This window comes from Urocitellus parryii, chromosome 8 (genome assembly GCF_045843805.1).
Source record: "Urocitellus parryii isolate mUroPar1 chromosome 8, mUroPar1.hap1, whole genome shotgun sequence".
Lineage (NCBI taxonomy): Eukaryota > Metazoa > Chordata > Mammalia > Rodentia > Sciuridae > Urocitellus > Urocitellus parryii.
This window is the reverse complement of record NC_135538.1, coordinates 78,497,758-78,569,846: the sequence shown is the minus strand read 5'-3', so window position 1 is coordinate 78,569,846 and position 72,089 is coordinate 78,497,758. Positions and strand designations below refer to the sequence as shown.

General features: G+C 34.3%; 1 protein-coding gene across 1 annotated transcript; it reads right to left on the bottom strand.

Annotated features, from left to right (window-relative positions):
• Window positions 1–25,456: 25,456 nt before the first annotated feature.
• On the bottom strand, window positions 25,457–57,882 carry Lca5 (lebercilin LCA5). Its single transcript, XM_026411186.2, has 7 exons — window positions 57,540–57,882; window positions 52,410–52,939; window positions 34,045–34,182; window positions 32,920–33,016; window positions 31,781–31,923; window positions 29,723–29,855; window positions 25,457–26,305 (listed from the first exon to the last, which is right to left on the bottom strand). The coding sequence occupies exons 1-7, from the start codon at window positions 57,736–57,738 to the stop codon at window positions 25,461–25,463; spliced, it is 2,085 nt and encodes a 694-aa protein (XP_026266971.2). The 5' UTR covers window positions 57,739–57,882; the 3' UTR covers window positions 25,457–25,460.
• Window positions 57,883–72,089: the final 14,207 nt, after the last annotated feature.

Sequence of the window (72,089 nt, the reverse complement as noted above, 5' to 3'; positions counted from 1 at the left end):
AAATGTCAAGCATAGGTTAGGTCTCTTATTTGGTCTGATTTTTGGTTTGCTTGATGTTTCATGAACCTGTTCTTAAAGATGAGTCTATTTTGCTGAAAATAAAACATGAAGGTTTATTATATAGCTATTTAAAATCATTAAAACATTGGAGACAGTTTAAGAGTCCAAAATGGAGAGCTAGGGCATCTAAACAATAAAAGTTTATAAAATATTATGTAACAGCAGAAAAATATTTACTATAAGTAATTTGAAAAAAATCAGATTTATAAGTATACACAGAATACTTAAGAAAAATTGTGTAAAGTATGAATAAATAGTATATGTAAATATGCATGGAAAACACTGAAAGGCTTTTTATACCAAGTTATAATGGTTTTCTTTACCTCAATTAGATATGGTTTGTAAGAAAACAATCACTAATTATTAGAGTCAAAGAGATTTTTGAATCATTTAATTCAGTTGCTCATTAATTATCCAGATCCAACACATTCTGTTTCCATATTGATCCAAATATTTATAAGTTCTTTCTTAAATGAACCTTGTGTCTGCTTCCCTCTGATTTCCACTAGCTGGTCCTATCTCTGTCCTTGAGGAAAGCAGGTAATACATCCAGTTTTCTTATACACAATTAGCCCTTCATATCTATGGATTCCAAATCCACAGATTCTTCTTATCTCAGATCAAATCTGTCAAAAAAATCACATCTGTACTGAACACGTACGGACTTTTTTCTTGCCACTATTTCTGAAACAATACAGTGTAACAACTGTTTAATAGAATTCACACTGTATTAGGCATCGTAAGTAATCTAGAGATGATTTAAAGTATATAGGACAATGTTCATGGGTTGTATGCAAATTCTAAGTCATTTTATGTAAGGGGCTTGAGCATCCACAGATTTTGCCTAATGACAGCTTCCAGTTCCTCCTAAATCATCTTTTTCTCAATGTGACATCTCCAGTTTATTCAGTCTTTCTTCTTGATTGCCTGATTCCTCCCATAGCCCTGCTGTCCTTCCCTGGAGGTCCCGTAGTATTAGGAAACCTCATAAATGGAGTCAACTCAAGGAGACCTTATGCTATACGTGTGCTCAGCCTCCCAGAACCCCCTGGAACATATTATATGTTCTTTTGATCTCTATGCAGCTAAGTCTGCACTTGATATCAATTTTTAGTCAACTAAATCTCCTCCAGAAAGGTTTTGCACTAGCAATTATTAAAGACCATCTGCCCCAATCTGAATGTTTTGTATTCTTTGAGTCCAAAGCATGATCTATACAGCTATAACAATCTGTGATTCAGCTTCCAGCCTTTATATTCATCCCTAGTAAGCCATATCTTATTTGTTCTGCCCCATATCCAAGTCTAACACATTTTTTAATCTTGATATATTATTTCTCAGTTTTTTTCCTTCCCATACTAATCAGCAGATCTCTATTTTTACCCATCTCAGAAACTCATTTAAAGGGCAAGAAATAGAAGTTGGCCTTTAGTCTCTAATGTCCCACTTTAACACACAGCATTTTACTGGACATGCACCATTTGACATTTATGAGGTAAGCAGGACAGATGTTCCTGAGGAAAGAGAGGAGGCCCCTGCCTAGAAAGGACTCAGACCTAAATTTCCTATACTTCTAGTATTTTGCCCACTTTTAGTATTTTGCTTAGTTAAGAAGCATATTAAATCAAAAAGTAGAAGATAAAAAGAGGTTTTTCCAAAGGAAGAAAGGTGTAGTGGATGAATAAAGTCCCTGGTATCAATTAGTAATTACACACAAGTAATCTGAGAGCACATATAGAGAGCAGCAAGTTGGGTATCTGTCTAGTAACCATTGTAAATGGTGCCCATGTCTGGCCCATATCCTTGGATGTAGCTTTCAGAAAAATCTGGATAGGAGAACTCAGCCCCTGGGAGAATTGGGCAGCTTAAGAGATGCATGTCACTATTACATAGTGTCCACCCTGGAGCTCAGGTTCCACACCTACAATTGAGGGAGTTGAACCTGACTTGGCAATATTCAAGTCTTCCTCAGTTTGATATTTTTGATATGAAGATAAACTGATATATTGTCAAGGGGCAGTTTACAATTTTTTCTTATTATACTCTTCAAAATAACCCATGACATACCTATTTGCCACTTCCAGAGCCTCTCTCTTGCTCTACCATTCCGAAGTATCTCGGGTTGAATCCCTGTTTTGCCACACTCCTCAGGCACTGCTTGACCCCACTGCTCTGTGCCTCTGCTTATCCCCTACCTCCCTGGGAAAACCACTGCAGTCTAACCTAATGGCCAAGAGCCAGTCTACTACCAACTGTGAGTTCTGCTACTGACTGCCAAGGGAGCCTGCCTCTCAAGTTCTTAAAGCTGCAGTTTACTTCTAGGAAGTGGAAAACTCTTGTAAGGATTTGTGAAAGAAGGGGTGCCAAGTGTTAAACAGAATTCCTGGCACATAGAAAACACTCAAATAAAAGTAAGTAAATACGCAAACAAATCTTTCCATTTTTCTATTTCCAGTTTTAAGAGCAATCTCCATACAGTTTTTATAATATTTGTAATAATTTAATTCCCCACAAAAAATATGTAAAAGTTCTTTTTTCTCTGTAGCTGTACTAGCACGGTAGGGGGTGGAGGTGTCTTTTTAGCCATTCTAGGGCGAGCTACCTCGTTGTGGTTATTGATTTGCATTCTTCTGAAAATAAATGTAATTGAGCATGTTTATGCAATTGTTGGCCATTTTTATGTCTTTTTTGGAGAGCGTCTGTTTAGTTCTTTAGTTCTTTTAAAATTGGATCTTTACATGTGTGTTCAATATTTAAGTTCCTTATTTATTCTGTATGTCACCCCTTTTCAGATTAATAGTTCGCAAATACTTTTTCCATTCAGTAGGTTGTTTCTTAGTTTTTTTGAATATTTTCTTTGTGGAGCAGAAGCTTCTTAATTTTACAAAATTCTGCTTGTCTATTTTTACTCTTATTGTTTCTGTCTCCAGGGTCCAATCTAAAAAAAAAAAAAAATCATTGCCAACACCAATGCATTGATGTGTTTACCCTTATAGTCATTTCATAATTTCAGGTTTAACATTTAGGTATATAATCCATTTTGAGTTGTTTTTGTGTGTGGAGAGAGAGAGAAGATGGGATCTAGTTTCGTTCTTCTGCATATGGATGTCCAACATTTCCAGCACCATTTATTGAAAATACTTTTTTCTCCACTGTTTGTACTTGGCACCCTTGCCAAAAATCCGTTGGCTATATGAACGTGGATTGATTTCCAGTTCTCTGTTCTGTTCTGTTGGTCTAGGTAACAGGTTTTACACCAGCACCATGCTGTTTTAGTTACTCTAGCTTTATAGTATGTTTTGAAGTCAGATCATGTGATGCCTCCAGTATTTTTTCTCCCTCTCAGGATTGCTTCATCTATTCAGGATCTTTTGTGGTTCCATATGAATTTTAGGATTTTTTTCCTATTTATATTGAGAAAGTCATTGGAATTGTTTGGATTGCATTGAATCTATAGATTTCTTTGGGTAGTATGGTCATTTCAATAATATTGATTCTTCTGATCCATGAATACAGGATACTCATGTATTTTGTGTGTGTCCTCTGTAATTTCTTACATTATTGTTTCATAATATCATCGTAAAGGTCTTCTACTTCCTTGATTAAGTTTATTTCCTCAATATTTTTTTGATTTTTTTGGTAGCTATTATGAATGTGATAGCCTTGTGAACTTTTCAGCAAGTTCACTATTGGTGTATAAGAAGCTACTGTTTTGTATATTAATTTTATATCCTGCAACTTTATTGAATTTATTTATAAGTTCTAATGATTTTTGATGTAGTGTTTAGGTTTCCTAGGTATAAAATCATGTTGTCTGCCAATATGGATCATCAAAATTATTCCTTTCTGATTTGAATGCCCTTTATTTTTTTCTGTTGCCCAATTGCTCTTGCTAAGACTTCCAGTACTATATTAAATAAGTGTGGTGAAAGTGGACATCCTCATCTTGCTCCCTGTCTTAGAGGAAGGGCAACATCAATAGAATGAGCAAAAAATATGTGTTCATTTCAATAGATTCAGAAAAAGCATTCAATAGGATTCAACATCCTTTCATAATAAAAACTTCTCAACAAATCAGGTATAGAAGGAACACACCTCAAAATTAAAAGGCCATATATGAGAAAATTCACAGCCAATGTACATGATGGGAAAAAGCTGAAAGCAAAGGAAATTCCCATCTGGAGACTTTTCTAAAGCAAATAAACCAGTTGAAGTTTCCAAATATAGTTATATGTATTGTGTTGATGACTTGTCATAACAATGAACATTCTGGTTTAGCTTCTGAATTATTCTGTACACGAACAATCTCTTCAAAGTATAGAATTGGTAATGAATACAGTACTAACTTACTATTGAATAGTTTTGAAACCCAGTTAAGATTGCAAAATTGGGCAACTTTACCAAGGATGCATGAAGAAAGGTTTCCATGGTTTCAGAGAATCAATAGTGCCCTCTAAAGGAAATCCTTGTGAGGTACATTCAATATCTAGGTTTAATTCAGCATTTATTCTGCTAAAATGCTACTTAATTGTAATTCACAGAATGGATTCAAAATTACAAAAAGAATTCATGTTAGCACTACTCATAAGACTCACAAGGAACTATCTACACAAATTCTGGACCAAGGGGCAAAGCCATGTTAGCCCTAGTTGCTTCTGCTCACTGTAGTTGTCACCATCTTTGTGTAAAGAAAGTTCTCGGAAAGGGAAAAAGTGATGATTTCTGAGTAAAGGATTAGGCATTCTAGTTTCTGAAAGATGGGAAACCTGGAAGCAAGTCCAAGTAAGTGTCTTGGGGAAATGTACTAGATTGAAGGGCAAATGTGTAGAATTGAGGACTGAGAAACCTTGTCAGTTTTTGCCCAGGGCAAGCACTGTGTATTGGGAAGATGGCCAGATCAGCTGAATTAAAAGAGGACAGGTAGTGTGTGTGGTTAAGACATGAGAATAAAAAGAAAAAAGTGATAGGAACCATTTGTGGATTTTTTTAAAATGTTCAATCTAATTTTGAGGTTTGTTCTTATATTTTTCCCCTTTCCGTTTTGCATAATGTACAGAGAACTATCTACAGTTTGCTTGATACTATTGCAAGAAATGTTGGGTAAAATTTTATATTGTTACATTGGTAAGTCTTGGAGATTAATATCTGCCTTAGAGATGTAAAAAGCCAGTAAGGACCAATGATTGTTAATTCTAGATATAAAATGGCTGCAGTAGGGTTATTGTCATAATGAGATAGTGGGAAATGAAAAATACTTTTTTTCCTGCTACCAGATCTACATATCTGGAGCATTGAGTCTATTCATAAGACTTCCTTCAGAGTTCAAGTCTGGTTTTATCAGACAATAAAGATCACAGTTTAGGTTGGCACTTAGCACATACATCTGTAGCATACTTGACAAGTTATCCTGCACACTACAACTTATTACTACACTTGGGCCTCACAATAGCCATGTGAGGTTGGCAGAGCAAGAAAACAATTCCCATGGCACATGAGTAGGAACATGTGGGAGTATTCATTTTCCAATATCCATTTTCTAGTGATAGATTAGAATATTAAAACACTTGAAGATACATTAGGTTAAATGTTAATGGAAATAAAAATCTGTTCCCCAGCTTTGGGGGGCAATCATGTTAAAAGGCACATTTCAGCAGAAATAGCTGTGGTTAGTAGAGCAAAGTGATTGCACTGTACCTTAATTAGATGTGACACACTGGTCTGAAGAAATCCGAGAATTAAGACAGTCATTTTTATCAGCTTTCTCAAAATAAGACCAACACTACAAGGTGTGTCAGCAGAGCAGCAGGGGTGTGGGAGCTGCAGGAAGCAGTGAGCTCAGTTGTTTCACTCTCTCACTGTCACTCAAGGCCCTCTGAGGATGCATTTTGAACTTCACAGACTGGAGTTAAAAGGGGCTTTAAAGGTTCATTTAGGTTTTCTTTCCAAATGGCTTCTAGAAAGGACAGATTCCAGACAGTATACATTCCTTTAAATCTCCAGAGTAGGAGGTGACACAAAATCCCTCCTCCTATAATTTCTTGTTTCTGGGTAAGAGCCTACTTTAAAGTATGTGCTGAAGTTGTACTTCCAAAGATCTTATTGCTGCAATATCCTGGCATAGAGGCTGCTGGGAAGGAGTTGTAGAGTTCCTTAGGTCTGAGTTCCTCTGGTGAGTGGTGGGACATGGGTGGCCTTCTCTTAGCATTTTCAAAAGTCTTTCTGAAACCAAGGGTCTGCACAGAAATAGTGGTTCTTGGTGGAGTTGGTTGCTTCTGGAACTTCCAGATGAATGAACAAGCAAATTCTAGCCTGGGCAATGTAGACACAGCCTTAGTACCATTGAGTGTGAAAGAAGCTGTCTTCAGTGTCTTGGTCATTAGCCACCATGTTGTATGGGCTGTAGAGGGGACTCTCATGTTTCTGCTAATGCCCAAAGGGCATCTGAGTCTTACCATGGTCACCCTGGCTCCACTCATCCTTTTGGCCATCATTATTATTTTGCACTATATGGTCATCAGTACCTGGACACTCACATGGGGCATTGTCAGCACTTCCACAAGGTATGCAGGGCAAGTATAATCATCCCCACTTGGCTGCGCCTGAAGACACTCTGCCAGCTAACAACCCTGGCTTCCACCCTTAGCCATTCTACATATCATTTGTCAGTTCTCCTTTGAAACTTTGCCATATTAAGGAGGCAATCTAACAAAAGAGCATATACCTCAAGGAGGAGATCAGAAGTACTTCCTCCTTAGACTCTCTTCTGTAGGGTCTTTCTGGCAATAATAAAATGGTCACTGTTTTGGTAAAATTTTCAGACTGGAAAGGAGAGTTTTCCTGTGTCTTTTAAGGATGATGAAAAGCAGTAAGTAAATGTGCATCTTTTAAAGAACCTCCTATACAAAATTCAGAAACATACCCAGAGAATCTTCTGGATGTTTGAGAAAACTGGTCAAGATAATAGGATTATGCTACCTGTCAGGATAGGGGAGAGAGATTTTGGATACATCAATCAGATAAAGGAAAGGTGTGTGTGTGTGTGTGTGTGTGTGTGTGTGTGTGAGAGAGAGAGAGAGAGAGAGAGATGGGGGGAGAGAGAGAGATTGGGGGGGAGAGAGAGAAAACCTTTTGCCATATCTTCTACTTATTTAGTTAAGGGGTCATTCAAGTATTTCTTGTGAAAAATGGAGCAATTATTCTCACATTTTATTTCTACTGAATTTGGGTGGCATTTCTACTGAATTTGAGTGACCAGAACAGCAGGATTCCTGGGGCAGTTTTGAAGTATTATAAGAGAGGGTAAGGAAAGAAGAGTCAAAATGAGTCAATGAAGCTGTACCTAAATGAGCAGAATATTCATGAATAAGACTAGCTTACTGTGTCTTCTGATAAAGAGAAAGAAACTAAATCCTAAGGAATATTTCTGGAGTCTTACCCATTACATGGTCAATTGCTAGCTGGTAGAGAAACTATACCCAAAAGCAGTGAGTTCACCCTATGGTGAGTGCAAAGTCTATAAACACATCCAGAAGATAGGAATGAAGATGGGTTTATTAGTTTCAGCAAATAAGGACTGCACAGGAGATAATTCTCAAAGCAGTGCCTCCCCAAAGAAAGCAAGGGACTGTAATTGGAGAAACATATTCATGTAAGAAAGACCCATCATCACATGTCGAGGTGGGCACATTCCTAAGCAGGCTCAGTTCCAGGTCATACATTGCATGTTCAAAACATTGGCAGGTGGGAATGCCTCTGGGAAGAGAATTTAGCTCATAATGAGCAAGGTGTACTCTAGGTCATCTAAAAGGAATGAGTCAGACTGATGTGGTGATTTTAGCTTGTTCCTTCTCAGTTCCTCTGGAGGGCCTTATTTGAAACCAGCAAAACATGTTTGAAGGAGTATTAATAATCATTTAAAGGGGAAGCAGCTGCTCCGGCCCCAAGCATAGATGACTGTCCCTAAAACCATCTGCCTGGTGGCTAACAAAACTTCAGCCCTAGTTGCTTCTGCTCAGTTGTTACCATCCTTGTAGAAAAGTTCCTGGAAAAGGAAAAGGTGATATTGCTAAGTAGAGGATTGGACATCCTGAATTCTGAGAGAAGAGAAACCTTGGAACCTGGAAAGTAACATTTGGATTCCATCAGATGAGTAAATTTTTGTGGATTAAGATTCTACTGGTCAGAAAACCTTTTTTTTTTTTTTTTTTTTTTTGAGCACAAGAATCAGATCCCTCCAGTTCTAGCTTTCTTTCTCCCATTTGGGGCTTTTTCTAATGGCAAACTAGGCTATGGAAACCCCCAGATACATTTTCCAGTTGTTGTAGGGGAGGTAGGCATCAGCCTGTGGGATCTAGTGCCCTACACTTGTGATGTCAGTAGCCCTCTGATTGTGGCTTTTTATCCCCTGGGCTGTAGCTAAGGTTAAGCATTCTTGAAGCCAGGTGGCCTCCTGGTTGTGGCGGAGGAAGTGGTGTCCTCTAGTGTTGAGAGCCACAGCTGAAGGGGCCCCAGCAAACTTCCAGCTGCCAGCAAACTTCCAGTCGCCAGCTGATGATTGGCTCACAGCGGCCCCAGCAAACTTCTAGCTGCCAACTGATTGGCTCCTCTGGTGATGCTCATTGGGCTATTCCCCCCCCCTTTCAGACCACAGAGCTGCTCATTGGGGGACTTTTTTGGCTCCGCCCACCCAATCCAGCTAATCGGCCTCAAGAGCAGGAGGAGTGGGGGAGGTTGAGAGGCTTGTGGGAAGCCGGTGGTGGTAGTTGGGCTCTGAGGGAATTCCTGAAGAGCTGTGTGGTGGGGGGTATGTGTTCTAAAAATAAAGTTCAGTTTCTTTTGACAAGTGGCTCCGGAATTGTGCCCAGCCAGACTGCGGCACTCTGGCTCAGTCAGCTAATGTCCAAGGAATCATTCTGGGAAGCCCAGTCTAGACTCTGCTCCTCTAGTTCTTCTGATTTTGTAACTGCTTCCCTCCCTGTGCTAAATGCTTTCTGCTTAAAAATATCTTGAGTTGATTCTGTTTCACTAGGAAACTTTGATACCCAGAGTACCAAGAAAAATAAGAGAACTATAATAAACATACCCTGTTGACATTTTCATTTCACTAATAAAGAAATGAAACCTACGCACAGAAGGAAAGGAAGTTTGAATTCTAATAATAGTTGTCTCTATTATACTAAATAGCAAGAGAAGTGGAGTGGTATCAAATTTGGGAACTGAGGCGTGCCCCTAAGATTCATAATCTGATTATAGACTCAGAGAAGCTTGTAGTAAGAAGCATAATCAACTTTGTTTGCCCTAGTGTTTTACAAATTCATTTCAGAATGACAGTCAATACTTGGGAAATTTTAGTTTATTTTGAGGACGAATTATAGTGTCAATATAATTTACTAAGAAAATACTCAAGACATCAAAAACAAAAGAAGAAAGTTTAAAAAGCGAAGACATAGAGAAGAAAAGTTAATGAGCAGTAAAACCAACTGACACAGATGAAGCTTAAATAATTGTTATTTAGTTATTATAGTCATTAAATTTAGTATGCATTTTAAGGAAAAGTATTAAAAAGGCAGATAAAATAATAACAACAAAAAGTCTGTATTTCAACAAAAAGTCAGAAGTAGGGTAGGGGGAATGAAGAAAATATATAGGATAATTTTTGTATTTTACATTGAGGAGGTCAACAGATTTAGGTTCATCCTTACCCCCAATAGAAAAAAAATTAGGAAATAAATAAATATCTAATGCTAAGCTAATATAAAAGTATTCTAATCAGTAATTTTCAAATCAATAGAAATAAAAAGAAAACCTAGTAGCAGAGAAATCAAAAATTCCTAAGATTAGATGACCATTACTGTTAAAACCCAGTAATGACAACTAAAAATGCAAAAAGTAAAAATACTTACACTGGCTTTCAAAGAAATTTAAATATATGTTCTTTATAACAATCTATCAAAAGTATAAATATATGGAAAGCATAAGTTAAGGATGAAAAAAATGTGTAAAATATCAACCAAAGAGAAGTAGGAAATCTTTATCAATGCCAAAATATAATTGAAGGCAAAAGAAATTCTTTAGAGACAGAGGGAAATTTTATGTTGCTACAAATGATAGGGGAGAGGAGACCAAACTCTCCCACCTCTCAGCATTAAGTCCCAGTCTCCAGAAGTGCTTCGCTTTAACTCTCTTTCATTCCTTCCACAGGGATGGCTTGCTTGATCAGTGAAATCAGAAAAGCATCCTTGTGCATTCATGAACTCCTCTCAGGAACATTCTTAGAGCCACATATTAGAAACAATACAAATCCTGTATAGATACTTCCCTCTAGCACAGAATGGTCGAGTTAATGTCTGGCTGTGGAGAGTTGAGCCCCTGCCCGCTCAAGTCCCTTGGAATGAGCAAGGAAAACAATGCACTTGCCTGCCTTGCAGTCAAGGTAGCTTCAATTAGCTCCTCAGCACACTCCTCCAACCAAACTGTGGCCCCTCCCCCTGCTACTTAGAAATTCTGGGACTACTACCTTTCCCCATCTTAACTATTCCAGTTATGACTGAATAGTTAAAGTGAATACTCGAGTAGTAGAAACTCTACTTCAGTTAGAAATCCAACTAAATTTTCCAATTCAGTTTAGCTCGCAACGAAGCTCATTTCATCCCAAACTGATTTCTAAGTATCTTTCTCAATTAGTTTATAAACCAAAAAGGAGAAAGGTGTAGGTAATTAACACTCTCCAAACTCCCAAAACAGGTGCTATTAACTTTAGTGAAAATACATTAAAGCAATATATAAGAAGAAATTGATTTTTTAAAAAAGTTACATTCTTAACGGAGGACTTCACTGAGCAAAATGATAAAATGCAGCACAGGAAATAGCGTATTTGAATAAAGAGGAATTTGAATGAAAATAACATTGAAATTTGTGCTCTACAAATAGGATATTTTTGTATCCTGTTTTTTTTCATGTATTCATGGGAAAATCTACAAAACTTGATTATACACTAAGCTTTAAATAGAATCATAATAAATTCCCAAAGTGACAATTTTATCGTCCATATTCTCTTACTAAAAATAAAATTGGAAATTAACAACACAAAAACAATAGTAAAACAAAAATTTAAAATGGATCATAAATACCAAATAATCCTAACCCTTTGGTCAAAGTAAAAATTAAAATCACAGTTTGAGATAATTAAATTATATCTGATGCCTCTTGTGTATCATCTCATTTGCTCTTGAGCTGACATCTTGATTCCAGCTATCTTTCTGGCAAAACTTCCCATGTAAATTACCACTCATTTTTTTGCAGATAAAATCTCACCTAAGGGGAGTCATAATCAACACTCAGACTCTCAGCCCAGAGGTGTGGGATTAATGCATTCAGCCAATGGGGATAATAGTCAAAGGAGAAATACTTCCTTTGTCTCTTTGGGAGACAATTCTAAGGCATGTTAATACAACCCTTCCAATGTCCCTGTGAGATCAAGGACCATCATCTAACAGGTATTATCAACCCACTAGTGAATGCACATGCTGGAGTTCCTTCCTTTCCATAGTTCATTCTCTGTGGTCCCTTATTCCCACTTTGTAGAATCATTTTCCAAATCAACTAGCTACTTGGATACTTCAAGCTTTTGCCTCAGACTCACTTTTCCCTTTCCAAGGAATGCAATTTAAGTCAGATAAGAGTCCTGGAAAGCAGCCCCACTGCACATTATCCAGAGCCAATTCACTAGTCAGATGGCAACAGAAGTCCCAGTGTGGTGAGATGAACTTCAGGTGACTGAGAGATGAATAGGGCATTACTGCAAAATGATTGTCTATGAGGACTAAATATATTTAACTACAGAGTTGAGACTAAAACACATGATTGGTTTCTCAATGACTGACTGGCCTCTCAATGTTCCTGCATCCTGACGCTCACCATTTATGGTTTTTGGTGTTCATCATGGTGCTGGCTTCTGCTCTGGAGCTAAGGGATATGGGTACGTTGCTGAGACTGTGGGATGATGGTAAGTGTTGAAGGGGGCTCAAAGCCCTTGCTTTGTTTCTAGAGGAGAGTCATTCCCTAGCCATGGAACACATTGGTCAGTTTCTCTAGCATATTTCCTTGGGAAGTCTAGGTTTGCTAGTAATCTGGCTGAGAACTGAGTTCTGTGCCTTAGAGACAATTGCACTTTCCCAAATTGTGCCTGAGACAACATGATTTTTCCCACCAAACAGCTATGCAAACAGAAACCAGTTCAGAGGTGGCAGCCATGGGTTGGAGAGTGAAAGTCAAGACAGTAGAAGTGCCTTTGAATGGTTTCCTGTAGCTGATTCCCCCCTTTGTCCTGCTTTTCTTCTTTATGCGGTGCTAGGTATTGCTTTTGAGTTACAGTATAACCTGAGTTACTCCTCTGCGCTGACACTGTTGCAGAAGAACTAGCTTGTTGTTAGCCAGATGCTGGAAAAGTTGAGGGTGGAGTGGTTTGGCATTTCTGTTTTAAATAAACATTTAAACTCTCAAAAAAAAAAAAAAGACTAAAGCACATGCAGAATAGGGTATGAGGACCAAGTGCAAATGTTTTTATGTCCTGATATTATGGAAATTTTAAAACTAATAAAAGTTGGGAAGAGAAGGGAGAAAAAAATTAATTGCCTCATCTATAATAGTCAAAATCAAAAGGCATTTAAAGCTGATGAACTAAGAAGTATGTTCAATGATATAAAGATAAAGAATAAGAAAGATAATATTGTCAACTAAAATCTATTGGAAAAAAGGTCAGGAAAGAGAAACATGCTAATTTTCTAACACTGTTGGATAGGGAACTAGTAGATATCATTTAAAGTAATATAGGACAAAGTGTATTAGGCACTGGGAAAAAATGCACAGTCCTTTCTTAATATCAAAAATGTACACACACAGGCAAAGAAAAACATAGAATAAAGGACATTTTAAAAACTGTTGAAACAGTACCTAATATAATACGGAACAAATATCAAACATCTGAATATCAATAAATGTCAGATTGCTTAATTTATACATTGAAAGAAAGGTTTTCAGCCTGGATCACAAAATAAATTTCCAATCCTATACAACTCTTTATATAAGAGACATTTCTAAAACATAAAGATCCAGGAAAGTTAAAAATAATAGTAGGCAAATACCCTTAAAAATAGAAAGAGGATCAAGATTGTAATATCAAAAAACACAGAATTTAATCTCCAAAGCAGTAAATAATCCATAAAAATAAAGATTTTCTTAAGAAGCTAAGGGAACAATTCACAGTGAAGATATGACTAGAAATCTCTTATGCATCAAATAACACTCAAGTATATTGTATAAAACAAAAATGACAGAACCTACAAGAATAGAAACATTTCATTGACCTAATTCATCACATTATTAGACATAAAGAGACAAGCATATGATTCTCTGTAGCTACCAAAAAAGCATTTGAAAAACAACTGAGCAATCATCCTTGATTTTAAAATATTCAAGTAAAATGGAAAAAGATGTATACTTACTTAACTTGATAAAATCAAAAACAATGGAAACATTCCTATTAAAATTATGTGCAAGATAATTATGACCACAATTACCATTGTAATATAATGTTGGAGGAAGGAGGCAATTAGCCAAGAGAAAGCAGGAAAAGATGTCAAATGGAGATGAGGAGTTAAAACTATCATTATCAAAATGATTAATACTAAATATTAAAGAAAAAAAGTTTTAAATACATAAATAGTATTCAGATAAAAGATACAAGGAAAGAAAAGACCACATTTACAGAAGAAGCAGCAGCAGCACAACCACCACCTAGAAATGAGCTTACCAAGAAATGTGTAAATCAAAAACAGTAACTACAACAAAACTTATAAACCATCGCCAAGGCATACAGAAGAATTGAATAAAAACATATAACTATATTCTTAGGTGGAGTGAATATTATAAAAGCAACTATTTAAATTGACTTTAATAAAAATGCCAAAAATATATTGTTTTAAAAAAAGTTAAATAATCCTAAAGCTTTTTTTTTTTTTTAAAGAGAGAGTGAGAGAGGAGAGAGAGAGAGAGAGAGAGAGAGAGAGAGAGAGAGAGAGAGAGAGAATTTTTAACATTTATTTTTTAGTTCTCGGCGGACACAACATCTTTGTTGGTATGTGGTGCTGAGGATCGAACCCGGGTCGCACGCATGCCAGGCAAGCGCGCTACCGCTGAGCCACATCTCCAGCCCAATCCTAAAGCTTTTAAACAAAAAAAAAGTGTATGAAAATTTGAGATGAGAAATGAGGTGAGTGTCACTAGATATTAAAATATATTTTAGGGTTTCAAATTAAAACATGGTGACAATTGGCACATGAATAGACTGGCAATCAATGGAACAGAATGGAAAATCCAGAAATAGATCCAAATGTGTATAATTTAATATAGATAAAGGTGAAATTTCAAACTTAATTCTAAAAATGTACTTTTTAACAAGTAGCATCAGGACAATTGAATAACCATTTTGGAAAAAAAATGAAGCCATATCTCATGGTATGTATAAGTTCTATAGAAATAAATATAACTTTAAAAAGTGTTAGATAAAAATAAGAGAATTCCTTTATAATCTAAAATGATGAAAAATAAATGATACTTTACATAAAATTAAAGTATGCATGGTAAAAAAATACATAAAATCAAAAAGAGAAGGAACAAGTTGGGAGTTTCTAAAATCATATCACAGATAAAGGACAAATCTATCTAATCTGTAAGTCAAGCCTAGAAATTAAGATCAATAACCTAATAGAAAAATGGGGAGAGGATATGAACAAGTAGTTCAGAAGTGTATGGCCTTTAAATCCAATCTCATATTTAGTAAGAAAATGCAAATAGCCTTGCCAATATTGATATGAAGGGTAAAATTGCTTAAGGAATGTGTAAAATAGTTAAAATTACGGAGTATCTGTTAAAATAAAATTATGTAGTATTTGTTAAAATTAAAAAATGATATACCTATGTCCATCATTTCCACTTCTGGGAATTTATCCTACAGATATGTAAAATTGATATACAAAACCAAGCAATGAAGCATATTCTAAGATGGAAAGTAATCCAAATGTCCATCAATAGGTCTTGTATATTAACTCTGGTATATTTGTAAAAATGGAATACCATAAAGCTATTTTGTTAAAGTGAAGGACTTTCTATGTTATATGAAGAGATCATTATATTTGTTTCCTAGGGGGCTGTCTTAACAAACTATCATTAACTAAGTGGCTTTAAAAACAAGAGAAATGTTTTTGCTGCTGGTTCTAGAGATCAGAAGTTTTAAATCAAAGTGTTGGCAGGTCTTCATATCCTCTAAAGGCCCTGGGAGGGCTCTGTTCTATGTTTCCCTCTTAGCTCCTGATGGTTGCTGGCAATCCCTGGCATTCCTTGGCTTGTAGACATCACTCTAATCTTTCCCTCCATCTTCACATGGCATTCTGTTCTAAAGTAATGTTTGATTACCTGGGCACCAAAGTGAGCCAAGCTGACATACAAAACTAACCACCCCGAAGAGAGAGATTTAATGAAAAATCAAATTATATATCAATGTGTAAAATTAGCTGCGCACGGTGGCACATGCCTGCAATCCTAGCAGCTCAGGAGGCTGAGGTAGAAGGATCTCGAATTCAAAGCCAGCCTCAGCAAAAGTGAGGTGCTAAGCAACTCAGTGAGACCCTGTGGCTAAATAAAATACAAAATAGGGCTGGGAATGTGGCTTAATGGTTGAGTGCCCCAGAGTTCAATCCTCTGTCTACCCCCCCAAAAAAGTGTTAAATTAGCTACCTTTCATTTACAAAATAGGAAAATTAAAAATTCATATTGCTTGCATTTGTGAAAGTTATTGATGCATTCTCCAGAAACCAATGAAAGAAGTTTAGTTATATATATGTGCATTAGGGGAAGAAACAAGAATTTACTGTATACATTTTTATGTAGTTTTGATTTTCAAACCACAGATGTATTACCTACACAAAATATCTGTGGTATTGGCACAGGAAAAGTAGCATCATTAAAATACAATGTCCAAAAATAAAAAACCAACAGCCATACCCACCACCTGAACTATCGCTTCAAATGGGCTGGTAGAGCAAAAGTTTAATTCTATTTTACCACATTGCCTATTTCCTCAGTGAACTTGTTTCTTTAGCAATAGAAAAACAATTTAAAATGTCTTTGATCCCCTTGGAAAGTTTAGCAGAGGCAAACAATTAAGGACCAAAGCCTTCCGAGAATAAAAGAATTCCTTTCTTCCTAGTAATGTTTAAAAACTGAGAGCTGATAGCCTCTGCTACTCAGAGAGGAGGAAAAGAGAAAGAAAGCCAAAGTAAGAGAAAAAGTAAGAAGTTAAAGAGAGATTCAGCAACTCTATTAGTTGTATGAGGGAGGTATTTATGCAACTCAGAATCAAAAGTGAGAAGTGATTTTTAAGGGATTTTAATAGGGAAGCTATTTGCCATCATCATTTCTTTATGATTGTTTCCTTGTTTGTATTCATGCTTTTTTACGCACTAGCAACCTTGTGCAAACCCATGACTATGACTTCCGTATCTGCGTGACTCAGTTCCCAGTTAGTACCTCTGGCAAAGATCTTCCTCATGTCTGCTGGGCACGCTATGGGAATGTCCCATGATCCAACTCAAAACGTTTAAGGTGGATACTTACTTACTTCCTACCACCCAAGTTGGCTTATTATCTCCTTGTACTCATTTCAGTCAGTGTCACTATCTACTGGGTGCCTCTTCTCGCTCCCTCTCTCCCTGTTTCCAAATGATTACCAAGGGCTGTCAATTCTGTGTCATAAATAAATTCCACTATTCATTTACGTACTATATTCCCACAGACATTTCATTATTTCTTATCTACAATTCCTGAATGGTTCAATCCATATACCACATTAGTATGGAAGTGACTGTTGGCAAATGAAAATCTTATGTCCAATTGCCATTTAAAAAATCCTCTTATGACTTCTAGTAATTGTATTATATACAATAGGAGCTGCATAAGCCCATGTTAAGTGAATGAACAAATGAACAACTGCATCTTGGGCAATGAGTAGATTCAGACACAGCTATTTTCATACTGACTAGCCATAAAATAACTATTAGAAGAAATACTTCTCAATTTTAGCTATTTGAGTCTGTAACCTCTGAAACAATGGTCCATATGAAATCAAACTATTATACATAAAAAAGTTCCATTTTTATTTGAAAGCTTCTTGATTCTGTTAAATCAACTAGGGTAACAGTTGCAATTTATATGAAATTTTAGAGTCAAATACACCAATAAATAATATTCACAATAACCACAATTTCTACAGAGCTACAGACACAATGGAGATGCATTTCCCAGTGGTGATTTAAAATTCACAATTCTTTCAGCTTCAAATCCACATATATACCCAGCAGCCCAAAGGAATGCTTTTCCTAAAATAAAGATGACTAATTCTCATCCGCTAAATTATTATTCAAAACACATTCTTTGTAACCACCCCTAAACACATTCCTGTAATGCTAAAAGCATTCAGAGATACACAGCTCTTCTCTTGCTATAAATTTAAATGCAATCCTGACCTGTATTTCTACGAATGAATAAAAATGTTACTTGGGCAATCTGGCTTTTGCAGTTAATCAAGAGAATTGTACCTTTAAGAGTATCCTAGCAACCTCTCAGCAGCTAAGGAAAACCTGACTGACAATGGGCACCAATTGAATGATGCTGCTGGACTCCATCACACTTTGTAGTTAATAAAAAAAAAAAGAAAGAAAGAAAGAAAGAAACAGAAATTAAGCTACAGCCAAAAATGAACATTACTGGGGAAGAGGAGAAAGAGAAGAATTTCATACCTAAACAAGGATTCTTTACTCTAAAGCATGTTTATGAATAAGCAGAGTAGTGAGGAAATTAACAAAGTTATGATTTCTTTGGAGTTGTCAGAACCAATACATTAATTACTCTAAGAGATTGCTAGTCCCCAGGCCAGAATTACACTGGGGTAATCAGTTTCATGGATATATTCAAAACTGGCAACTCTGCATTTCCATTGGCCTGCAAATGCACATTTTCTAGTGGAGATGTATCTTATGAGACCTAAGTTCAGAAGAAATATGCTTCTCTTGAATACATATTTGGAAATATTGCTCTTTTCCTAATAACCACTGCCACCCCATTATTAATGTCATGATTTTACATGGCCTGATTCTGGGCACAGATTCCACAGAAACAGGTTTGTTCAAATGAGGTGTTTTTTGTTGCCTTTTGTTTGATTTTGTAATAAACACAGAAATCAAGGAAGCTAAAGACGTATGGAGACTTGGTACTGCAAACAAAATATAATCTCATGAAAACATGATGGATTTCGTAAAATGAATATTTCCTCGATGTATAAGCAAATTCTTGCTTATATACATCTGTGTTCACAGATGGTGAGGAGTAGACGTGAGAAATTTGAATATTTCACATTATTTTACATTAAAATATTCCCTGTATATTGGCTAATTTCTTTCAGGTAATTTTAGTATTTCTTAAACTTCAAGCTCAGAAACTTCTTGCTTAGACCATCTATTCTCTCTCTTTCTCTCGCTCTCATACACACACACACACACACAATGTTCTCAAGCTTTGGAAAAACAGGAATTTTAAGAAATCTGTTGCCAAAAAACCATGTTGATGCAGTGTTGAACTTAAACTTCATTGGTTAGCTTTTTGAATGTTTGCTATAAGGACATTTTTAAAGGGTCTTCTGAAAGTTTGGGGACTGTAGGCTACAATGGAGGAATGCTATATGAATTACCCAATTTTTCTGGTGTTGGTTGTTTTAATAGAATTTTCTATCCTGACTAGTTCAAATTTTCTAACATATGAATCACAGAGAACTACATACTACAGATTGTTGTGGCCATTGAGAAGACAGTGGTTCTTTCTACAGACTGTGGTCTTGAGAGCAGCAGGGAGTCCAGATGCTATACCTTCACACTGTGATCACAGCCCTACGTGCTAGATTTGAATATGCAAAATCCTATAGGAAGCTCCTTCTATATATAAAAGAATACCCCTCGCTGCACTTACCTTAGAAAGTGATTCTCAAACTTGAGCTGTATCAGGACCCCAAGGGGCTTGTTCAAATACAGACTGCAGCCTTATACCCCCAGAGTTTCTGATTTAGTTAAGTCTGGACTGGAGCTTGAGAACTGGCATTCTTATCAAGTTCCCAAGGGCGCTCTGGAGAAGAAGCTTTGAGGACTATTACCTCAAGTAGAAAGCAGTTTTCTCTATTTCAGTGATGTGAATTTGTTCATCAAGAGGAAACTGGTAGTATTACTTTTTCCTGCCAATGATGGGGAGTGTGTGATATTTATAATAAAACCAGATTTCAGAGTTGTGGACTCCACTGTTCTGTATTTGAGATTCAGGTGAAACAATACACAGATTCTCCTGGTTGGTGTTTTTTGGTTCTATTAATTCCACTTCTCTATTGAAAATTATAAAACATGCAGGTTTGTTTCATTATTTGAAGGAGCTCCTCTGTTAAGTGCTTAAGAGAGTAAATATTACAGATATTAATATCTGCACAGATATTAATATTGAATCTAAATTGGAGAGACCTTCTTCTAGAAGGAAAAAAAGAAAGACTTCAGGTACTGGAAACAAAGGTTTATTGAAATTTTAAGTATTCATCACTGCTTGCCTGCAGTAGGTAACTCTTGCATTCTTTATATCCGGGAAAAATCTGACTTATGATGATGCCTTGTTATATATTGTGTGAAAAGTCAATCTAAGCAGGATCAATATTAACCAGGACAGGAAATCTGAAATTTAATATTTAGGTCAGTTAAAGTGAGAAGAAGGATGATTGTCTTTGGCCATGGCGTTTGGAGCACCCCTCTAGCTACAGGCAAGGAGGCTTCTTCCTGAATTCTAATGCCCTGCCTTAAGACCACAATCTTGACTGATTTGTATCTCTTCCATGGAAACAGTCAGTGAAACAAAACTGTATATGTAAAACTGTGTCTCCTACAGGAAGCTTGCTTACAAAAACAGCAAAGTGCCTTCTATGGAAGACTATAAAATCTGCATGACAATCAATCAAAGATAACAAAATTATGGAGTAAGAAAATGTGTTTAGTTTTTACAATTCCATATAATATGCTTCTGTTAAAATGTTTAGTGTATTGACACAGAATATTTTTTAAAATTCTGGATAGATAATGCTTTCCCCTCTACTGACATGCTTCTGTCGAAAATATACCTTCTAGGGCTGGGGTTGTGGCTCACTGGTAGAGCGCTCACCTAGCATGTGCAAGGCACTGGGTTGAATCCTCAGTACTACATAGAAAAAAAAATGAGAAAATAAAGGTATTGTATCTGACTACAACTAAAAAAATATTTATATAAATATATACCATCTGGGCTGGGGTTGTGGCTCAGCAGTAGAGTGCTTGCCTAGCTCGTGTGCAAGGCACTGAGTTTGATCCTCAGCACCACATAAAAGTAAATAAAAAATATGAAGGTATTATGTCCAACTACAACAACAATTTTTTAAAATATATCATCTGAAGTGATTCCCACAATTTGTAAGATGTTATCAGTCCATTTTACATTTGAGGAACCTCAAGAAAATTTAAATTGACCAAAGTTGTAATTAGTAAATGGCAAAGTTCAACCCATCTCCTGATGCCCAAATCAATTTTTTTTTCTGTCCTACTTTGGCTATCTATTTCTAATCTCTATTTTATTTTAGATCAAGATTGAATATGTTCTCCTATGTAGATAAATATTTCATATATGTAGTATTTAGCATAGGAAAGTATGTAACCTGGGTCTCTTAAGTCTTTTCTCTGAACTGTATCTTGCAAATCCCTGATACACTGAGAGAGCTCGCACTTGAATAACCAGTGAACTTCACAGTACAACCTAATGGTTAGAATCCTATTACAGAAATGCCTAGTTCCTAGGAATAAGGAGTGTTGAACAAGTAATGCTTATTCTATTAAGAACCTTTTAAAGTTTTTTTTCATAAGAACTATCCATAATTTTAAAATTTTAAATTGGAAAATACTGTAAATATGATTTTTTTAAATGCCCCAAATTGCTTTATCAGCAGAACCATATTTCCCCACTCCACAAAAATCCTGTTCATTCCATGAAGAGGGGCGAAACAGGGAATCCATCCTTGCCCTGCACAAGGCCACCAGCCTTAGAGGAAGACACAGCATAAACCAATTCAACATCTGCAGCCATAGTGAAGACTTTGGGGGGTAGTACCAGCTGAAGGGATGATGTGGATTTGAGACTGCCAATTGTAACATTATTACCAAATGCAAGTTTACCTGAAAATGAGCCCCAGTCAGGCTAAGAGGTGGATTTAAGAATAAGCACTATTGGGGCTGGGGTTGTGGCTTAGTGATAGAGCATGCACCTAGCACATGCAAGGCCCTGGGTTTGATTCTCAGCACCACATAAAAATAAATAAATAAAATAAAGGAATTGTGTCCAATTACAACTAAAAAAAAATTTAAAAAAAGAATAAGCACTATTAATTCAATCTCCCAATCCAACCACTTTCCAAAGTCAAGTCAAAAAGTAATTTCCTTATTTTTCTTAAACTAATTTGAGTTTCTCCAAAGAATACTAATGTAAAACTCTTTCTAAAATGTCTTCTTTGGATTTATTATATTGAGTGTTGAGTGCAATTTACTACCCGCATAATATAATGTATAATCTGCAACTTATACATTGTCCTAAATGTAAAAATGGGAGTAAAATAAAGTAGTAGTTACTTGGCAAAGCTTTGTGAGGAATAAATGAGCTAAAACACAGAATACCAACTGCCATTTTGAGCATTTAACAAACATAAATGCCCTTCTTTGGTTTTTCCAAAACAACAACAAAATAGTTAACATTTGAGTAATTCTGGCTCTAAGTTCATCAATGTGTGTAGCTACCATGAAGTAGGTCCTCTCATTAGAGATGTCTCAGTTTTATAGTTTATCCAAGGAGACACACACCACAGGAGAACTGGGGTATGAATGATCACATTATACAATCATAGAGTCCTGTTATCTGGATTTTGTTTTCTTTGCTGTGAGGCTCTCACCTCTCCTATGTCACCAAGCTCATCTTTAGAAAATCTTTTCAAAGTTTAGTATTTCTCTTCTTCTGTGGAAGAGCTCATCAATTTCACTGCACATTTAATATTGAATAAATAATAAGTGCAGATCTGAGAGGTACAATATACGGATAATATGGAGATTTAGAAGCTGTTTATATATTGTGCAAAGCATAGTATTGATGTGTATATATTTGCTCAACTTTCAGTTATTCCCTAAAATAAATGCATAATTAGCCATGATAATACATAAGTACTCAGTAAACATTATAATGTGCCAGGCACCCAGCCAAACATTAACCTAAGTATTTCATTTACTCATAACCACCATCAGAATTATCAGCGTATGCTGTTGTGCTGGAGAATGCCTGTAATCTCAGTAGCTTGGGTGGCTGAAGCAGGAGGATCAAGAGTTCAAAGTCAGCCTCAGCAAAAGTAAGGTGCTAAGTAACTCAGTGAGACCCTGTCTCTAAATAAAATACAAAATAGTATTGGGATATGCCTCAGTGGTCAAGTGGCCCCAAGTTCAATCCCAGGTACCAAAAAAAAAAAAAAAAAAAAAAAAAAGAACTATTGTAAAAGATCAATAGAAGCTGTAGTCCCTGGATGCACAGGGAGCAGTGGGAGGACAATGTTCAGTGTATGAGGGCCACACCCATCAGGCTAATTCCCCACACTTGCCTGCCACCTAACACACTGTGGAGCACCCAGGAAGTGCCCAAATCTTCAACAACAAAAAAATTATCTCTAATAAGAGGACACTTTCAGATTATATAAAAGGGGACTATAAAATGAGAAGGGCATGTATTGTGTAGCACAGAAAATATTTTTAAAGGCATTCTTTGTTGACAATTTGTGGTACCTCCTTTAATCCTAAAATGTTTTTATGGTCACTATGAAACATATTTCCCTTCCTCTCTTTCTCAGGCAGATTTACATGATCTAGCCACCTAACAGCCAGCCAGTGATATCAGAAGCCTAGGGCTATATAGCTGAAAATAAGTGAAGAGGATGATCAGAAAAACTGAGTTGCCATGAAACAAGTTTGTGTTTATTTTATGACCAATTGAATTCTCCACACCCTCAACCCCCCTTTTTTATTATTATGAGCAATATTGCCATTATGATACATTATGATAGCTATAAGAGTGAAAAGATTAATTAAAACAGTAATTATCTGATAAGACTAGCATCCCTTCTAACCTGATTTAGGGCAAATTCATCTACTTCAACTAAAAATACTGGACAGGGAAAAGAAACATGAATAATGAAATAATAATTAACCCTGAAGTTCTTGTTTCCACTATATATTTCTAAGTAACCTAAGGTATCAAATAAAGAGTCATAGTATGTTTTTAACTTTTATTAACAAGAGTTTTGAGTACAAATAAATTAACTTGACATTTAGAAAAATGATTTACTCTAAAACTTGTCCATTTAAAAAAAACCCTATTCTGTACATTTTAATCTCCAATTTTAATATTTAACACCATAATGTTTTTAAGTCTACAACTCAATTTTAGGTTTAATTTTAATAATTGTCTTATTGCATCTGGTTAAAGATATCATGTAGAAAAAAAAGCAAGAGACTAATTAGAATAACCTGAATAAAAAAACTTTCCCAAAAGCCTTTATAAAAAGTCTTACAACATAAAAATTAGAATAGTTTTGGCAGAAAATTAGCAATTATAAAATTATTACATAATATTTTATCAAGAACTGTATTATAAATACTATTATGCTTATTACACATATTAGAATGATTTGCAATGTAGTAAATGCAGATGTAGAAAATCTAAGAAAGCTTTTTAAAACAGTTTAGCACTCTGGGGAGTTTCTGTTCCCAATAAATGACAGGAACACAATTTATAAGATGATAGGTGGTACATCTTTTAATTAGAGGCCTAACCACATAAAGCATTAGTCATAAAATGTTATTCTCTACTAAGCATTTGTAACATCTCCAGATACACTAGTAATTCTTTCCCCTTATCAGTATACATGCTTAGCATCAGAAACCATACTATGAGCAAATTATACAGATAACTCTTGAAAAAATAGCTCACTTTGGAATAACTGTCAAACTTAAGTTTTTATTCTTCTGGACACACTCTTTCCTCCAATCTTCATTTTAACAGTGTTTTCTCCTTGACTGGTGATATATTATTAAAACCCAATCATACCCAGCATATTCCTTTGCAGCTGAAATGAATTACAAATAACCAAAAGAAAACCAATGCATTTCTACAGAAAACTATCCAACCTACTCTGCAGGGCAGAAGCTCTCTACCCCCCACCAAAAAAAAAAAACCCACCTTTTATCCAAGGCTGCTTTAAAACTAGTCCTGTAAGTCCAATTAGTATTATACTATTATTGTCTCCTCAGTGTGAGGGAAGTTCAAATCTTAAAAAGTATTAAAATTTTCAAATGACACTACTCTCTGTAAACATAATTGAGTTGAAAATCTTTCAACTCAAGATTGAGTTGAAATGAAGTTTTTTTCTATTTCTTGTATTTGATATGAAATCTTACACCCAGTCACTGAGATATAAAGAATGTATGAGAACAAGTAGAATTACACTGTACCCAGGTCTCTGGGGAGAAATGCCAGAGGAGAACGGTCCACATAGAAACTGTATTCTGAAATTCACCTAAGATGCTAACAGAATTGTAGTTAAGTGATTTCAGGATATTGTAATTGAGAAATGAGTAGTGTTTAACTGTGAGTACTTTCAGAGGAATGGGAAGTCCCAATGTTGTCACAGCTACCACTCAAGAACAACTCAGCCTTGCCACTTAAGATAGGGACCTTCACCCCTATCCATAGAAGGCAGGCTTCTACATGGCATCAGATTTCTACCACCTGGACTCTACCTTTCTCACCACAGTGTCTTTCACCCTTAATTTTCATTCAGTAATCAGTGAGAAGATTATATTTATCTGTGAGAATCTAACCAAAATAAATAGGGATAAAAGTAGAAAACAATTTCCAATGAAGTAAACTTGCCATACAGCTAGTTTAAGAGGTAAAACATTTCTAAGTAAAAATGAGAGAATATTTTTGGTTTCATTCAAAAAAGCTTTCTTCATTCCTGGCAAACTACTACGTTGTGTAGATATAATGTACTTTTTAAAAAAATCCTTTTTTTTTTTAACTGTATTTAACTACTTGAAATCATTCCTTAATAAGGACCTTTTAACATTAAAAAGTCTAAATGTTTATCATAAATACTGTATTAAAATATTTTAATATTTACAATTTGAAAAAATGTATACCCTAGTCAGTCATCTCAGTGCTACTTCTTCAATTTCATCTTCTACAGAATCAACTGCTTTTACTGCTGGTTTATTGTTTGCATGTTTTAATCGGTGTCTATTTGGATTAAAACTTTTTCCTTCACCAAGGAAATAGTCTTCATCTTCATCATGTTCTCTACCCCTGTTGCTTTTATCTCCAGGGAGAAAATTTAGAGACTCAAAGTCTCCTTTGCTGGCAGCCAGAGAATTTGGGTCACTGCTTTTAGAGGAAATGGGACTGCTGCCACTAGTACCAAATAGCTGTTCCATCAGATTGGCTTTTTTTTCTTTTCTTGCAATGAAATCTGCACTGTCTTTACTAAGGTCTTCCATACTGTTTTTTTTTAAATCCAAAAGGCAACTTTTTTGGCTAAATGGATTTGACTTCCCTGGTGTTTTTGCAAATGAAGGCACATAGCTACCAAATGCAATCTCATTTGGAGAGATTGGACTTCTAATATTTCCTGAATTCCGACCCTCTCCTTTTGGAGTAAAAAAACTTACGTCTTGCAATTGATGCCCATTAAATAATCTCTCTGAGGATTCAGAGAACATGTATGTTTTGGAGATTTTCTCTGAGGAATGCAGTTTTGATCCCAAATCAGGTATTAATGGCAAAAGAGGACATTTTAGATTCTGAGAATCTTGAAGTTCTCTGTTGATTTCATTCAGTTTAGCAAGTAGCATTTCTCTCTTCAGTCTTTCTTCTTCTTCCTCTTCCAATTTATCAATACTTTGAAGTTCATACATTTCCATTTGGTAGTTTCTAGTCTCCAACTCGGGCTCCTCTTCTCCCTCTTTCTGCTTTTCATTAAGTTCTTCTCTTTCCCACTCTGTATGAAATAAAAAATTACAAACTGTATTTTATAGCAATCAGTATTTTTTTAAAAAGGGAAAAAACCTACCATATTTTATAATACGACTATTTTTATCTAATTTTAGTATTAAAATAGGGTTCAAATGGACATCATAATATTTCACTTTTATATTTGTTTTTCGGGAATAATATATTTAATGTGTACTTCATTTAAGAATCACACTTATAGAAAAACTTGTTCTTCAAAGTATGGATAGGGAAGGTTCTCATTTATTTAAATAACTAATATGATGCTATACATTTTAAGGTGGGTGACAGGATGGATGCAATTGAGCAAAGAGTTTTAAAGTTAAACCCTTGGATGTCATATCTTGAGAAGGGCACAATACCACTTACATAGTGTTCGACAGCAGATGCGTACAGGCACTAGGTATACAGTTCACTCTTAAATAGTTTTTTGGCTACTCATGCCACTTTCTGTAATTTTGAAGTTATTTCCCAAATTAAACATTAAAAATACTAAAGTATACAAGAATACCACAAATGTGATAACTTCAGTAAATGGCATACATTCTCATTAATGTCAGATCAATCCATATACACTCAAAAAAAAATAGTCAAAAGGACAAAAACAAGTGACAGTCTTCTGCTATTTTATTCCTTTTCCTGTTACCTAGATGGAACTGACCATAATACCTAATTTTCTGTTCTGTAGTTAAACATGTGAAAGCATCTTGTTCTGTCCATTAGCCAACAGTGATGTAAATATGGCTTCTATTTCAATAGTTACACAGTGTTTACAATCACTGGGTCATGATTTTATGTTCCATGAATTTCCATGAAAGAAAAAGAAAGAAAAAGGATTTCTTTATAAGCAGATACTATACAACTAATGGAAATAGAATACATTCAAAAGATTATAGAGTTGAGCTGAGGCTGGTAGCACAGTGATAGAGCACTTGCCTAGCCTGTGCAGGCAGGTCCTAGGTTCAATCCCTAATGTAACAAACAAATAAATAAAAAATCCCTCTTGCCCATACTTTTATGACATTTAATAAAGATGAAAATGAAAGTATTCTTGAACTTCATTTCAGTATCTAAACTTATAGGAGTTATTTCACTAAACTTCTACATAATGATTGAACATATTTAAGATTTACTTTGCGAATTAAAATCAAATAAAAATTGCAAGGATACATTCAGGTCCTCGTATTTCATTGATTTTTACATTTAAGCTAGTCCATGGTATAGAGTCCCAAGGCTGAACCAATAAATAAAGCTATTTTTCAGCTATTTCTTCATCAAGTTTTAATTCATACACAAAGATTTTCCCCCTTTATTTGAATTGTTTCATCTGAATTTTTTGTTTTTTTTTTTTTTTTTTTTTTGAAAAAAAATTCGACTTTTATTCTTATAAAGTTCCTCAAAATAGATGAGTCTATTTGGTGTCAATTTCACATTTTTGTGGGAAATTTACTTACATTCCTAAATATGTAAGCTTAAAACTATATAATTTTCAGAAGTCTATATCATCTCTAATCTGTACAGTTTGTCTTAGTGTTTGACAAATATGTAGCTTCTTCATTTGTCTTTTTATTTTTTTATTTTTTTTTTTATTGGTCGTTCATAACATTACATAGTTCTTAATACATCATATTACACGGTTTGATTCAAGTGGATTATGAACTCCCGCTTTTACCCCGTATACAAATTGCTGTATCACATCAGTTACCCTTCCATTGATTGACATATTGCCTTTCTAGTGTCTGATGTATTCTGCTGTCTGTCCTATTGTCTACTATCCCCCCTCCCCTCCCCTCCCCTCCCCTCCCCTCCCCTTTTCTCTCTCTACCCCTTCTACTGTAAATCATGTCTTCCATTTGTATTCTCTTGACTTACCCCTCCTTACCTCTTATATGACATTTTGTATAACCCTGAGGATCGCCTTCCATTTCCATGCAATTTCCCTTCTCACTCCCTTTCCCTCCCACCTCTCATCCCTGTTTACTGTAAATATTCTTCTCAAGCTCTTCGTCCCTACCCTGTCCTTGTTTACACCCCTTATATCAAAGGAGTCATTTGGTATTTGTTTTTTAAAGATTGACTAGCTTCACTTAGCATAATCTGCTCTAATGCCATCCATTTCCCTCCAAATTCTATAATTTTGTCATTTTTTAATGCAGAGTAATACTCCATAGTGTATAAATGCCACATTTTTTTTATCCATTCATCTATTGAGGGGCATCTAGGCTGGTTCCACAGTCTTGCTATCGTGAATTGAGCTGCTATGAACATCGATGTAGCAGTGTCCCTGTAGCATGCTCTTGTTAGGGCTTTAGGGAATAGACCGAGAAGGGGAATAGCTGGGTCAAATGGTGGTTCCATTCCCAGCTTTCCGAGAAATCTCCATACTGCTTTCCAAATTGGCTGCACCAATTTGCAGTCCCACCAGCAATGAACAAGAGTGCCCTTTTCCCCGCATCCTCTCCAGCACTTATTGTTGTTTGACTTCCTAATGGCTGCCAGTCTTACTGGAGTGAGATGGTATCTTAGGGTAGTTTTGATTTGCATTTCTCTGACTGCTAGCGATGGTGAGCATTTTTTCATGTACTTGTTGATTGATTGTATGTCCTCCTCTGAGAAGTGTCTGTTCAGGTCCTTGGCCCATTTATTGATTGGGTTATTTGTTATCTTATTGTCTAATTTTTTGAGTTCTTTGTATATTCTGGTTATTAGGGCTCTATCTGAAGTGTGTGGAGTAAAGATTTGTTCCCATGATGTAGGCTCCCTATTTATCTCTCTTATTGTTTCTTTTGCTGAGAAAAAACTTTTTAGTTTGAGTAAGTCCCATTTGTTGATTCTATTTGTTAACTCTAGCGCTATGGGTGTCCTATTGAGGAATTTGGAGCCCGATCCCACAGCGTGTAGATCATAACCAACTTTTTCTTCTATCAGATGCCGTGTCTCTGATTTAATATCAAGCTCCTTGATCCATTTTGAGTTAACTTTTGTGCACGGCGAGAGATAGGGATTCAGATTCATTTTGGTGCAAATGGATTTCCAGTTTTCCCAGCACCATTTGTTGAAGATGCTATCCTTCCTCCATTGCATGCTTTTAGCCCCTTTATCAAAAATAAGATAGTTGTAGTTTTGTGGATTGGTTACTGTGTCCTCTATTCTGTACCATCATCTGAATTTTTTGAAGGTAACCTGTTTTTATTCTGTAACCCCAAATAGTGAGTAATAGTCAATATATTTATTTCCTTAATAACTTCATTCAAATGGTTGTGACTCCTGATATACCACTGCATCAACCTTTTCTTATTCTGTATAACCAATTCATGGTTCAGCGGGACAATACTAAGGGACCCTAACCATTTCTTTCCCAAGGGATGCTGATTCATTACTTGCTTAAACAAAGTCTTTTTCTTACCATTCTTTAGTTTCTCTATCTCCTGTTTTGCAATTTGCAGTCCTTGATCTTTAATGCATTTTTCTTCTTTGTTCACAATTGGGTTTAGAATCCCTGCTTCTTCATGCTTATCTTGCTCTTGGAATTCCAAGTCCTAGTATACATTTTAAAAATGTAAATTTACTTATAGAAAAGGGGAAATACTATTTAAATATTATAAATTTCTCTTTCATTGTTAGAAATTAAAGCAAAATTTCATCTTTAATGAATCAGAAAATCACAAGTTATCATGCTTTGAAAGATGCTTCAGAAACACATAGGATTATTTCTTACTTTAAATTTCTAAAGAAGCATTTATAAGTGATATCAAAACCAATATAATGGAAGCAAATCCAACATCCTGCACAAAATTCTGAAAAAAAAAAAAGTTGCAGAAGCATCTTCATACATTTTCACTACAAAATGTTAACCTGATTTTGTTTAATAGCCATTTCCAGTTAACCAGAAATGGCTATTAAACAATTATGGTAGCCAACTGAGACGTATGTAATTTTTCTTAATAAAAATAAGCTATCTTTATTAGTAAGATTCACTTTCTTTAAGAACAGAGTTCCCTGAGTTTCGACAGGGCACAGGGGCTGCTCTGTTGGATACTACATTTGCTACCTCCCTTGTACCTAGACAAGACCAAAGTGGGTGAGCAGAAGTGTGCATGCAACTTCTGATCACATTTATAAAACAGCTTGCCCTCTAACTTGTTTATTCCCTTTTTTATAGAATGGTAAGCCAGTTCCAAAAATACAGAAGGACTATACTCTAAAATGCAAGACCAGTAAGATAGAGTGACTACCACAAACAAAGTTGTATATACCACCAATCCTGGACTACCCATTTGACTTTAGTCTATTAAAAGAGAAGGGCATTTGTTATCCTACTTTGACCACCATATTTTTCAAAGCAAGTTAACCTGCACTCTAACTAGGCTATCACTTGCTGAGGTCTTTCAACAGTGACCTCAGTCTTAAGAGGCTCAGGCTAAGAGCTTTAGGAACTTCATAATTAGTCATCTTTATAATCCTGAAAATCACTCCCATTTTAAAGATGAGGAAATTGAGATTGAGACTCTAAGGAGTCAAACAACTAAAATGTTAAGAGCCATAATTTTTAAAGCAGATCAAATTCTAAAGCTATATTCTTTTCACAATACCAGGCTGCTGATGCTCCTGATGAATCTTTTTAATACTTCTTAAAATACTGTAAGAATTACTCCATTATTCTCTACCATTTTAAAGACATAACATGATCTGGTCTCAAAGGGTAAATACAGGAAGAAACAGCAAGTACAACTTATGTATCTGAATTTTTCTAAAACAATGAAATTAAAAAGCTAGAATACACCAAGGAACTAAATCAGTCCATTTCTGATTTATACCTTAAGAGATGTCATACACTGGGAAACTTTATAAGGTACAAAAAATATAACATTATATGAAATGTTCTGGATCCCTGAAATACTGTTTTTTTTTTGAATTGTAAATATTAAAGACAAAACCCTCTTAAAGAAAGGGATCTGCAAGTGATTTAAGATGAAAGTCCTTTTAAATGATACTCTAAATTCCACTTAATTTGAATGGTATGTCAAATTCCATCCTTGTTCAGCATTCAGTTAACCCATAAAATTCTCAGGCCCCAAAATATTACATTTAGTTAAGTTCTAAAAAAAAAAAAAATCACTTGAAACCTTTAGTTTGCTATTAAAATAAATAAAAGCACTGAGGGTTTTCTAAGAATATATAAGCAGATAGAGAAAAATGTATTCCTATTATCTCCAACCTAGAAGGTATGATTAATCTCTCTGTGAAGCAACTGAAAAAATGCAATGTAAACTAAATTTCAATCCAAAGAAATTTAATAAAATGCACAGATGTTACTACCTCTTTCTCTTTAAAAGGCTAGTTGAATATTCATACAGATATAGTACTAGGCTCCACCACTGAATTTTTAAATGTTTGATACTATGTTTTTACGGACAACTTTAAACCCAGAGTTTGGCGCATAATCAAATATAGCTGAACTCACCAAAGTAAGACATTCTGGTTCCTCCCATTTATTTTCACAAATCATCATTGTTTGTGGTGTTACAGGTAATTCTTCCAGCTCACAATCTTCAATGGTTTGTACTTCTTTTGTACACAAGTCTGTAAAATCACTCTGGCATGCAGCTATCATGAAAACAGTACAAGAATTTTTCTAATCCCACTGAACAGTGGTAAGATACATAGAATTCAACTGGTATATATGTTAATCTAAATGAGATACTGCATGTTTTGCTCAGCCCAACAAATGCACATTATTGCTATTTTTGTTTCTAAGATTTATAGGCAATTATGGGATTGGGGGGCAATTCTCACTGTAAATTCTTACTTTTTACAAATTTTTTTTGGTCCTGGAGATTGAACTCAGGGGTATTCAACCACTGAGCCACATTCCCAGACCTATTTTGTATTTTATTTAGAGACAGGGTCTCACTGAGTTGCTTAGTGCCTTGCTTTTGCTGAGGCTGGCTTTAAACTCAAGATCCTCCTGTCTCAGCCTCCTGAGCCACTGGAACCACACCTGGCAACATTTCCAAATTTTATGTTTTAAAACTCTCACAATTCATAGAAGAATTATACTTTCATTTTAAAAAAGAACTATGCATAACAATGCTAAATATTTATAAATGCAATGTCTGGTATTTACTTTAATCTAGCAAAAGCAGCAAAAAGCAGATAAAATAAAATTCTCTCTACTTTGGGTATGTTTATATATTTTCACATGATTCAAAAATTACTATAAGAATTTTTCAAAAAAGCATGTTACTTAATTTTAATGACCTCTCTTCAGGAGAAAAAAACTGACAAGGATTTCTGAAAATTAACTATAACGAAACAAACTAAAAAATTGAATTGAATTTAAATGTATTTCAATGGGGTTGTTTATTGTTCTTTCCTTGTACTTCAAAATTAATTAATTTTATTAATAAATAATAGCTACAGGGGCTGGAATTGTGGCTCAGTGGTAAGGCACTTGTCTAGCATGTGTGGGACACTGGGTTCAATCCTCAGCACCACATAAAAATAAATAAATAAATAAATATTGTGTTAATCTATGAAAAAATATTTTAAAAAATAAATAATAGCTACAATATGAGTTTTCAACAATAATGTCTACTATACCATTCTTCCTTGGTGTAATTTCTTTTTCTTTCTTTAGAAAGGACTTTGGCAGGCGATTAGAATATATGTTTTTTATGTCCAGTTCTCTCTCCTTTTCCTGAAAACAAATCCATATACAATGAAGTGAGGGTGTGTGTCACTTTGCCAATCAACATTTTCCTTAACAAACTGAAATAAACCTAGAGTTCAGCTTCCTTTTTTAACTACCAAGTAGAAAAAAAATGTCTCTAGCACATTTAGATTAGGGAAGAGTAATGCTTTTTCCTATGAAGTCCAATGTTCTTGACCATTTTGGGACTATGACTCTGAAAATTTGATTAACAAAAAGAAAATTACGTAAGATAATAAATGATTTTGCACAATTCTGCACAAAATTTCAATCCATCATTGATCAGATAAAATTAAGAATGTGCTTTAACAACATTAAATAATTTGAATGATTCTTCTAAACACTATGAAAATCATGCGACCTTGATCTTCTGAATTTGACTTATTTCACTTAACAGAATGGTTTCTAGTTCCAAGAATTTTCCTGCAAATAACATAATTTTATTTTTCTTTATGACTGACTAAAACTCCATTGTGCATATATACCATATCTTTATTCATTCATTCATTGATGGACACCTAGACTGGTTCCATACTTTGCCTATTATGAATTGTGCTGCTTTAAACAAGGGTATGGGTGTATCATAGGAAAATATGTAAAAGTCATAAATTCTTTAGAATAAATACTGAGGAAAGGTGTATTTGGGTAATGTGGTGGTTCCACGCCTAGACTTTTGAGGAACCGTCATACTGATTTCCATAGTGGGGTATACTAATTTATAATTCTACCAACAATGTAAAAGTAGAACAGAGATTATTTAACCAGGCAATAAAAATGCTAGTTCTTTCTACAGTTTTCTTCCAGGATTTAACAATTATTTTACATTATTCTTACTGTTTTACTTTGTATAATTATATCAAAACATTTTCTATCTAAGCACCAAAGATAATAACAGAATTTTATAAATTATACAATACCAACCTAAAAACATGAATAGTAAGAATGTTTTCAAATATTGGGTTTTCATCAAGTTTATATTACAGAGAAAATAATGCCATTTAATGTAAAGTGCTTACTTTTAATTTGTGATACAGTCGTTGTAACTCCTTTTGAAGAACTTTGTTTTCATCCTGAGCCTCATATGCCCTTTTCCTTTCAGCAAGCAACTGTCGTTGAAAACTGTTAGTACTTAGTTCAAGGTTTTTCGATAATTCCTAGGTGTACAAACATATTTCAAAAACAGTATTAATTAAAAGAACCCATTTGTAAAACACAGCACTTAGAGGTGTCAAAATGTTTTTAGTGATCTAATTTTAGACATAAAATTAGGCTGGCTGGACTTGGTCTTCATGAATGTAAAATAAACTGGGAAATAGATTTACCAACAATTTAATAAGATACCTACTTAATTATTTCTTTTAGCATTTTTCACAGTGATTTTTTAAATGTATTCTTAAGCATTTGAAGCATGCACACATAGAGCAAAAGACAGCCAAAGAATGGGATAAGAAGCATAGGCTTTCAGAAATCACTGCTTAGGCAAGGTGCAGAGTACAGAACACATCTCTAGATAAAAACTACAGCTATTACCATTGTCTTTAAATATCTCCCGTGAAGTTTATGAAAGTATTTAGGCTAAAATATTTTCTTTTAAAATAATATGTCAGGCTGAGTTGTAGCTCATTGAGAGAGTGCTTGCCTAGCACATGTGAGACACTAGGTTCAATCCTCAGCATCACATTAAAAAAAAAAAAATGGGTCACGATACCATTCCTAACTCTGAATGGGAAAAAAAAAAACATGCTTTGTATATGCAAAAAAGTATTATAAAATCACAAAGAACATGCCTGTAATCCAAGTGGCTCAGGAGGCAGAGGCAGGAAGATAGTAAATTCAAATTTCAAAGCCAGCCTCAGCAACTTAGCAGGGTCTCACCGAGTTGCTTAGGGCCTTATCTCTAAATAAAATATCAAAAAGGGCTGGGGATGTATTCAGTGGTTAAGCACCCCTGGGTACAATTACAGTATACTTTAAGATACTATAAAACTACAAATAAAATCAGAAAATAAAACAGTTATAATCCCATTATCCTGTGATCATGATTGTCAACATTTTAGTGTACATAATTTATGACTTTTACATATTTTCCTAATATAAATGCCTAAGCCAACAGAATTTAATATAATCTTTAAATGGAATACTTTTCTATCTTCTAGACTATCATAACTTGTAAGTTCTGCTATTCACCACTAATGTGTTCCAATTTTTTCTATAGTGAATATCCTTGCATATATAACTTCAAACATATGTTTTATTATTTCCCCAGGGTAAATATTAAGAAAGAAATTTTCTTGGACTTTATTGAAATTAAGAATCCTCCTCTTTGAAAGAAACTGTTAAGAGAATGAAAAGATAAGCCATAGTCTGAGAAAAATATGTACAAATCATATGCTACAGTACATATCAAAGAAAAATGTGTATGTATATATGTATGTGTTACAAAATTCAGTAATTAGAAACTAAACAGCTCAGTTTAAAATGGAGGAAATATTTGAATAGATAAGTCACCACAGAATATATAGAGACAAGCACAAAGAATGATGCCTCAATATCATTAGCCATAATGTATGCAAATTAAAGCCATATGAAACAATATTTACTATTAAAATGTCTGAAACTCGAAAAACTAAGCACACAAAATGTTGGCAACGATGAACAGCAATCAGAACTCATACACTTTGGGTTGAAATATAAAATGGCATAATCATTTTTAAAAATTGGGGCAGTAAACATATACTTACTATGTCATTTCACACTTAGGTCTTGCCCAGAGAAATAAAAGTCAATCTCCAAAACTTTTGCATGATTGTTCATACTACCTTTATTTATAATGGTCCCAAACTAGAAACAACACAAATGTCTACCAACAGATTAATGAATACTTAAAAAGTGGTATATTTCTATTATTCAGCAATAAAAAGGATGAACAATTAATACATGCAACAATATATTAGAATCTCAAAATAATTTTGCTGAATGAAAGAAGCCAGGCATTAAACAATGCATACTGTATGCCTCCACTAAATATAAATTAATTTATAAGGACAAAACAATGAGCTAAATATAGGTGGTAGGGATTGGTAAAGGGACAGCAAACAAAGAGACATTTGGAGAATACTACATATGAGAAAAGGCAGTGGCACAGCAAAAGAAAGAAACAGCCCATCACTTGCTGCCCGATTCACATCCAGAGGAGGGGAAGTTTCCCCTCTGCAGGAGGAAAAGTAAAAATCCCAGCAAACTGACAGCTCAGCCCAAATAGCAAAGACACATGAAATATGCACAGTAGTAAGGTTTTGGAAAAGAAATTCATTGCATTTAAGAGGGAAACTTCAGGAGACATCTTGAGAAGGGATCTATTATTTGAATTTAGACTGTTTAGGGCTCAGAATCCCTGCATATTCCTATCCTTGGGACCCACAAACAACTCATGGCATTGGCTCTGCTGGTGGCTGCTGCCTAAGCCAGACTTGGCTAAGTAAGTGACACAAAATTTAGAGTGATGTATGGTGGGGAATGGATGTTGAGGCATGGAAGTGAAATGAGTGCCATCTCTAAAATCAGGGAGATGGGAAGCCTGTCCTTAGACCAGAGGCACTGCCACTTATGTTACCCAGCTCCTATTATGAACTATTCCCCCATGATATCTGTCAAGCACTACAAAGAATGGGGCACACAGCCTAAGAAGAGTCAGAGAGAAACTTTGCCCAGCACTGGCTATATTCACCTCTCATTTTCTCCTGCCCAGTATCTCTTGTCAGGGGTGATCCACTTACCCTTGATCCCTGATGGGCACTATTAAGAAAGTGAGGGGAGGGAAGAAAAGTCCTTATTGTTGCCCTGTTTCTAGATATGCACAACTGCATGGGGGATGGGGGTTTGTCTGTAGTCCCATTCCTAGTGGGCATGCCCACAGTAGCAGCCAAGAGGAAAAACAACTATTTCATCCACAGAACTAATGAACACAGAAAAAAATTTCAACTGCAGGAAGCCATCTGTGAATTACATGAGGGTCTTCTCTCCTATGGTAGCCAGGAGATTTAGGTTTGGCATTGAGAATTATTTATTGCTCTCCCAAGGCAATAAATTACCCAATGCATGTGACCTTTATCTCCAGTCTGCTAGGAAGACACCTCATAGTAGCTCAGGAGATGGGCATAACCAATTGGGAACTGAATAGCCACAAAGAAAGACACTGAAAGACAAGCTACATGTACTCTCTCCTATATCAAATTTTTAAAAAAGCCAGCCTGAAAGCAGAATAGTGATTACTGGGAATGGTTTGTTGAGAAAAGAGTTAAGGGTGGATGAAGGGTAGATGGAAATGATGAATTTATGCTGTATGCATATACAGAAATATCACAGTGAATCCTACATGGTAATAAAAATAGATATTAAAAAACTTAATGACAACAAATACAGAATCTGAAATAAAATAAACATAATAAATAACTAAAAATGAAATGTAAGACATGAATCTATTTATAAACTATTAAACGAATAAGTTGGAAAAAATAAAGACAAAAATAAACTTCTGAATAAACATTAAATTCACAGGGTTTTGAAGGTAAAAATCCAAAAAATTTTAAGAAACAGATATAGCTATCTTTTATAATTTGAAGAAAAGGAAGAGGAGGAGGAGGAGAAGTAAGAAGAGTGATGAGGAGGAGAAAGACCTATAAAAAATCATTCTTGGTGAGAATTTTTATAACTTTTTTTTTTTGGCAGTGCTGGGGCTTGAACTTAGAGCCTCGTACATGTTAGGCAAGTGATTGACCACTGAGCAATACCCCCAGCCCAGAATTTTTATAATCTTGATGTCAAAAGTGTATAAGAAATATTATATATGCTAATTAATTAAATGAATACATCTACAACTGCCAATATTACTAAATCACAAAAAAGTAGATAAGGATAGCTTAAAGTAAAATCACAGACCATTCTTATACATGAATATTGTTGCAAAAATCCCATATATTAGCAAAAAGAATTAGGCAATGAATAAAAATTACATCTTACTAAATACATCAATTCCAAGAAAGCAAAGAATCAAAGTAGTTTATTATGTGACTGGGCATGGTGGAACATTCCTGTAATCCCAGATACATAGGAGGCAGAAGCAGGAGGATCACAAGCTTAAGGCCAGTTTCAACTTAGCAAGACCCCGTTTCAAAGTAAAAATAAAAAGGCAGGGAATGGAGATCAGTGGTAAAGCATCCTGGGTTCAATCCCTAGTATCAAGGTCACAGGGGGGAAATCTAAATGTAATTTGCCATGTTAATGAGAAAAAAACCACATTATTTTAGTAGGAAAAAAAAAGCATTTCAACATATCATTTAAAATAATTATTCTGCATATACACAAACATACAGATGAATACTTACATAAGGCACACATTAATGGAGGGAAATATCCAAGATACACAATAAGAAGCTAAAAGTGGTTATCTCCAGCTGATAAGAATGTTACTTTTTCTTTTTCTTTTTTTGGTGATGCTAGGGATCGAACACAGGGCCTTGTGCATGTAAAAGCAAGCACTCTACCAACTAAGCTATATCTCCAACCCCTATTTTTTCATTTTCAATAAATTTATGCTACTTACTAATGCACATGTACTACTTATGGAAAATAAAATATAATTTCGAAAAATATGTTCAAATAAAAACTACAATGGCTAGGAAGGAAACATCTAACAGCTTCAGGGAAGCAGTTACTTCTGAGGCAGAAGAATAGAAGGCTGTTTGGAGAAAGGACACAGGGGAACTTTAATATCTTATTTTTAAAAATAAATTCTAAGGCAAAAGTAGAAAAATATCAAATAGGAACATGAAACCTTTAAATATTCTCTTTTTCCATATGTTCAAAATATTCCATATATGGGAAAAAAGTTGAAATTACTTTAAGAAATAAAAAATACTGAATGGAGAAAAGAAGAAAATGCAAATGGTAGTTATCTTTGGCTGGTAGGACTAAGAGTATTTTTCTTATTACTATACTATAAATTTAAAAATGTCTTGAAACAAGAGAAAAAATTTTAAGGTACTTCAAAACTTTTTTTCCAAAATAATATCACAGAATTGTTACTATTTAACAGAAATAAAGAATTAACATAACAATTTTTTTACAAACTCAAAGGATATTAGATTTTACCTTATTTTTATTAATTAATAAAGTAATATACACTTAAATAATACAGTTTTTATTAAAACAGGACTATCCATCTCAGTTGTTTTAATGCCTGTTCAGTATTGTGGTAGCTTAACCCTGAAGACAGACTTAATATAAGCAAGGAACCTGGAGTTTATCTCACTGGCCTATCTTTTAGGAATTCTTTTTTTTATATTTCCAGAAGGGGAACATCCAGCCTCTACACAAATACTTCTAGTGCAATTTCAATTATTTGAAAGCTCTTCCATATAGATGAGTGGAAATTAGTAATATTCACTGGATTTGCACAGATCTAACAAACAACCTCAAAAAAGCAGACCTATTTCTCCTCTTCCATGCAATAGGCCTTTAAATAAAGAAGTAAGTTATATTTTCCCCTAATCTAATCCATGATTCCATATTTATTACATTGTTTCTCATATAATAGTTTTTCAACATAATGGTTATCCTATTTGCCCTCCACACATTAGTTTGTTACCTAAAACTTGGTACCTTAATACATGTTATCTGACCAGTAAAGTTATAGTTACTATTACCTCCTAGGAATAGAAAAACAAACATCTTCTATTAAATTTTTCTTCATTTTTTATTGGTGCATTAGAGTTGTGTATATTGATGGGATTTATTGTTACATATTCATACATGCAGACAATAAAATTTGGCCAATATTGCTTCCCAGCATTTCTTCTCTCCCTTCTAGTAACTTTCTAAGTAGCAATATGATTTTAGGTTCATAAACTAAAATATATTTTTAAAAACTGAATTACTTTCAAGCCAGGAGATCATATATGATAGATCTTTAAAAAATGAAGACTTAATATTTAACCAGATCAAAATTTGGGGCCAGATTTTGAGCATAGGGAGACCAACTCAATCTTAATGTTGTCATCATCAAATTAGAGGTCCCTCCTATTGGTGAACCTACTGTGAATGCCACAATTTTATTTCATCCATCCACCCATCCATTTATTCTTTTATAAAGAACTAATTCTATCCCAGACTGTCAGATGTTGCAAATACAAAATCAAATGAGACTTGTTTTTGCCCTTTAGGAGCCTGATGAAATTCACCAATAAACTGAAAGGGATAGGACCTAAGATGGTAGCCCAAAACACCCACCTAGAAACTTTCTCTCCAAGTTGGCAACTGTTTATCTACACCCTTTGAATACAGTTAAAGCTCTAACTAGGAAGCTAACATTATTCTCAAGCAATCCACATTACTCCATTAAAAAAAAAAAAAACATAAAAGACAGACAATATTAACTACATACTATAGTATATTTACTATATAACATATCCACTAGACTATAGTAGATACAGTATAGTCATAAAATATACATGCAAATGTTTTATAAATATATAGCATATATAGGAATATAAGTGTATAACATATACATGTTTATAGGAGAGAATGTATAGATATATCTTCATGAACCAATCTAAAGGAAATAAAATAAATAGTTCTGAAAGAGCAATAATTTCCAAAACATGTTTAAAAATTTGAGGTTGGCAGCAAGCTACTAATTCATAATTTAACATCTATCTCTGCCTACCCTTAAAAAAATTGGTACTCGCCTTTTATTATTTTGTTAACTCTCCTTGTCTTCCTAACTCCTAAAAGTACATTGACAAAGGATCAGAAATCACATTTGCAAGATTCTTCAGTCCTCTGGGGTATAATTCATCTGAATCTGGAGACTGAGCTCATTTATATGAGCTGTTTCTTATTGTGCTTTTGAGCAGGACAGATTAGAAGCAAATTTGTAATCCAATAGTGTGTTTCCTCTTTGCATCACAGCCTATCCTAAGCAGTGAGACTTATCCATGCACTCATGAAACCTGCTTTCCTTAAAATGTTTGCAAATCTCTCCTTACTTTGAACTTGTGTCTTCCAACAGTTCGAATTTACTCCACAATATTTATTATAGTTGTATTGAAAATAAAACAGATTTCAGAGGTGATTCCTACTCAATAAATCATCACACATACAAAATGAGCATATGAAAAGATTCTAAAAAAATGATTTGTCTCTTTTATAGTTTGTACATCATTTCATCAAAAAGTAATGATAAAATAACCAAAATTTTAATTACTTATGTTATAATTTAAAATAACATAAAAAGTACTATTATCAGAGGAAACTATCACTCAGCTTTTAAATGTGACAAAATTCCAAGAAATTTATGAAAAAGAAAATAGAATAATAGAGCAAGAGAATGGGAGACAGAAGAATATAATTCTAGTCCTAGACACATGGTTCTAATGATCTATGCAATATTCTGTGACCTAGAAAAAGGCAAATAACTCCTCTGTCTATGTTTCTTCAACAGTTAAAATGTTTGAGTTGAATTACAGAGTTCCCCATGGAAGTGTTTCAGGGGCTGCTTCAGGTTGCTGGGAAGGTGAGTTTCTAAAGCCTTTTCTGCAAACTATCTCACCAGTCACCATCACAGAACATCTCAGGACCTGCATCTGATTGCCTGTGAAGAACTGACAAAATTCGAAAAGCCAATAGAACAAATCAGTAGTAGTTTTAAACCTTTCAAAAAAAAAAAAAAAAAGAATCCTTAAAGTCAATTTGAAAAACAATGCTCTATAATAGTTTTTCAAACTCCAAAATACTACAGTACTCTCAGATGTATTTACTTTTAATTAATGTACTTTACTTCTAGTGCCTTCCTTCTTTCTCCCTCTTTCTTTCCCTCCTTCCCTCTTTCATATACTGCCTAATAAGTACAAGGCACAGAGCTATCCACACTCACTATGAACTTTAACACTGTTTATCACTTGCAAGGTTTTATAGACTGGAAACTGAGGTTCAGATAATATAATAATATAATTTAATAAGTGTTCAGATAATAAGTGTCTTATATCATAAAGCTAGCATGGTATATAACAAGAATTTGAATCTTGTTCATATATATTTGTATGTGTATAAAATTTCAAGTTTCATTAGGAACTTAACAGGTTAAGAGGTAAGTGTTAATTAATAGCATAGTTAGATACAAACTAAATAATTTTTTTATTTGGCCTTGAGTTCTAAGTCAAAAACTTCTAACTCAACTAAACAGGCAAAGTCCATCAATGTTTTCATATTAAAGATGCTGTCATAAAAAAAATGCTTTAAGAAAAACTAATTTAATCCTCCCCAAATAGGAAGGATTTAACTTTAATTGCTCTAAGAAAAAAACTATTAGCCTATAGCACTCTTTAAAACCTTATATAAACAAATAACAAAAGATGATTTTAAAATGCTTTACTGAGACAAAGACTTCCTCCTCTAGGAATTTTCCATTATACTAATATACATCTCTATATGGCACACACACACACACATACTTACATATACACATACACACATATATATTTAATGCCAGGCATCTTTTATGCTACTCCAGAACAAGAAATCAGTATATTAAAAATAAAGGTTTGGGGCTGGGGTGTGGCTCAGTGGCAGAGTACTTGCCTCACACATGTGAGGCACTGGGTTTGATCCTCAGCATTATATAAAAATAAACAAAATAAAGATATTGTGTCCATCTATAATTAAAAAAAAATAAAAGGTTCATCATATTATGACACATCTATACAGACTAGTATGCATCTTATAAAAAAAAAGCATGAAACTGATTATGCATGTGCAAGTTTGTGTATATGTGTGTACATGATATACATGTACACAATGCTATGTTGAAAGTGCCAAAAAAATACTTTTCCATGAAAAACAACATGTCAAGCAATGTGTATAAACTGCTACTATCTGTGGTAAAAGGGTGGAAAAACATGACATTAATACACGGATACAAGCTTGCATAGGAAAAGACAATTTCTTCAAAGTGTTTCTTAGAAATGGGTCTACAAACAGTATAGAAAAGAAACAAGTCATCATTGCATACCTTTTTGTATTATTTGAATTTTAAGCCCATTTTTAGTGGTTTTATTACTTTTTCAATAAAATTTATCTTAAATATTAACATAAAACTGCTTTAATAACTGTCTAAAAATAAATGGGTAGTTTCTAAGGTCCCTGAAAAAGTTATTTTCTGAAATCATTCTAAAATTTACCCTTTGATCACAGATCTCATTTCATTTAACTCTTTTCTCTCCAGAAATGTAAGACTGCTTTTATATATTATTTATATAAATATGTGTGTGTGCGTGTGTGTGTGTGTGTGTGTGTGTATATATATATATATATATATATATATATATATATATATATATATATATATATATAAAATATAAAACTCAGCAATTCCTTGGGTTATTTTGTAAAAATTTTATTTTACAAACAATTTGTTTTTCAACACTAGGAATTTTTCATCTCTTCAACATTCATCAATAGATGTAATAGGTCCTTAATTTTGGTGTTGGTAAAGGGGAATAAAAGTACACCATGCTAAAAACACTTTGGGTACATGAAAACTTTAAAAGCATGACTTCAGGCTCCTCAGATTTTAGATTTGAAAGTTGCCTCAGAAATCATACCATTTAATTCCTCAGACAAATCAACTGAACCTGGGGTTAAAAGAGTTACACTACGTCAAAGCAAGACAAGAACAGAGCTGACCTATTGGGTTTACCTCCATTTTCTGTCCTAATTAGATGTTCTTGTTTAAAAATAATTCAGAACAGGTAGCTGAGACAAAGATAGGGCTTTGTGATTTGGGTTTTTGAAGGACAAAAGGGCAGAAAATCTTTCAGAGAAGGAACTAGAGTTAAGTCATAGCAGTGAAAGAGGAAGGAAAATGGACCTACTTGGCCCAATAAGTAATGGGAAGATAACGGTGAATTCTTACTTTTGAAAATTATTTATAGTGAGGAACAACTATAAAATAAAATAATGATTTTATCTACAAGAAATACATAAGGGTAGCTTCAGGGCCAAGGGAATTTGAATTCCAGTCTCTCGTAGGAAAAAAATCCATCAAACTTCTTTCACAGCTCTGTGATCCTGTGTTCTATGATATGCAAACCATTTCCCAAAATCTTTACAAATATCTAAAAAGAGATAAAATGTTAAGAGTTTTATTATTTTTTCCCTAAAAAGTAATTCACTCTGTGCCATCTAATGTTAAAAATACAGTTGGATTTTTAACATTCTCAATGTATATCCTACAGTTTACTGGAGTTCTTTTAATAATTATGTACATGTAATTACTTTTTTAATCTTTTCATAAAACTTAGAAGATAATTTCCTATTTAATGATTATGGATTCTTTTTATAATTACAATTCATGATATTTGCTTTATGACATGTTGTTGGTTATACCTATTAATCTGCTACTGCATTCTTGATTAGGAAGAAACATGAAACTTTTTTTTACAAAGGAATTAAGACAGAATTAAGATAATGCTATGTTGAAAGTGCCAAAAAAATACTTTTCCATGAAAAACAACATGTCAAGCAATGTGTATAACCTGCTACTATCTGAGGTAAGAGGGTGGAAAAACATGAGCTGAGCCCCTAATTGAGGCCAGTCCCAGGCCCAGAATGAGATGGTACAGTTGGGGTAGTCACTGAAAGAAATTGCTGATTGGGGAATCACTAATAAGGAAATGCTAACAAAGAACTGCTTATATTAAATCAGTGATTCTCAAAGAATGGTGTAATAACCCCCAAAGATCTCTGAGACACTTCTGAGAGTCTTCAAGGTCAAAATTATTTTAGAATAATAAGATATTATTTGCTAATTTCACTCACATTGTGTCATGAGAGTATTGTGAAGTTTTCCAAAGGCTATATGCCATGTGATATTATATACATGTACATTTTGAAAATCTACATAACTCAATATTTCCAAATGACCAATGTGTGAAGGATAAAACATCTAATCCAGTGAGATTAGACACCTAGGTTTTAATGTGACTGAATATACAAAGTTCCAATATGGCTTCAGATTCCACTTTATAACTATTTAGATAGACTATCACTTACACCAAAATGTAACAAGTGATATTCTATCAAAGAAAAATATCCAGTTATATGAGAAGACTATTAAATACTCCTCCAATTTCTAACTAATACAGACATCTGTGTGAGGCTGAATTTTCTTCACATTTATCAACACAACAACATACTCCAACAGATTGAATGCAGAAGCAAATGTGAGGGCCCAGCTGTCCTTTATTAACCCAGATATTAAAGAAATTTACAAATATATGGAACAAGCCACTCTTGATTTATTTTTGGCTTGGAAAATATACAAGATTTTGTAAAATGTAATGAGCTGTCTTCTATTTTAGTGGATAAATATTTCTAAATGTTCTCAACTTTAATTTCTAATGTGATTAAGCAGCAATAGATAGACTTTACAAAAGCTTTACTAGAGAGGTTCCTAGATAATTTTTAAGAATACTACTGGGTCTTTGCAGCAAAAGTTTGAAAATCACTGCATTATAAAATTTTAAAGTTTTCTGTTCTAAAAGTTAGGTTGTGCATATGTTGCAGTTTTAAGTATTAAATATGTATAAAATATTAAAGATTAAAATGATAAATTAGAGAACTCTATTGAATAAATTTATTAAGGTATGTTCCTATATAGTAAGGTAACTATAGACAAAAATAATGTACTGTACATTTCAAAAGCTAGAAGAAAGGAGTTTTCACCATAAAGAAATATGAGGAGATAAATATGGTTAACATGATTTAAACATTATATGATGCATACATGTATCAAAACACAACATGGTACCCCATTAATATGTACATCAGTTAATGTTTTTAACTTTTGTGTGTGGGAGACCAACCTTGTACGTAAGTGAGTCACACTCCGCGGCTGAGTACTGAGGTGCTCAGTCACAGAAATGTGACAAGAGATTTCCCCACCTTTCTTGGGTTCGAAAGTCAGTGTCTTGTGCATGGGTGTGTCTTGCTACAGCCCCATGGGTGAAGAAGCTATGCTCACCTGTTCCTTTGTAATATAATCCCTTGCCCAGTTTAGGATAGAATCTTCCATGGAAGTGCCTTGTGTGTGTGTCCCCTTCTCTTACTGTGCCCTTGGGTGTGGCCTACCCAGGTGTCAGTCAACCTGCTGACAGTGGACATCATGAAGATAGACTCAGCCCCCTGAAACTTGACCCCTTGCCTCATTTGAATAGCTTCTCAATAAAAGGGGTCAGTGTGTGCTCTGACTCTCTTCCTGCGGACTCTTAAGGTCAGAGGAACCGTCACAGCGACCCCGAAGAAAAAGGTATTTGTATCTCTTGTGTGGTTATTTTGCGCAGCCCAGTTAGCCCAGTTCAACTGGAGTGACCAATGAGCCTTTTAGTCCTGAGAACAAAAACCGGGCATTTGTGTGTGCCTGTGGAGGGGGTGCGGGGGATTGAACCCAAGGACTTGTACATGCTAGGCAAGCACTCTACCAACTGAGCTATATCCCCAGCCCCTTGTTTAACTTTTAAAAAGCACTATTTTATGAGAAAAAAATAAATATATCTGTCAAAACAAAAGCCAAAATAAGGGTATAAAGTCAATTCTAAATAAATAAAATACATAGCTACTAATCCTTTATATAGAACTCAAAAGAGTTAACCCATCAAGTAGTTCTTCATCCCTGGTATTGTCCTGGGATTGAAACAAACCATATCATACAGGTGGACTGATTTCCTACAGGAGGAAAGGCAACTGTCATGAGGCTGTCTCCATTGACACCTTTGGCTGTTCCTAACTATGTATCCATTTCTAAATTACTGAGTACCTACATATTCTGTCATTTCCATCAACAAACAAAATGAGCCTGCACCCATCTTAACAAACTGATATTAAGAGGGAAAGGTTTTGTAGCTCAGTGTACACTTAAGGGGAGGATAAATTGACATTCTTTAAGAATAAAATGTAACAAGAATAAGAATTTGTTATTAAGAATAAGAATTTGTTAGCTGGAAACTTCCTAGATGTGAGACAAGCTATAAACAAAGCTGCCTGCCACAAATTTTAGCTTAAGGACAAACTCTTAAAACAGAAAGGTATACCAAAAGAAAAACTAATAAAAAATCAAACACCATACAGATAGTCATCCTTAGGAAAGGATAGCATAGACCTGATAACGCTACCAGCAATGTTATCACAATTTCAATATCCAGTACTTGTTCCATTTTAGTTAATTTGCAAAATGAAACACCACAAACAAGCTCTTAGCTTTTTCCCTTAGTCAATTAGTGGTAGTGACTCTAACGTACTGTTAGAAAAAAGAGGATTAATTTAGTTTGGACAAAGTAAAATTTGGAAAACTGAATAAGGCACAAAGACAAAAGCTAAATTTCAAAGCCAAGTAAGAAATTCAGTAGAAACTATTTCAAATTCTTGATTGATTACAGAGATTATGAAAGATATAACTATATTTAATAGTTAAAAGCCAAAGGCTTTAGGAAGTTTGAAAAGGCAAGCTAGAATAAAGAATAGATGCTCTCAGATGGGTTGCAAAGGTTATACCATTCAGAATGGAACTAGTAAGATGTGACGGGAAAGTGAAATTGTTGATTTCAGAAAAGTAACTTCATAATTACATATTAATGTTGATTCCAATGTAATTTCAATTACATCAGAAAGAAAGCAGTTTATATCTATCAATTAAATTTGGAGGCTCAGACTTGTAAACCAAATAATCTTAAAACTTGGGAGTAAACTAAAATCAAGTTATTCCTCTGTGTGCATAAAACATTCACAGCTCTTTGTGAAAATAATTTTTATAACAGAAGTTTTGAAATAAGAAAATAAAAATTTAAAAGTAACCTTCTGACCCAGAAAGAATTGACACCATTTAGAAATCAAAGATAACCTAAATAAACAGACATACTGTGTTTAAGAATTGGAAGATTCAATATAGTAAAGATGTCATTCTTCACAAATCAATTTAATGCAATTCTTATCAACATACCAGGAAGGTGTTTGTACACATAAACAAGTTTATTCTAAAATTTATATGGGAAGGCAAAGGACCTAGAGTAGCTAAAAATTTTAAAATGTAACATGAGAAGAATCACTGTATCTGGCATTAAGGCATACTAGGAATCCTTAAATTAAGACAGTATGGTAATGACAGAAGGAGGAACACATAGATTAATAGAACAGAACAGAGAATCTAGAAATAAACCCACAAAAATGTGTCCAACTAATTTTTGATAAAAGTGTCAAAGCAATACAATGGAGGAAGAATAGCCTTTTTTAACAAATGGGGCTAGAGCAACTGGGCATCCACAGACCCCACCCCCCAAAAAAAGCCCATTACCTGAACCTAAATCTCAACACCCTGCCCCAAAATTAAACTCAAAATATAAATCCTGGACTTAAATTAAAACAAAATCTTTATAAAATACCAAATTGTGAGGCCAGGGTTGTGGCTCAGTAGTGGAGTGCTTGCCTAGCATGTGTAAGGCACTGGGTTTGATCCCTGGCGCCACATATAATACAAAAATAAAATGAAGGTATTGTGTCCATCTACAACTACAAAAATATTTTTTTTAATACCAAATTGTATACCTTAAATGTGTGTGTGTATAAAATTTTCGTCAATTATACCTCAGTAAAAGTGGAGGAAAGTCCTTTTGGGAAAAGTACAGGCGATAGATACAACTGGGATAGAGGCAAAGAGTTCCCAGGCTTAACACCAAAGCACAGTCAATAAGAAAAAAATGATATATTTGATCACATCAAAATTTAAAACTCTCTCAGAAGACCGTGAAGAGGATGAGAAGACAAGCTACAGATTGGGAGAACATATTTACAAATCACACATCTGAAAAAGGACTTGTGTCAAGAATATATAAAGAACTCTAAAAAATCCACAGGAAAAGCATAATAATCCAATTAGAAAAATGACAAAACAGGGCTGGGGTTGTGGCTCAGTGGTAGAGATCTTGCCTAGCACATGTGAGGCACTGGGTTCAATCCTCAGGACCATATAAAAATAAATAAATGTATTGTGTCCATCCACAAAATAATAATAATAATAATTAATTTTTTAAATGGCAAAACAAAGAAAATAAATAGATCTACAGATATTGAATAAGCACATAAAAAGATTATCCATCCTCAGCTATTAGGAAAATGCAAATTAAATCACAATGAGATGGTATTACACAGCTATTAGAATGGCTGAAATTAAAAACAGCATAAACTCCAAACACTGACAAGAATATGGAAAGTGGACAGTTAAATATTGCTGGTGTGTAAAATGGTACCACTACTCTAGAAGAGAATGGCATTTTATACAGAACCAAACATATATTTATCTTACAACCCAGCAGGTACACTTTTAGACATAGCTCAGAGAAATAAAAACTTTTGTTCACACAAAAATCTGTACATGAATACTCATAGCAGTTTTGTTAGTTAATAGCCCAAAACTGGAAATAAACCAAATGCCCTTCAACAGGATACATTGCAACACTCTGCAGTACATCTATACCATGGAATAATACTTGGGAATAAAAAGAAACTACTGACACATTCAACAACTTGGATGAGTGTATATGTGAAATCTGCCAACATCAAAGGTTACATGCTGTATAATTCTATTTGTATAACATTCTTGAAATGACAAAACTATAGAGATGGCAAATGGATTAGTGTATGCCAGAAGTTAGAGGGGAAGGGAAGAGGGAGCAATGGCTATACCAGGGTAACACAAAGGATCCCTGTAATGAAACTATTAAGCATCTTGAATGCGTTCATGGTCACACAAGTCTGTACATTTGATAAAATTTTATGTAACTACACACACAAATATATATAAAAATATAACATCAAAAGCTGAATAAGTTTGATGGATTATATTAATGAATCACAACCAATTTCTTCATTAGAATGTTGTATTATAGTTATGTAATATGTTACCACTGGGGAAAACTAAGTAAAAAGTATATGGAATCTTTCTATATAATTTTCTTACATATGCATGCCCAACTACAGTGAACTTAAAATGTTAAGCTTTTAAAAATCCAGTATGAAAAAAAGATTGAGGACACTATATTGTTAACTGTTTCAAAGACTTATCATTACAGATGAAAGATTTTTGTGCTCCCGAGTGAACAGTCCTATCTACAACTTGGAATCACACACTTATCCCCATTTTTCCTATCCTTGTTTCTGCTCTCTCCTCTACCACCCACCCATCAACCTCCTTCATAACTGGCTATAAAAGAGAACTGCAATTTACAGCTGTTTATATGTATGTATGCACTGTAATTTCTTTCTTTCTCTGTAGTTTTATTCATCCTCTCTGTTTTTATCATTTATATTAATCAGCATTTTGGATTATTTATTTATTTATTCATTTTGGGGTGCCAGGGATTGAAGTCAGGGGCACTCAACCACTGAGCCAAATCCCTAGCCCTATTTCGTATTTTATTTAAAGACAGGGTCTCACTGAGTTGCTTAGTGCCCCGCTAAATTGCTGAGGCTGGCTTTGAACTCTTAATCCTTCCTCCTCCGCGCTTACCACTGGGATTTCAGGCCTAGGCCATCACACCAGGCCATGGGTTATTTATTCCTAATTTAAAAATCCATTATGTGGCACATGTTCTAATTCCCTTTAAAAAGTAATTCAATTCATGTCTTCATAAATGTACTTTGGATAATGATGTCCATCACATTCCACCATTATTGATAACCTCCTACTCCCTCCCTGGTGTGAACAAACTTTATATACAAATAGAGATATGAAAATTTATGTTCTATATATGTGATAAGAATTGTAATGCATTCTTCTGTCATGTATTTAAAAAATAAAATCAGTTAAAAAACAAAAATTTGTTCTAACCCCTTGAGGGGGTCTAAGGATATGGACTTGCAGCCTGCTCCTTGGCGCACCTGCTAGTGAATCTGCACCAACAGTTTGTGAATAAATGTTTCATATCCTGCTTATATAAACAAAAAAAATAAATGAATGAATGAATAAATAAATAAATAATTCGAGGAGCTGGGGTTATAGCTCAGTAGTACAGCACTTGCCTAGCATGTGTGAGACACTAGGCTCAATTCTCAGCACCACATAAAAATAAGTAAAATAAAGGTCCAATGATAAGTAAAAAGAAAGAAAGTGGGCTGGGGATGTGGCTCAAGCAGTAGCGCGATCGCCTGGCATGCGTGCGGCCGGGATTCGATCCTCAGCACCACATACAAAGATGTGTCTGCAGAAAAAAACTAAAAAGTAAATATTAAAATTCTCTCTCTTAAAAAAAAAAAGAAAAAAATAAAGTACTTTAAAAACAAAAAAGTAATTCAAGTACCAATTCCTTATTGAATGATAACTGCTTTCAATCCCCATCCCACCTCATGGTAAATAACCCTAACATAATGACTGCAAAATTTAGAGAATAAAGTAGGAACCTTTTCTGGCTCTAAGACACACTGTATTTAATAAGCCACTGCCCCTGGCATTGGTATACTAGCCATGCTTATTATACAGACTAAGTACTATAACAAGCTGCGCATTAAAAAATAATTAATAAGTACAGAAACTTAATTTACTTACAGTTCTGGGTGTTCTTTGCTCAGAAAGCTCTCACAGCAGACATTATTCCCATAAATTTTGCTTACCTTTACTTTCTAAACTACTTATTAATTATAAGTAACAGAACCCAACTTAAGGTTTCTGTTTGTTAGATAGCAAGTGGCAATCTAATATAAGTTCCATGTGTAAAAGTCATGAAATAGGACTCTTTTTCTTCCTTTCTCTAAAAAAAGGAAAAAAATCCAAAGATTTTTACTCTCAGGCCTATTTCAATATTCTACCATCTACCCTTCTATAAGGTTTTGTTTTGTTTTGGGGAGTACGGAACATACCTTGCCCCAAATGATGTATTATGCATATCTATTACAATGAACAAAAAGGAAATCATAGATCAGATTTCTTATGTTATAGTCCTGAAAGGTCAGTTTTATGTAGCCTCACTACTATAGTATAATTTTCAATTTTAAAGAAAGAATCAAATAGCCAAATAGGAATTTTTCCCTCAAATGACTAAGATCCCTGGAATTAAACATTCATTCATCAATATGTGGCTTATTAACATATACAATCTTTTTGGCATCTTGCTCTTAAATATACAATCTTAAATTTTCTGTAGTTTCTTACTTGGATAATACTAAAAATCATTTTCATTTATAAACAAGTATGAAATCGCAACAGGCTATTTAATCAGAGCATATGAAATGTCCAATGAGAAACAATCCAAGACAGCACAATTAGAAGCTGTGAAAATTTTACCTTAATTCTTCTCTCAGTGTCATCTAACTTTAACTCTGCTGAAACTAGTTTCTTTGCCAAATCATCTCGTTCAGGTAGGTGTCTAGCTTCAGAGATCTTTCTCAGTTTCTCTAAGGAAAATTTTGTCCTAAATAGTTCACATTCTGCATCTTTCACCCTTTTTTCAGTTGCTCGTTCCTTCTCTTGAGATTTTCTTAAGCGTTCTTTGAGTGCTGTAATTTCATTGTTATGACGAACTACAAGTTGTGAGATTTCAAGTTCTGCATCTTCAAACTTATTCAGGGCTTTCTCCTGTCTGTACTGAAGCCTTTTCAAAGCTTTATTTTCTTTTAGCAGCTCAGCTAACTTGACCTGGAGTTCAGATACTTCATTCTGCAACTCATTGATTTTTAGCAGTCTTGCAGAAAGAACCCGTTTTGTGACAATATCAGAATTTTTCCGAAGTGGTTCTCTATTGAGGCTTTGGGAACGAATTCCCACTTGGACTCCTTTTTTGTTTGGTAGACCCTTAGGACTTGGTTTCCTGGAGGCTACAAAAGAGACAATAATAATATACAGTGAAAGCTATACCAGATGTATATGTAGTATCATTCATTCATCCAAACACATGTGAGTCCATAACATTCTTTATTTTTGTTTTCAAAAAAGAATTTTTCCTGCCAGGCATAGTAGTGCATACCTATAATCCCACTGGCTCATGAGGCTGAGGCAGGAGGATCTCAAGTTTAAAGCCAGCCTCACAAGGGGTAGGTGAGTGATTGAGTGAGTGAGCCCCTGAGTTCAATCCCTAGTAACCAAAAAAAAAAAAATTTTTTTTCCAATATTTTGTTAAATATCAGATTTTATTTCGAGCGCCAACATATTGGTTTAGGTACTCACTTCCCTAAACAGCTCTTAATATATTTCTATTAAGAAAGGTTTAGGGTCTTCTAAGAAAGATAAAGAATATTCTATCCATCAAAAATGGCATCCTATTTTCCCTGCATGAACCAGGCCCTGGAGTTCAATCCCCACCACTGGGGGAAGGATTATTCACACTGCTTAAAAAGATGGCAGCCTAGGGTTGTAGCTCAGTGGTAGAGTGCTTGCCTAGCATGTGTAAGGCACTGGGTTCAATTCTCAGCACCACACAAAAGTAATAAATAAATAAAATAAAAGTATACTGTCCATCTACTACTAAAATAATTTTAATAAAAAAGATGGCAGTATCAGGCTTTGACCACCTTTAATTTTATGAGATGACAAGTCAAAATTCAAACAGGAGCATCATTAGCATTGGAATGCTATAAAATAAACATTGGCCAAAACATTGTGATATTTGAGTCATCTATGCCAAGAAAATTGGAATTCTTATTTATTTGGTGCCAGGGATTGAGTCTAGAGGGGCTTAACCACTGAGCTACATCCCCAGCCCTTTTCTATTTTTTATTTTGAGACAGGATCTCACTAAGTTGCTTAGTGCTTCTCTAAATTGCTGAGGCTGGCTCTGAACTCACAATCCTGCCTCAGCGTCCCAAATTGCTGGGATTACATGTATGTACCATGATTCAGCTGTAATCCTTATTTTAAACATGAAAATTTTTCTTCTGTATTAATTACAACTCTTTTTCTTCATTTGGGGAAACAGAATGGCAGCTTATAGTATAGTGAGAAGATTTGAGATTCGAGATTTACCACTTAATAACCCCCTTGGACAATTCAATTAAACCTTTTCAATTCTATTTTCTCAACACGCAGGATGAAGATAACACTATATACATAAATAGATCATTGTTAAGTAAGGTATACATGTAAAAGAGGAACTTCTTCAGAGTATTCTCTGTTAGTAATAAGAACTTATATCCCAATTATCAAAATTATCAAAACTGAACAAAGGAAAACAGTTGTACAAGTGTATTTCTATATACTTTCTTGGGAAATTTCTTTTGTGTGATGTTCATATCAAAACATCAACATAATTTAAGAACAAGAAAAAAAGATCACATTCTATAAAAATAAGCATATGAAATATTTAAAAGTCTACATATTAAATTGTAACATTCTAAAAACTTTGGTATGTTTTATTTTTATTAAAAGTTCATTAAAATTAAGCCTCAATATACAGAGTACCTACTTGCCCTTTAAAAGAGTCATCTGAAAATTTGCCAGAGTTAAGATAATAAACTTTAATCTCTGAGGGGTTTTTTTCTCCTCATTTTTTTCCTCTCAAGGAAGAAATACATTCCAGGTTAAAAAGAAAGAAAAGAAAAACTGAAAGATCCAACCTTACCCTTCCCCATTTCACTATTCATGGATACCTGATTCATTAAGGAAACAAGAAAAAATAACAATTTTTATAATTTTACATTATAAAGTTTTCATTGAAAATATGAAAATTTCACAGACTGTTTTGAATGTACACTTATTTAGAATTCTAGCTCTATAAATGCTCAGATATAGAAAAAAAGTGGCAGCAATAAAAAGAAATGAGAGAATGACTAAATGAAACTATATCTATCCAAGATGGTAGACACTAGCCACATACAGCTTTGGAGAAACTTGAAATGAGGTAGTCTGAATAGAGATATCCTATAACTGTGAAATCCATACTAGACTTTGAACAGTTAGTTTAAAAATGCAAAACATTATACTATTTCATACTGACTATACAGAAATAATACTTTAACTATGTTGGGTTAAGTAAAATTAATTTCACCCATTTTTCTTTTTTGATGTAGTTACTAGTAAATATAAAATGACATGTGTTGCTTACATTTGTGACTTGAATTACATTTCCATTAGACAACATTGCTTTAGAATGTAATTTTGAATTTGGAGTGTCCGTTATTTAAATTTCCTTTCCTTCTTAACAACTGAGATAGCAGAGTTTTGAGTTATAGACTATCTACTCTGAAAGGACTGATACATGTTGATAGTTTTCAAATCGAGATGAAATATGTTAATAGAAGTAAGAAGAAAAAAGATAATTGGCTGTCATGTTTGTCATTCTTCTCTCCCTTGTTATGTCACTATCAAAAAGTGGGTGGAAAGATACTGGATTTTTTCTTCTTACTTCAGTTGTTCAAAATGAAATATGACTCATTTTTAAAATGCAGCAAAAATAAACTCTATCTAACAAAAAAATCAAGATATGTTTATATTACTGATAAGAAATAAATATGTAATATACAAACATGTATAACCAAAACTATTATTGTTATTTTACAACCAGGTGCAGTGGCACACTCCTACTGTAATCCCAGCAGCTCAAGTAAAGAGCCAGCCTCAGCAAAAGCAAGACACTAAGCAACTCAATGAGACCCTGTCTTTAAATAAAATACAAAACAGGGCTGGAGATATGTCTCCGTGGTCAGGTGCCCCTGAGTTAAATTCCCAGTAGCCATTACCCTAAAATATGTTATTATACAAAAAAAATTCTAATAATATTATTTTATTTTAAAAATAATATTTGCTGAAAATTTAAAAGAAAGAATATACTATAAAACATGAAAACCTGAGAATTCAAGTGATTAAGATGCTGCTTTCATCACATTTGTTTTTCCTTAATCTATATTAGTTGCAATTAAAACCTAGAGAAATTAACTTGGTGTTCAAATAAAAATATCAGTTTAGTTCTATTATTTGATCTAAGATGGACAAATGAACACAGATTTTAATTCAAAAGACAGTGGAAAACAGAAAACAATATGAGACAGATGGAAAATGATAATTGATAATTCCTGGTTGATACTGGAACCATTTTTCACAGCTTTTTCTTCATATCTTCTCAAAAAGATAAGGCTTATCAAATTCTGACTCTAATTGGGTGACTTGGTAAGTTACTTTTGGGGGAGGAAGGAAAAATTAAAGTACTCCTTACCTAATAATACTTAAGTATGTTAATAATTTCTTAGGAATAACAGGTATTTTCTAAGATCCAATTATAAAAGATATTTGCTCTTAATTATAAAACAGAAGCTTAAGATCATGCTCTCAATTATGAAACTAACAAGATCTTCTCACTGAAACAGGTTTGGAGGAAGGGATCCATACCCCACCATCCCCAAAAAACATTGCTTGTGGCGGGGGAGGCACTCAATTGTTAGAAATAGGGGCATCCCTGAGTAGCCAGATAGGGACTAAATTAGGGGTCCATGAAAAGACTGCTTTCAAAAGGAATACATATTCTTTGTAGTTTTTAATAGTATCATCACTTTTCAAAGTAAAATTTTATAAAAACAAATTAAATTATACCAATGCATATATCTTTTCAATAATTATTCCCCACAGAAATAGACATTAATTAAATTATATTATAATAAGATGCAAGGTATTTCATGATATGGCCTCTATTATTCTTTCAGCCTCTAATTTTTATCACTCTCTGCCTTGCAAGTTTTACCAATCTAAGCTACTGCTATTATAACTGTGCTTTTTAAATGCATACAATAATTACCTCACATACATTTACAATATTTTTCTAGGCTGTTATTACTCGGTACAACGAGATTTCCTGACCCGAAATTTAATAAAATGAAGAAATTATAGAAGACTAGGTAACCAAATATGTTCCAGAATAGTAACATTTTAATAACAAAAATATTTTTAATGATTATAATAGAGATCACAACACAATGGGAAAAAATTAGACTGGTAGTCCAAAATTCCAAGCGTATTCCTAGTTTTAATTCAAACTTTTGGAGTCCGCAATAAATTACCAAGGGTAAATAATTTCACTCAAACTATAAAAATGCCCCTAGCGACTTTATATCAATACCTTTCACTACTTTTTAAAAATGAAGATACAGAAAAGTACAACTGACTTGTAGGTTTTCTTTTGGTTTTGCCTTTACAGGAAGTACATTAGAGATCCAAAAATAAATATTTACTTAGGAGGAAGAGAAAATAAGCAGCCTTACGTTATTTTATTTTGTATAATGCATGATTTTGAATATTAAAAATGGAACAGACAGACCCATTAGCAAGGCTTATATAAATTTATTAAAATATAGCCTATTACAAATGTAAATCAGCCTACATCCATGTGTATAACACTATACATACTAATAGAAGACTTCCATTCGTACAAGTTTTCCTTAAGCATTGTACATAATCTTCTAGGTCCACAGAACTCTTCTAAAGAATACTTACATTGGCAATATACTTGGTTATCTGATGCTTGTTTTTTAGAAGTTTTTCCCATAGTAACTGTAGGTGAAGAAGGACTAACTGGCGATGACTGACCAGAAGACTGGGATGTAGATCCAAACTCAGAGGAATAATTAGAGCTATGTTGTTTGTCTGCTTTTCTTTCTTGATCAGCATTTGGACTTTTTGCTCTTTCCCCCATTGTTTTGAAAAATAGTCTCTAGTCACATAAATTCACAGATTGATGACAACACTGAAGAACATTTTCATAGTCTTCATAATATTATTTCCAGGCAATTTATTTTTTCCACGAAATATAACATTCACATTAGCACCCAAGATACACTTTATTCCCTATAATTAAGGAAGAGGAAAGGAGACTCATCATACATTCATGGAATACATTTCTACAATTAATTATAATGTAAAATGCTAAAAGAAAAATAATATACCATTTATAATTTATCTATTTTCACACATAAGTTTTTGACACTATTTGAACAAAAGACAGTTTCTGTCATGGCCTAGAAAGAAGATAACATGCAAAGTACTTAAATAAGTGTTAACTAATTTGATTCCCTTGAATCTTAAGAGTTATAATAAACATAAAACTTGAATCTTAACAGGGCTATAACCACCAATATTTTTCTTTTTTTGCTTAGTGGGAGGGAGAACGAACCTGCAAATCTGTGCAAAGAAAAATACCTAATATTTACTACAAAAAATGTAAAAATTAAGTATACTTTTAAAAAATTAAAAGAAAAGGCATTTGACAAAAAGCATTTCCAAACATGACAGGAAAATGGTTACCATCTGTAACATGTAAACAAATACCTCACATTATCTAAGAAGAAAAATATGAGGAAGAAGGTAAATAGGCAAAATATGTAAGACCCAAAAAAGCAATACAAATGATACACAAAAATGTTCATCCTCATAACATTTTTAAAGCTATAATATTATTAATTTTTTTCAAAACAATAACACTGTTTGCAGAGGTGCCATCAGGAAAAATCCATGGAATTTTGGGGAAAAAAGTTGGTAAGATGTATTAAAACTTTGTTGTTCCTTCTCGCCCTGCAACCGGCTTCTCTATCATCATCATCTTTTTCTATTACCAAAGATTGAACCCAGGGGTGCTTTACAAGTGAGCCACATCCTCAGTCCTTTTTATATTTTTTTTTAGAGATAGGGTCTCACTAAGTTACTTAGGGCCTGGCTAAGTTTCTGAGGCTGGCTTTGAATTCTTGATCCTTCTTGCCTCAGCCTCCTGAGGTGTGCACCACCATGCCGGGCTAATTGTGCTTTTAATCTCTGATTCAATAAAACCATTTCTGGATTCTGAGAAAATGACTCTAAAAATAGGGAGAAAGTCATATGCAAATGTCTAATGGAGGACAGTGCAATTTTTTAAAAATGGAAGTAACCTAGATATATAACCATCAGATTAATTGAGAATATAATTTATGTACTATAAAGTCCATACAGCATAGTTTTTGTTTACAAAAAGTTTATGTTCAAGAAAAATGCTTATGCTATTGTGGTAAAATAAACAAATTCCAACTAGTTTATATAGTATGATCTCAATGCACATTTATTGAAAAGAAGATTAAATTACTAAGTATTCTTCCTATTTAAACTCTTGATCCTCTTGCCTTGATCCTCCTTTTTAAATAACTGAAAACAATTTACAAAACAATTTACAATTTAGTCCACATTCACATTAGAAAAGAGAAGATACACTTTATTCCCTATAATTAAGGAAGAGGAAGGGAGACTTATCATACATTAATGGAAATAGTGTCTGCCTAAGCAACTTGGTTTTAGATTTTTGTATCTCTCCTTTAAAATATTTTGTTTTCTAATACATTCACATTAGACTACTTTTAAAATGAGAACAGTTGCTTTTAATATTTGGAAAAAAAATCATCTTATTGATGAAATTAGCATTAATAGTATAGTAGTCCTAGGAATAAATGAACAGACATATGCACAAGACTAAAATAATCAAAACGACCATCAATAAGAAACTGACCTTAGAAACTGAAAACATCCACACAATGCAGTACTACGGAGCTATTAAAATAACGAGGACTTTCTTTGTATATTTGCTAGCAATCTGAGTAATTCTCCAAAATATATTAAGATAGGTAGATAGATAAGAGCATATATAGTGTGTAGCATGGTTTTGATATGGTTTTTCCCCAAAGGTTCCTATGCTGGAGGCTTGGTCTTCAGTTGAGCAGTGTTGATACTGGTAGAACATTTAAAAGATGGCGCCTAATAAAAGGTAATTAGGTCACAGGAGCATCACCCTTGGAAAAGATAAATGTTAATCTTCCATTAAATTCTCAAGAGAATGAGTTATTATAAAAAGACTCAGGCACCCTGATTCTCTCTGCTTCCTGTCTCACCATGTGATCTCTTCTTTCATCCTTCATACTTTCATCCAATGTATGACATCCACCATGAGGCCTTCACCAAAGGCTAAAGAACCAGGGCTGCCCATTCATGGAACACCCCATAAAACTATGAGCTAAATAAAGTTCTTTCAAATAAATTTCTTTCTTTATAAGTACACAGCCTTATTTATCAAAGGAGAACAACATTTTTTTAAAAAAAGTGGAAAGATAATTCATTTTTAAAAATTAAATATTTGATTTATCTAGGGTAGACTGTCCAAATAGAACTTTCATGAAGTATGTAAAGGTTCTATAATTTGTTATGTCCTATGTAGTAGCGGGTCACATGTGGTACTGGGCTCTTGAAATGTTGCTACTATGGCTGAGAAATAAATTTTTAATTTTAATTAATTTAAAATATAAAGGCCAAATGTATGGTGGTTAGCTTATTGAAAAAAACAACTATAGCATAACAGAGGAAGAAGAGCTTGGAAACGGGATGGAAACTAAACTCTTGTATAAACCTATGTGTAGGGCTGGGGATGTGGCTCAAGCGGTAGCGTGCTCGCCTGGCATGCATGCAGCCTGGGTTCGATCCTTAGCACCACATACAAAGATGTTGTGTCCGCCGAAAACTAAAAAATAAATAAATATTTAAAAAAATAAAAATAAAAATAAACCTATGTGTAGACTTGACTTTGAAAATAAATTTTTAAAAATAAAAATTTTTATAAAGCAATTCCTATAAATCAAAAGAAAATAAATCACTCTAACTGCATATATAATTAGTGGCAAAAATACATAAAGTAACCAGTTCAAATAACTTTAAAACACAACTTGACTTTATTTCCCCAGAGAGATATATCCCAGTGACAAAGCAATACATTAAGGGCTATTTTCAGTAATTGTATCATTGGTATTGTTATTCTCAGATTAATACATGTGTTAAGATAAAGCAAATGAGTAATTATTGTTGTTGAGCATGGTCACTAGAATTTTCAACAGGAAAAGACAAAATTTATCTAATAATGTAAACTCTGAAATTCTGAAGTCCAAAATTTGAATTACAAGTATCAGTATGAACTTAAGATGACTTCTTTAAAAAAAATGTCTTAGCTGTCCACTCAAAAATTCTAGAAATAAAAAACAAATGAACCAGGTGTGGTGGTGCATGCCTGTAATCCCAGTGGCTTGAGAGGCTGAGGCAAAAGGATTCTAAATTCAAACCAACCTCAGCAGCTTTTTGAGGCCCTATCTCAAAAAATAATGTGGCTCAGTGGTTAAGCACCTGTGGGTTTAATCACACACACACACACACAAAAAAAAAAAAAAAAAAAAAAAAAAAAAACACTAAAATCGAACGAGTTGTAATAAACTAGCACCCAAATGTGGTTTCTGAATGCCACTTCCCAATAAAAGAACTAAAGCTCCTTGTAAATGTCTAATTTCATGTCTGAGGGAAGAAATATAAAAGATGAATCAGAAATCTAGAGGTTTGGTCATTTCAGAAAGCAAGGAAGATATCAGACACTACTGATGAAAGTACCAAAAGGGCTGAAGAGCCAATTTGAAGACGCTCCTACTAGCCAAAGATGGGAAATGTTCATCATGCGTAGAATTACATCAGTAAGTGATTAAAACAGATCAAATATATGTAATCTAATATCATATATTTTAAAAAATCAGTCACCCTTGGAAGATGCTAGAGAACCAACTCATTAATTAGAAAATTGATACATAAAGGGGTAAAAATGAGTATACTGCCTACAGTGCCAAAAGCTGTATCTTAAAATAACAATGTAGCACATGAGGGAAAGTATTTCTTTAGAATTATTTTAGAAAACAAAGGGAAAAGAAAATATTGAAGTGAAGGAATTAGATTGTAACCACTAATGAAATAATAAAGCTAGATAATGAATACCAATGGCTATAACCAAGTATTTCGGTTTGGACATAAGGTGTCCCCCCAAAAGCTGTTGTTAATAGAATATTCAGAGGTGAAATGATTGGATTATGAGCACTATACACTTATCAGTCCATTCTAGTTTAGATGGACTGAATGCTAACTGTAGGCTATTGGAAAATGGCTGGAGGAGTGGTCATAGGGGGCATGTCCTGAAAGGGTTCATCTTCCCTGCAGCTCTAAGTTGCCATGAGGTAAGCAGTGCTCCCTTTGCCACACCCTTCTGCCATGGTATTCTGCCTCTCCTTGCACCCAGAACAATGGAGTCAGCCCACTATGGACTAAACCTCTAAAACCATGAGTCAAAATGAACTTTTCTTCCTCTAAGTTGTTCTTATCAGCTATTTCGGTTACAAAAAGGCAAAGCTAACATGTTGTGGAAAAAAAAAAAAAAACAGATATTATGTGCCTCCTCATAGTACACAACAATACCTCTGAAATATTTGCCTTCCCTCCCAAAAGAGTTAAATCTAAATCTGATCAATCCTCTAAATATAAATGACAATTTACAGAAAATACAAGGTGTTAGATTCTTACGCAAAAGTAACTCCATTTTAAAAATCATCACCTACCCACCCAGGCATGACCTTCCCATTAGGCTTGCCCCCAAAGAGTCCCTAATTACTGAAACCACAATACAGATACCAAGTAACAATCATAGGACCAGAAGGGTTATTTTTAACTAGTTCATTGTACATGACTATATAATAAGTTTTTTCCAGCAGGCTACTGCACCTTGCAGAAGGGCAGCCTGGCAGATATTCTCTGTCAATAAATCTTTGTTTGAACTCAGAGATGTGTCTCTCATGGATATTTGCACCAGCCACCCTAACACAAGGGACAGAAGGATAGAAGTACAAGGAAAATAACAGCAAAATCCAAACTGAGGCAAACTCTACAAGAAAAATGTTTCTTCAACAAATAAATTACAAGCAGAATAGGAAGATGGTATTTATATATTGAGAAAGTCTTAAGAAATAAGAGTTTTATTATTAAGAAATCATAAAAATTGTAACCTATGGACTTTATTTCAATCCTGATTCAAAAAAAGTTGTATAAAACAAAAAGATAAGTGAGAAAGTTTCAACACTGGCTATTTAATATTAAGGAATAACTGCTTTAGATAAAATAGTGATATTATGGTTTGTTAAGAATTTTTATATCTTAGAGATATATGTTCAAGTATTTACATGTAAAATTAAATGTTTGAGGTTAGTTTCAAAATAAACTAGGGAGAATGAAATGAGATTTGCAATGAGTTGATAGTTTTGTAAATTGGTGACAAAGACTTAACAGCTTCATTTTCTGATAGTTTACTTCTGTATTTGTTCAAAATTTTCCTTAGTTAAAAAAAGATTTAAAAAAAATGAAATACAAACCTAAGTATTTTTTTTGTTTGGTGCTGGACTAAACACAGGGTCATGCTGCATACTAAGCATACACTCTTCCACAGAGCTGTATCCCAAACCCAAACCTAGAACTTTGATCTTACTTCTGATATAGTAATATCTAGCAATCTCAATCTGTTAAAACTCACTATTATATCTTAAATCAGCAAATACTAATGTTTTAAAAATAAATCCAATCAGCCCAAATCTTTTACTCTGCAATCCTGAAAGAAAACACTTCCATATGAATAAGTATGTGAATAAGAAAAAGGATAATGAGTAAGAGCAAGGAAGGGTCTTCACACCTCATTGGCTGTGCAAATTTGGATTTTACCTAATCTATCAATCTAAATCTAAAATCTTAAAATTTTTCTCTGTAAAATAGGACTATTAATAGTAACTGCCTTAGAAAATTGCTGTAAGGATTAAATGGGATAATTCAATAACTATTACACAATTAAGTATTTGGTAAACATCAGCAATTTTATTTATAATTAAACACAAGATTTATTTATAATTCAAATACAAGTCTTTGACAGGTCCTTGTCAAAGACTTTTGCTTTGCTAATAATAAAAAGATGATTTCAAGACGGCAGATTAGAGGCACCTAGCACCTGCCTGCTTTTCTACAAGGCAGAACCAAAATAATGAGTGTAGTTGCTTGTTGAGGTGAGTGGCTGTGAGAGAGTGCTGGAATTCAAGAGTAGAGAGAAAGAGACCTTGAGAAACTCTGGGATTCTGAATATTGAAATAGTGGAAGAAACAGTATCCCAGCACTGACCTCAGAGCAGCATGGCAAGGAGAGAAGAAATACATCACCACCAGGGTATAGGTGAAAGGGGGAGTCCCAGAGAGCTGCATATACAGAATTTGGAATTTTGCAGCCATAAACTCTAAACAGATAAAGGATCAGGAACTGCATAGTGAGCTAACTCTGGAAAACTTCTCCCCACTTCCCAGTGTATTTTCACAGAGTTGTAACTAGAAGTCATACTAGAAGGGTCTGTTGTCTGAGCTTACTGCTGTGGAGATCAAAGGGCCCGGCATTTTCCTTTCTCAGGGACCCTAGTAGACCCTGTAGCAATTTCACAATACTGGTTAAGTGGGTATTTGCCTCATGAATTGGTTTGGCCCAGGTAAGAGATCTAACACAAACCTGATGAGAATTCTGAGATGAGAAACCAGATTGTGAGGTGGAGGGAAATGGAAGGTACTTCCCTTTAAAATCTGTAGTTTGAGAAACCTGACAAGTCCATGAGAGTAAACAGTCATATATGATTCGGTATGCAAGTCATGTGTGGGAGCACCAGGATTGTGGGTGGTGAACTATGCAGAACCCACTGCCACCCTCCCAGTACAGCTCTCAGGCAGCCCACAGCTCTCTCTACCCACTTGGGGCATCTAGGGACAAACTGGATTTTTCTCTGCCCAAGGAATGAAAGTTCAAAAAATTCCAGAGAGAATCTTTGCTTTGTGAAATCTGAATTCTGTACTACTTTGCTAACACACTGCAGCTTCAGCCTTTGATCCACAACCCAAAAAGCTACGGAGACAATCTTTGCCTGGATAGCTCTGCATGCTGTGCTAGCTCATTTCAGCATGAAAAAAGCTGAGTGGAATTCCAACTAGATTCAGCCACAAATCACTCCTGCTAGCCACCTGGCAAGCAAAACAAAAAAAGGAATGGAGAATGGGGGCCTGTGAATAATCCTTAATTTTCTCTCTGTCCACAGGGTGCACAGCCTAAGAAGACCAACAGAGAAGGCTTGATCAGCATAAGCTGCAATCATCCTCTCTTCCCCCCAAATATATTTTTATTTATACCTTTTTTCTTTTCTACTTTTTAATTTTCCTCCATTTTGAACTTTTTAAAATTTTAACTTTAAATTTTAAAAATATTTTATGCTACCTGTTTTCCCCTTATCTCTTGGTTTTGCTCCCCCCAGCCCCAACAGTGCTAGGCATCAAGTCCAGGACTTTACACATATTGAGAAGGTGTTCTGCCCTGAACTACACTCCAAATCCCACTAAGAGGAATTACACCTAGCTCTAGCCATGACTTGGTTCTGCTCAAACCTTGGCAGATACTTCAACTTAAAGAATATAGGGAACAGAAGCCCCTAGCTAATGGCCCATCCCAAAGTGCGCACAAATGGGGCAAAGGCTCTGCCATTTCCCTCCTGGGAACCCCCTCCAAAATAGCAGAAAGAAATAACAAAACCATTTTGGACATTGTGCCTATGTGAGTCCTCAGTGTTGTTTTTTTTTTTTTTTAAAAAAACATCCTGTAGATGGCATATCACTGACAAGTGTGAATCTGAGTGCCACAGAGTTGGAGCTGTGATCTGAGTCCCTGCATTTCCACCTGAAAAACCAGAAACTGACCAATGTCTAAACAGAGGATAAAAAGCTTCAAGTCCTTCACCATGATTAGAAGGGTCAATATGAGAACTGCTTTCAAGTGACTATGGAAACCTCTACCACCTGATAGAGGCATATATTCCCACTGTAGGAGTAACCACAGAGAGTGCCACTCCACCCTTCTGTCTATGCCACATTTAGTTAAATTATCAAAGGGATCCCACTCTTGCAATGCCTTCAAAAAAAGGTGGGCTTCTCAGGCTCCAATACACTGCACATTGTGTCAGAACTCACTAATCACAGCTGAAGACGCCACAGGAGACCATGTTACAAAGTCCAGTTGGAACTAAACCCAGCATTACACAATAAACATCCAAGATACATCATCAAAAGAAGGCCAGTTAAGAAGCTTCTCATATAGAAATGGAGGAGCTATCCATCCCAAGAGATGTACAAACACAACATACAAACAAAAAATGATAAAACAAGGCAATAAGAACCTTCTAAAAGTTCATAGTTGTATAGTAACAGATTCTAAAGATATCAAATTAGATAAAATACTGGACAAAAATTCAAAAGAATGATTTTCTAAAGCTCAGTGGATTCCAAGAGAATACAAATAATAAACAACTGAATGAATTCAAACAGACAATGCAAGATATGAATGAGAATTTCCGTATATGGAGTTTTTGAAAAAGAACCAAATAGAAATATTGGAAATGAAAAGTTCATATAAGTCAGATAAAAATTCAGTTGAAAATCTTATGAACAGACTGGATCAAGCAGAAGAAAGACTATCAGAGATATTAAGACAAGCCTGATATTACATTAAGATAGAAATAAGGGGAAAAAAAGAATGAACAAAACAAAAAATTTCCAGGACACCATTAAAAGACCAAGCATCCACACAACAGGTATACCCACGGGAGAAGAGCTACAGGCTAAAGGCATAAAAAAACCTATTCAATGAAATAAAAGCAGAAAATTTCCCAACTCTTGGGAAAGACACAGACATCTAGGTACAGAAGGCACTTGGAATTGCATTTATACATGACCAGAAAGAATCTCTCACAATACAGTTACTATGCCAAAAGTTCACTATGAAGAAAGAAAACAAAAATCTTCAAGAGAAAAGTACCAAGGCACATTTAAAGACAAACCCATTAAACAAACACAAATTTCTTAGTAGAAATTCTGTAGGCCAGGAGAGTATGGGATGAGGTATTATGAATTCTGAAAGAAAACAAGTGCCAATCAAGAGGTTATAGTCAGCAAGATTATCTATCTTTCAGAATCAAAGGATTAATAAGGACCTTCCAAGATAAGCCTAAACTAAGGGAATTTATGACAAGACCAGCATTAGATAACAGCAAATCCTACACTCAGAAAAGGAAGAAAGATAAATATAATCACAGAGTATAGGAAAGGATAAATATAACCAGAACATCAGACATGCAAATGAAACAGGAAAGATAAAAACTTATCAATATAGTACACTATCAAACTTCTAAAGAGAAAAAAATGAACATACAATATTTAAAACAACCACAAGAAAAACAATGAAATGACAACAAGTACATACCTTTCAATAATAACCCTGAATATAAGTGGCCTTAATTCTCTAATTAAAAGATGCAGATTTGTTGAGTAGATTAAAAAACACGACCAAACAATAAATTCACCTCTTCTGCAAAGACATACACAGACTGAAAGTGAAAGGCTAGAAAATAAAATCCGAAGCAAATGAAATCCAAAAGCAAGCAGGAGTAGCTATTTTTATATCTAATAAGATACACTTTAGGACGAAATTAAGCGAGACAAAGAAAGTCATTACATGTTAATCAATGGAATAATTCATCAAGAAGATATAATGATTATAAATACACATGAACCAAACATTAGAGCACCTAATTTCATATAACAAACACTACATAAATGAACAAATTGTTCCCAATACAATAGTGGTTAACTTCAATACCCTAGTCTTATTAACAGATCATCCAGACAAAAAAAAAATCAACAAAGAAACATCAGAGATAAATTATACTATAAGTAAACTGGACTTAAAAGACATCTACAGAACATTCCATCCAACAGCTACCAAATATACATTCTTTTCATTAGTACGTTTAACACTGCCCCCAATAGAACATATATTAGCTCACAAAGCAAGTCTTAACAAATTCAAAAACTTGAAACAAATAATTTCTGCATCTTATCTGATTACAATGGAATTAAACTAGAAATCAACACCAAGAGAAACTGTAGAAATGATACAATACATAGAGACTAAACACACTATTAAATGAACATTGAGTCATTTAAGAAATCAGAAGGGAAATTTAAATACCTCTTGAATCAAATCAAAATGGAAACCCAACATATCAAAACATGTGGAATACAGAGAAAGGAGTATCAAGAAGAAAGTTCATAGTGATGAATGCTTTAGTGGAAAAAAAAAAAAGAGACCTCAGATAAATAACCTAGTAAAGAATTTCAAGGTCTTAAGAATACACTAAATCCAAAATCAGTAGAAGGGAAGAAATAATAAAGATCAGAGAAAGAATAAATAAAATAGAGACCAAAAGAGCAATACAAAGGATCAATGAAATAGAGTTGGTTCTTTCAAAAGACAAACAAAATTTACAAACCTTTGGCAAAACTAACCAAAAGAAAAAAGGATATCCAAAAAAATAAAATCAGAGGTTAAAAAAAGAAAATAGTATTACAGACACTACTGAAACTCAAAAGATCATTAGAGAATATTGTAAAAAAAAAAAAAAAAAAAAAACTCTATGCTAAAAAAACTAGAAAATCCAGAGAAAACAGACACATTTCTGGATACATATGATCTACCAAAATTGAACCAAGAGTGTGTGTGTGTATGTACACACACACACACATATATATATGTATATATATTTAAGTATACATATATATACATATATGTGTGTGTGTATATATAAATTAAGTATACCAATAGCTAATGAGATTGAGTCATTAAAAAAAGTCTCCCAATGAAGAAAAGCCCAGGACCCAATGAATTCACTGCTAAATCTCATCAGATTTTTAAAAAACAGCCATGTTTCTCAAACTATCCATAAAATGAAGAAAGGAATCCTTTTTAAACTCATTCTCTGAAGCCAGTATTACCTGCTGCTAAAACCTTGGAGGACATAAATAAATAAAACGACACACCAGGGGCTGGGGTTGTGGCTCAGTGGAACAATCATGGAGCACTTGTAAGGCCCTGGGTTTGATCCTCTGTGGGGACAAGTGCATGGAGTGCTGCATACTTGGCATACGTTAAGGGCTCTAAGTGGTATACCACTCCCCTCATGCTAGGCATGTGAGTGGCAGGCTGCTTATCCTGAAGGCACATTATCATATCATTATCATTAATTATATTACCCCGAAAGCACAGCCCTAGAGGTGAGGCCATGTGTTGAAGTTCCTGTGCTTGCTCCACAGCCCACTCCTTAGCTGGTCACTGCAAGAACAGTTAGCAGAAATTGCATTGGTGGCTGCCTATAATCTGCTTAACTACTGCCTGAGTATATATACATGATAACTGTGCAGTAAAATCAGACCTGCTTCCTGCTTGGTCTCCAGAGGTCTTGATTAGGGACTCTGCAGCCACACTGTCCTCTACTCTGTTCCACAGACCTCCTCGCTGGACGAGAGAGAGCCCCACAATCCTCAAAACCCCATAAAAATAAATAAATAAAATAAAGGTATTGTGTCTAACTACAACTAAAAAAAAAAAAAGGAAAAAAAAAACTACAGACCACCATCTCTGATGAACACAGATATAAAACTTCTCAATAAAATACTTACAAATAGAATTCAATAGCACATACCAAAGAGATCATATATGCCATGATCAACTTGGTTTCATTCTAGAGATGCAATGATGGTTCAACATATTATTCAATAAATATAATAGAGCACATAAAGAGAATGAAGGGAAAATATCACTTGATATCATTTGATGAAAAATCTCAATTGGCAACATTTCAAAGGCAAAAATAGTCTTTAACAGAACAATACATTCCTCCACGTAAAACACCTGAATAAAGTAGGTATAGAAGGATCAAACCTCAATATAATTAATGATATATATGACAAAGCTATAGCCAAAATCATACTGAATGGGGAAAAACTAAAAGCATTTCCTCTAAGATCAGGATCAAGACAAGGGTACCCACTCTTACCACTCTTTTTCAAATAGTACTGGAAATTTAGACTAAGCAATCACTAACAGAAAGAAAGAAAATGCATATAAATAGGAAAGGAAATCAAATAATCCCAGTTTACTAAAATGATTCTATATGTAGAAAATCTTAAACGCTTTACCAAAAGACTTTTAGAACTAATAAAGTCAGTAAGATAGCAATATAAAATCAACACAAAACATCAGCAGCTTTTCTATACATCAATAATGAACTCACTGAGAAAGAAATCAGGCAAGTAAATCATTCACAACAGTCACAAAACAATAATAATATTACATTATTACATATGTGTGTGCATTTATGTGTATATACATGTGTAAATATATATTATATGGAAACTAAATAAAAGATAACTTGAAAATAGAGGCAATTTAGGTATTAGGAAGGGTACTCGTAGGAGGGGAGTGAGTAGAGAAGGCAGAAGGGAAGGTGGATATGATCAATGCACTGTTATACACGTGTATGGAAATGCCATACAGAAACTCATTAATTTGGAAAATAAATGTGTTAATAAAATATAATTTTGCATTTTATTATTTATACATCATTTATATGTGAAATATAATACAAAAATAAAATTTACCACTCTATTAAAAATTAAAAGTAAATTAATGGAAAAAATAAGTCATTCTGTTCATATTTGTATAACAGAAGACTTATTCCATCTAAATCAGAGCAGTTTTTAATGTCAATGGGAAGAATCCATAATACACTCTTTTTTCTCCTCCTCCCAAATATATCTACAGTTACACAACAACAAAAAAGGAAATGTACATTGTCCCATTATCCAAGTCCCATTCCCTAAGAAAGGCATTTTAATGGCTTATACTTTTATGCTTACAGTAGTTTCCCCTTCATCAATGGTTTTGTTTTCCATAGTTTCAGTTACCCATGGTCAACTGGGTCTAAAAATACTAAGCAGCAAATTCCAGAAATAAATAATTCTTATGTTCTAAATATTGTTGATTATTCAAGATTGTGGATTAGAGGAAGGCTGCATTTCCATTTGCTCCATGGATTGGGATTCAAGTAGTAGGAGTACTACTTCTTATCCAGGCGGGTGAAAGCAGAAATTCACTGAAATTCAATACTGGATATCAGAGTATCTTAGAGACTCAGAAATTTGCATGCATTGAACAAAGTACAAGAAAAAGTACATTGGAACCAAGCTGGTTACAGTGGTGGTGGCAGCACTGGGTCACCACTGAGGGGAGGGATAACAAACACAACAAACATGGGATGAAAAAACCTGTAGAAAAGAAAAGTGGCCTGAATATAGCAGATTCAGAGGCTGCACAGCAAATGGTATTTGAAAAGTGCTCTGGGTTTCTTAACTGGCAAGCAAAGAACAGAAGCCGGGAGCCATCTTGAGGAGGCCATACTGCAGTTTGCTGCTGCAAAAGCCCAGGAAATCAAAGCAAATACTGCCATACTTTCCCAGCAAGTGCCTACATGATTGAAACAGGCATAGATAAGATTGTACCTAGGGGAATTCAAATCACAGATACAGAGGGGAGTACAACTTACTTCGCTTTTGAGTCAAGCAGCTCATGTGACCTGCTGAAAAGGGTCAAGAAACTGAACAGGTGGGCATGGAAACATTTTGGGACTAAGCCTGGAAAACTGTATTCATTGGTGTAGACTATGGCTCCCCTACCCTTTGAGTAGAATTCTTAGGAGGCTTCTAAAATCTAGATTTCCAGCAGAGATCAGGGTTTGCCTAGCCTTAGGGACAGAGCAGACACCACCACCCAATGAAGTCCCAGAGGCCTGATTACTGCTATACTCCAGGTGCTGAAATTCCCCACTTAGAAATCCACCAGCAGTTTCTACCCTGCAAGTACACTGATTTGGTCTGTCTAGACAAAACTCCAATTGACACTACTTTCCATTCCATCCTACCTTCCTGGTAAGAAGGGAAGCTAAGAGTGATTTCGACTAGCCTCAGTTACAGGCCATTGCAGCTCAGTGAGCAACACAATAAGAGGAAGGGTTTAACAACCCCAGCCCTTGCTTTAAGTGGTATATAGCCCAAGATAAAATGAAAAGAAGGGGGCTGGGGATATAGCTCAGTTGGAAGTGTGCTTGCCTCACATACACAAGTCACTGGGTTCAATCCCCAGCACCACAAAAAAAAAAAAAAAGAAAAGAAAAGAAGGGCAGTTGAGCACAGGCAGTTACTATTCATCCTTGTTAACACTTTC

Bases quoted from the DNA above. Each gene is read 5' to 3' on its own strand.
- Lca5 (XM_026411186.2), bottom strand. From the start codon at position 57,738: ATGGGGGAAAGAGCAAAAAGTCCAAATGCTGATCAAGAAAGAAAAGCA. The intron at 31,924-32,919 runs GTATAGTAGACA...TTTTCATGATAG, and splicing joins AATTACACCAAGGAAGAATG to CTGCATGCCAGAGTGATTTT. The intron at 26,306-29,722 runs GTAAGAAAAAGA...TATTTCATACAG, and splicing joins GATAGAGAAACTAAAGAATG to AGTGGGAAAGAGAAGAACTT.